The sequence below is a fragment of the Mirounga angustirostris genome, unplaced genomic scaffold, assembly GCF_029215605.1.
Source record: "Mirounga angustirostris isolate CCGP_5_RB_7025 unplaced genomic scaffold, mMirAng1.0.hap1 SCAF_11, whole genome shotgun sequence".
NCBI lineage: Eukaryota > Metazoa > Chordata > Mammalia > Carnivora > Phocidae > Mirounga > Mirounga angustirostris.
Window position 1 is genome coordinate 97,979,716 of NW_026991719.1, and position 72,089 is coordinate 98,051,804.

General features: G+C 39.2%; 1 protein-coding gene and 1 non-coding gene across 4 annotated transcripts; one reads left to right on the forward strand and one right to left on the reverse strand.

Annotated features, from left to right (window-relative positions):
- Positions 1-16,410: 16,410 nt before the first annotated feature.
- CUL4B (cullin 4B) lies at positions 16,411-54,066 on the reverse strand. Of its 3 annotated transcripts, XM_045881948.3 has the most exons (22): positions 53,913-54,059; positions 52,609-53,154; positions 50,381-50,496; positions 39,861-39,964; positions 39,097-39,166; positions 38,223-38,296; positions 37,250-37,412; positions 37,018-37,107; positions 36,639-36,721; positions 35,090-35,157; positions 34,013-34,131; positions 33,215-33,407; positions 28,104-28,208; positions 27,504-27,614; positions 26,979-27,064; positions 26,253-26,315; positions 25,592-25,699; positions 24,618-24,731; positions 23,664-23,769; positions 21,949-22,121; positions 20,247-20,399; positions 16,411-18,505 (listed from the first exon to the last, which is right to left on the reverse strand). In XM_045881948.3, the coding sequence occupies exons 1-22, from the start codon at positions 53,938-53,940 to the stop codon at positions 18,410-18,412; spliced, it is 2,769 nt and encodes a 922-aa protein (XP_045737904.1). In that variant the 5' UTR covers positions 53,941-54,059; the 3' UTR covers positions 16,411-18,409. The 3 variants fall into 3 exon arrangements, with proteins under 3 accessions (XP_045737904.1, XP_045737909.1, XP_045737896.1); XM_045881953.3 differs by lacking the exon at positions 26,253-26,315 and having other exon boundaries at positions 53,913-54,066; XM_045881940.3 differs by lacking the exon at positions 26,253-26,315 and having other exon boundaries at positions 26,973-27,064.
- LOC123851529 (U6 spliceosomal RNA) lies at positions 30,258-30,360 on the forward strand. Its single transcript, XR_006792627.1, has one exon. It is a non-coding gene; the product is annotated as a U6 spliceosomal RNA (small nuclear RNA).
- Positions 54,067-72,089: the final 18,023 nt, after the last annotated feature.

A 72,089-nucleotide genomic window follows, 5' to 3' on the forward strand; every position in this document is an offset into this window, starting at 1 on the left:
TAGGCTCCACACCCAGCTTGGAGCCCAACATGGGATTTGAACCCACAGCCCTGAGATCAAGACCCGAGCCGATATCAAGTCAGATGTTCAACCGACTGAGCTACCCAGGTGCCCTGAGTAGTGAACATTCTGATGGGCAAATATGAGATCATGCAACATGTGAAGTATGCTGTGCTTATGAAGACCCCCTACCCCCCAAAATCAAGAAGAATCATCTATCTCAACTGAGGAAGTAAGTGTCCTAGGCTAATTCCCAGAGCACCTTATTTTGGGATGTGGGTAGAGCTAGAGGTCTTTGCCCACCTTCCAAAAGTCTTTTTTCAATCCTTTTATGACACATTACCAACCTAAGCTTCTCTGAAAACTATTATTTTTTTAAAAGATTTTATTTATTTATTTGACAGAGACAGCGAGAGAGAGAACACAAGCAGAGGGAGTGGGAGAGGGAGAAGCAGGCTTCCTGCAGAGCAGGGAGCCCGATGCGGGGCTCGATCCCAGGACCTCAGGATCATGACCTGAGCTGAAGGCAGATACTTAACGACTGAGCCACCCAGGCGCCCTCTGAAAACTATTATTGTGAAATCTTGAATTTAAAGATGTTATAGCAAAAAGCCAGGATAATCAATCTTTATAAAGAAGGGTCCCATTCTCTTAAAAAATAAAAAAAAAGGCAGTGAATCCCTCCCATTGTGTATCCCCTTGCTCCATCTGTATAGGATTTTACAAAATATTATCATCTAGATTTTGTAATATGTTACCATTTTTTGAGTGCCCATTAGAGGTCAGGCACTTCTTAACATTCTCTCACTTAATCCTCACAATGTCCCTGTGAGACAGATATTATCCCCTGTCCAGGAGTGCTTAAGCCCAGAAATGCTTAGGGTTCTACTACTAGGTGGTGGTAGAGATAGAAGTAAACTCAGATCTTCTGTCTCAGATCACCATACTTTTACTTCACTGATTGGTAAAAGGCTAATGGTCAGAACCTTTACAAGAGGGACACCTGGGTGGCTCAGTAGGTTAAGCATCTGCCTTTGGCTCAGGTCATGATCCCGGGGTCCTGGGATCGAGCCCCGTGGCGGGCTCCCTGCTCAGGGGGAGCCTGCTTCTCCCTCTCACTCTGATCCTCCTCCCCACTTGTACTCTGTCTCAAGTAAATAAATAAAATCTTAAAAACAAACAAACAAACATTAACAAGGGCTGGACTTTCTTAACGACCAAGGAGTATGTGCCTGGGGAGAGGGTAGCGGGCAGGCTTGCTCTGTTGGTGGGAGGGGGAAGGGAGCCAGCAACAGTGGCTCTAGCCCTTGGATTGTGCTCCCCAGCTGCTAGGCACTTGCACGGCCCTGGCTTTTTGGCAACATTCCTAATCTGCTCAGTGGAAATTGCCCATTGCTGACTTTGTCCCTTCAAATGTAATCCCGGCCAGACTGTGTGGGGCATGATAGGTTTTGTGTGTCCTTTCAAAACACTATGTTCTGGATTAGGCCTTTGGACAATCGGTTTGGACAAATTGGTCTTGTATGACTAATTGTATCTTGTCCCATGAATCTTTAGGGAAGTTGAACAGAATGACTCATTTGAGGATCAACTCTTCTTGTGCTATCCTGGAATCCAGGGCTGGCTGGGACGGGCCAGGGTGCTAAGGGCAGATATTAAAACCTAAGAACAGGGCACCTGGGTGGCTCAGTTGGTTGAGCGACTGCCTTCGGCTCGGGTCATGATCCTTGAGTCCCGGGATCGAGTCCCGCATCGGGCTCCCAGCTCGGCAGGAAGCCTGCTTCTCCCTCTCCCACTCCCCCTGCTTGTGTTCCCTCACTCGCCATGTGTCTCTCTGTCAAATAAATAAATAAAATCTTAAAAAAAAAAAAAAAAAAACACCAAAAACCTAAGAACAGATTCCGATCAAATTTCCTGAAATGATTTCCCTGGGAGTTATAGGTTTTAAATTTTAATAAGATTGGACCCCCTTTCTGATGTGTATGTGTGTCTACCCCTGTGGATTCCAAATATTGCTATTGAGTTTAGCTTGCCATTAATCTAATATTAAACATTTTCTAAAGCAGTTGCATAACAGTGATGTCAGTACACAAGATAAATGTATGAAAATGTAGAGGACTTCTGCCTCCAGCCAAGAGGCAGTAAATAACAAGGACTGGATTAACCCTTTGCCTGAAACAACAACAACAACAAACCCATAGAATGTGCATGAAACAAGTTTTCAGGACACATCAGGCAATGTAGGAAAAGTAATCCCTGAAAAATGGTTAAAAAGGTGAACCTTCCAACCCAGGCTGGATACAAAAATTGTGTGGCTCAGTACAAAATAAAAAAAGTAGGGGCCTGGGCACCAGGGTGGCTCAGTCAGTTAGGCGCCTGCCTTCAGCTCAGGTCATGATCCCGGGGTCCTGGGATGGAGCCCCGCATTGGGCTCTCTGCTCAGCGGGGAGCCTGCTTCTCCCTCTCCCTCTGCCTGCCGCTCCCCGTGCTTGTGCTCTCTCTGACAAATAAATCAAATCAAAACAAAAAAAAAAACAAAAAAAACAAAAAAAAGTAGGGGCCGTTACTCAAAAGGCAGGAAAACAGTTTTCCTTTCTTCCAGTCTCTCAAGCTGTCATGGTGATTTTTATGTGCTACGGAATGTTGCGTTCCTTCAGGCATGAGGTGCTTTCAGGGCAAACGCAGACCCTCAGAGGTGCCCAGAAGCCGTGCCCTCTGACGGGCACGCGCACACATGCTTACCGCACGCCGGCGGCTGGCTTCTCTCTCACACCAGCTGCCGTATGGATGCCCCGAGGAAGAGGAGCAAGGAATCGGCACTTCCCATAAATCTGACCCCTGCAACGACAGTGGATGAGCCGCCCCCCGGGGTACTGAAAACTCTGGGCCAGGATGATTTGGTACCTGGATAAAAGTAGGCAAGAGGCCCATCCCTGTGCAATCTTCCGCTGAATGTACTGTGGGCTGCCGGCCTGCGACAGGGGCAGTTGGCACCATGCCCTGCCCTCATATGCCACAGGGACAGACATCTGATTCTGACTCTCCCTGTGCCCAGGCCCAAGTCCCACTGAAGACAAGGGGGTGGTGTTAGTTGCTGGGCAAGGGAAGAGAGGGGGAGGCTGAGGTGCCAGAGGGTGAGGGAACCTATCCCAGAGAAGCAGTGAGACAGAGGGGGAAAGGGCCATGCGCGAACCCCAGTCCCAAGCCTTTAGTGCATGCTCTGCAGTCCCACGGGACTTCACTTACAAAACACACAAAGATAAAAGTATTAGGAATTTCAAGATGGTGACCACAGAGCAGTAAATCCAAACACGGGCCCTTTGGAGTTTGGGGCCCTGTGCTACTTGCTGTGAAGCTGTTCCTATTTACCAGGGAGGGGGACCAAGACAGCCTGCCAGACTTCCTGAATTGAGGAGACATGGCTGAGCATCTGGAGACACCCAGGCAGCTGGAGCACATAAGAAAGAACAGCAGAGAGGGGAGAACACAGATCCGCAGATGGTGTCCCTCAAATATTCAGCAGAGTACTTAAGCAGTGCATTCCGGTGAGAAAGCTACCCGAGACAGGAAAAGAACCATCTGAGAGAATTAGAGGACACAGTGCCTGGTGCACACGTAAGGCCAGAAACAGTGCCTGATCCCACCAGCCAGAATGGAAAACCTCATGAGTTACAGGGCATCAAGTAGAGTACAGATAGGTCTTGCCTGAGTAGTGCAGAATAATACTAAGAAGCTCAAGAAGATTTATAGAAATACGAAAAGATTCTGGATCCAACACAATGAAATTGACAGTGCCTGGTATCCAGTCAAAATCATAAAAGAGGCAAGGAAATACAACCCATAATGAGAATAATCAATTTATCAAAAAGCAGAAATGTTAGAATTAGCAGAGAAGAATATTAAAACAGTTAATTGTATTCCATATGTTTAAAAAATTAAGTAGAGACATGGAAGATAGGCAAAGGCAAGAAAATAAAAGATAGGGGCGCCTGGGTGGCTCAGTCGTTAAGCGTCTGCCTTCGGCTCAGGTCATGATCTCAGGGTCCTGGGATCGAGCCCCGCATCCGGCTCCCTGCTCAGTGGGAGCCTGCTTCTCCCTCTCCCACTCCCCCTGCTTGCGTTCCCTCTCTCACTGTGTCTCTCTCTGTCAAATAAATAAATAAAATCTTAAAAAAAGAAAAAAAGAAAAGAAAAGATAAACAAGTGGGACCACATGGAACTAAAAAGCTTCTGCACAGCAAAGGAAACCATCAGCAAAATGAAAAGGCAACCTATAAAATGGGAGAAAATATTTGCAAACCATACAACTAATAAGGGGTTAATATATCCAAAATATATAAAAACTCATACAACTCAATAAGCAAAAGGCAAAACTAAACAATCCAATCAAAAAATGGGCAGAGAAACTGAGTATTTTTCCTTTTTTAAAAAAATATTTTTTTCAAATATTTTATTTATTTATTTGAGAGAGAGAGCCCACAAGGAAGGGGGAGAGGCAAAGGAAGAGGGAGAAGCAGGCTTCCCACTGAGCAGGGAGCCCGATGCGGGACTCGATCCCAGGACCCTGGGATCATGACTGGAGCCGAAGGCAGATGCTTAACCGAGCCACCCAGGTGCCCCTGAATAGACATTTTTCCAAAGAAGACATACAAATGGCCAACAGACACAAGAAAAGGTGCTCAACATCACCAATCATCAGGGAAATCAAAATCAAAATCACAATGAGGTATCACTGCATATTTATTAGGACTATCATCAAAAAGACAAGTGATAACAAGTGTTGGGGAGGATGTGGAGAAAAGGGAACCTGCATGCATTGTTGGTGGGAATGTAAATTTGTGCAGCCAATATAGAAAACAGTATGGAGGGTTCCTCAAAAATTTAAAAACTACAGTAGCTCCCCCCCCCTCAGATTGTCAGATCATCTGTAAACAAATAAAAATGAGGCTAGCAGTAAATTCTTTAGCACAATAGAAGATGGAAGACAGTGCAGTATCTCCCAAGAGCTGAGAAAAAAATAACAGGCAACCAAGAAATGTGCAGCTAGAAAAATATTTCAAGGCAAAAACATTTTAGTTAAGGAAAAACAAACTTACACACAATAGACTTACATCAAACAAACTTATGAAAGATGTACATCAGAAGGAAAAGAATTAACAACTCTGAGAGGCCAAAAGGAATGAAGAAAAAAATTGGAAAATATGTAAACTATATATTGTATAAAATAATTTGTATATATACATAAGTATAAAATATATATATTGTATATAAAAATATATTTTATACATTGTATAAAATAATTTCTTCATTTGTTCAGCAAGTATGTATCACCTACTGTAGTAGACTGAATGTATACCCAAGATAACAGATCCTAATCCCTAGAACCTATAAAATGTCACCTTATGTGGAAAAAGGGTTTTTGCATGTATGATTAAGGATTTTAAAATGAGAGTATTTTGAATTATCTGAGTGGTTCCAAAATGCCATCACAAGTAGTCCCTATAGGAGAGAGGCAGAGGGAGATTACAGAGCCATATGATAGAAGCAGAGTCCAAGAAGATGCTATGCTGCTAGCTTTGAAGATGGTGGAAGGGGACAAGAGCCAAGGAATGCAAGGAATGCAACTCTAGATATTGGCAAAGCCAAGGAAACTGATTGCCCTTAGAGCCTCTAGGGGGTGTGTGGCCTTGCCAATACTTTGATTTCAGCCCAGTGAAGCTGATTTCCAACTTCTGGCCTCTATAACCGTGACAGAATTAATTTCTGTGAATTTAAGTCACCAAATTTGTGGTCATTTGTTACAGCAGCCACAGGAAACAAATGCACCTAAGTGTTTGGGATAATCAAGGGACAAAACAAAGCTCTCCGCCCTGATGGAGCTTAAACTCTGCTCTAGAGGAGTAAACAGACAATATACCATAAGCATATTCAACAAGTAAATTGATATTTTAAATACAGTGGCTATGGTAAGCCTCATTGAGAAAGTGGTGTCTGAGCGACTTTTGTGGTGTTTATTTTTAAAAAGAGGACACAACTAAAATACTGGATACTACCATGTAAGTTGGGGAAGAGGTGATCAGTATCTAAAGTGTTCTCAAATCCATATATTATCTAGAAGAACTGATATTAACTCGAGACTTTGTTAAGCATACATGCTAACCTATCAAGGGTAACCAATGAAAGAACAGACACAGAACATATAACATCCAAATTAAGTAGTGGGGGAAAATGGAATAAGAACATAAACAAAATTCAATTTTTTTAAGCTGAGAAAGGAGAAAAAGCAAAGGAAATTAGAACAGATAGACAGCAACCAGTAAGACGTTAGAAACAAATACAAATAAATGTGACCACAGAGATGCAAATGGATGTTATCTGCCAGTTAAAAGCGATTGTCAAATAAGGGGCAGAAAGTGAAAATGCACCTAAAATGGAAAGACACCCCTAAAATATAAGAACACAGAAAGGCTGACAGTTAAGTAATGAAGAAACATACCAGGCAAATAGTAGCCAAAAGCCAGAGTAGTTATATTAATGTAAGTCAAAACAGAATTTAAAATGCATTGTTTGGGACCTCATGAGAGGGTCACTACAGCAAGATAAAAGGTGGTACATTGTAATGCTCCTTTCTCAATTTCTGATAGGTTAAAACTAAAGACAAAATATTAACAACAATACAGAATATTCAAAGAACCTAGTTAACAAACTTGGTTGGAAACTGCTATGAATATTCACGTACACGTCTTCTCATGCACACGGAGCAAGTTTCTCCAATGTGAGGGTGGAACCACTTGATCATAGGGTTTGTACATTTTCATAAAACACTACAGACGGAATTCAAGTTCTGTGTACCCCTCTTCCTTATTCCCCTTCATCCTCCCCCAAGAGATTACCACAGTCCTGGATGTGGTCTTTACCATTCTAACGCAATTTTACTTGAGTTCAAATGTTTATGTGTAGCCCTTAAACATTATAATTATAAAGCATTATTTATACTTTTAAATTTTAAATAAGGAATTTTAATTATTTACTTTTTATAAGTTATTTAAAATTTACATAAGTGGGCGGGCACCTGGCTGGCTCAGTCAGAAGAGCATGTGACTCTTGATCTCAGGGTTGTGAGTTCAATCCCACGCTGGGTGGAGAGATTACTAAAAAAAAATAAACTTAAAAAAATAAAACTTATGTAAATGGTATCATACTGGATGTGTATTCCACCTTGCATTTTCCACCACTGTTTTAGAGATTTATCTGTGGATATAGTACTAATTCATTCAACTGTTATATAACATTTATTATAAATCTTATAAGTTTAAATGTTATATACTTTAAAATGTATCGTAATTTATCCATTGTGCTGTTGAACATAGTCTGCTCCAATTTTTTTACTAATTACAGATGATACAGAAATATTCTTGTGTACTTCTTTGTACATTATGTGAGAATTCCTCTAGGATATATATCTTGGATTAGAACTGCTCAGTTTTAAGATGTGGGCACCTTGGACTTTACAAAACATCACCATATTGCTTTTCAAAGCAGTTGTGCCAATTTATATCACCACCATCGAGTTTACATTGATCATAACTGTCATCTAGTACTGAGACTTTTCCATTTTTGCCAACCTGATACATGTGAAATTGTACCTGTTTTATTTTGCATCCCCATTAGATTGATTTTATAAATTCAATGGCCATTGGGGTTTCCTCTTCTGTGAAATGCCTATTCATATTATTTGCTCACTTTTGAGTCTCCTGTTTTTCTGACTGACTTATATAAAGCTTGTAATTTATGCACAGTAAAATTCATTTTGGTGTATACGTCCAAGTTTTAACAAATGCAAAGTGTAACTCCACAATTAAGATACAAAACGGTTCCATTGCCTCCTGAGATTCCCTCTTACTATCCCCTTTGTGGTCAAGTGCCTCTCCCCACACCAACCCATGCTAATCACTAATCTGTTTTCTACTCCTAGTTTTGCCTATTGCACAATGTAATGTAAATGAATTATACCATATGCAGCCTTTTGATTCTAGCTTTTTCATTTAACATAACGCATAGGAGAGCCACATTGTTGAATGTATCAATAGCATGTTCCTTTTTTTTATTTAAAGTAAGCTCTATACCTAACATGGGACTTGAACTCTCAACCCTGAGATCAAGAATCATATGCTCTACCTGAGCCAGCCAGGTCCCCCAATAATTTGCTCCTCTAAATTGCCAAGCAGTGGGGCACCTGGGTGGCTCAGTCATTAAGCATCTGCCTTTGGCTCAGGTCATGATCCCAGGGTCCTGGGACCGAGCCCTGCATCAGGCTCCCTGCTCGGCAGGAAGCCTGCTTCTCCCTCTCCCACTCCCCCTGCTTGTGTTCCCTCTCTCGCTGTGTCTCTGTCAAATAAATAAAATCTTTAAAATAAATAAATTGCCAAGCAGTATTAGTATTCCATTGCATGTATGTACCAACCAGTTGTTTATTCACCAGCAGGACAGTTTGACTGTTTTAAGTTATTGGGAGTTATAAATAAAATTACTGCATTTACATACAGACTTTTGTGTGAATATAAGTTTTCATTCCTCTTGGGTAAATTAGGAGTGGGATTTCTAGGCATCTTTAATTTTAATATGCATACTTAAAGAGTCCAAAGTTAGTATCTTTATCCTTCTTCTGAACAGAGGCCTTACTACATTTATATTCCAAACTCTTTCCATCTTCTGTTATTAGTGCCAATCTTATTTTTACCTTCCCCAACAAAATTAGTCATTTTACTTTCAGTCCATGTTTATTTGAATATATGAACATTTCAACAATTAATATGATCACCATTGCTTCTTGCATCCCACTCATTTCTCCTAAAAAGCACATTTGAATGATCTGCTTTGGAATGATAAACTGAAAATTTAGTGAACAGAATGTTCTAGTATTATGATAGAACCTGCTATCCCCAAAATACATATTCTTGGATGATAGAACCTGATCACCTGTTTTATGTAAGATGCTGCATACTCGTCCGGAACAACTGACTTCTCTAGTCCACTTCAGCTGTGAAGGAAATGACCTTCTGTTTATTACTGCCTACATAAGAGTCGAGGTAGAAGGCTAGCAGAGGCCCCCATGGGCCTCACTTCAAGATCCTTGAGGCTTTCATGCTACTCTTGTCTATTGTTAAAACATTTGACCCGTGTATATCTAATTTCCTCTTAAAGTAATCAAATGCAAAACCGTGTTCAGAATAGTTAATATTCCTAAACATTTTATGAATTATAAAGTATTTTAAGAATACTTACGAAAGTCAGACAAAAGGGGGAAATGTTTGTGCAGTACCTTTCTACATCATAATCAAAGCTCCTTAACTCAAAGAGTAATTAGAAACAAATCTTTGAAAAATGCCAACTCCATGGCCTGTATTGCAACGTGTTTTAGGACAGACATACAGGTCTGATTCTAGGAAAATTTGCCTTTGCTTTTTTTGTGTGTTATCTTTTTAAAATCTAGCAAATTCCATACTGCCCTTTTAGATATGTTAACCACTGTGAAGAATTTCCAATTATTTTTTTTCAGACAATTATCTTTTAGAAATGTTTTCACAAGATATTAACATACCAATGATTTAAATAAATCAACAATGAAATTGATGTACTTAATAAAAACTGGAAAATGTTTTGTTTTGGTATGTATGTATGTATGTATGTGTGTGTCTTTGTGTATGTATGTACTTATAATTATCTATCTACTTATTGTATTTACTAGTAGGCTCCACACCCAGCGTAGAGCCCGATGCGGGGCCTGAACTCACGACCCCGATATCAAGACCTTAGCTGAGATCAAGAGTCAGACATTTAACCAACTGAGCCATCCAGGGGCCCCTGGAAAATGTTTTAAAAAATAACTTCTGGGGGTGCCTGGGTAGCGCAGTCAGTTGAGTTTCCTACTCATGGTTTCCACACAGGCCATGATCTATCTTGGGGTTGTGAGATTGAGCCCCACATTGGGCTCTGTGCTCAGCAGGGAGTCTACTTGGGATTCTCTCCCTCTGCCTCTCCCCACATCCCCCCATGTGCAAGTGCTAATAATTAAATAAAATCTTAAAAAAAAATAACTTCTGACAAAGAGGAAGAAAATACCTTTATGCACAGCAAGGACTTTTAATCAACACAAAACAGTTAAATACCCGAAAACAACTCACTCTTTGATAATTATTTTCAACTTAATACCTCACTAGCTACTTAAGACTGATTTAGGAAACATAAAAAAGACATTACCTCTATATTAATGGGCATACAATGTATAAAGATATAATTTGTGACAATAACTACATAAAGGAGGAGGGCAGAGTTGTATAGGAACAGTTTCTGTATACTATTACAGTTAAGTTGGTTACTAATTCATACTAGTTTGTTGTAAATTTAAGATGTCAATTGCAATCCCCTAACCACCAAGAAAATAACTAAAATGAGAGAGAAAAAAGGAATGAGAAGGGAATCCATACAGTGTATTACAAAAAAAAATTCAAACACTAAAGATAGTAATAAAGGTGTTGAGAAACAAAAGATATAAGATATATAGTAAACAAATAACAAAATGGCAGTTTTATCAGTCAGTATTTTAAATGCAAATGGCTTAAACTCTCCAATTAAAAAAGGCAGAGATTGAAAGAATGGGTTAAAAAAAACATTAACTACAGGCTGTCTATAAGAGACTCACTTTAGATCCCAAACACAAATAGGCTGAAAGAGAAAGAAGGTATAAAGATATTGCATGCAAACAGTAACCAAAAGAGAGCTAGAGTGGCTCTATTACTATCAGACAAAATGAACTTTTAAGTAAAAAACTGTACAAGAGACAAAGAGCAATAATATATATTAAGGGTCAACCCATCCAAAAGCTAGAACAATCTATATGTATAAACACCTAACAGAGTCCCAAAATACAAGAAGCAGAAATTTACAGAATTAAAGGGAGAAACAGACAGTTCTACAATAATAAGACTTCAATACCCCAATTTCAATAATTAATAGAACAAGAAGAAAGTCAGTAAGGGAACAGGACTTAAACACTAGGCACATTCTTAAGTCCACATGGAGTATTCATTCTCCTGGAAAAATCTATGTTAGACCACAAAACAAATCTCAATAAATTAAAAAAAGACTCAATCATACACAGGATCTTCTGTGACCACAATGAAAAAACTAGAAATCAGTAACAGAAAAGTGAACAGTTCACAATATGTAAAAATTATACAATACACTCTTAAATTACGAATATATCAAAAAAGAAACAACAATGGATATTAGAAAGTGCTGAGATAAACAAAAATACCGTACTAAAACTTAACGAGATGCAGCAAAAAATAGTGCCAACAGGGGAATGTATAACTGTAAATGCCTACACTAAATAAAATTCAAATCAATAAGCTAACTTTTACACCTTAAAGAACTAGAAAAGAGGAGCAAACTAAATTCAGAGCTAGCAGAGGGAAGTGAATAATATAGATTAGAGTGGAAATAACCGGAGAACAGAAAAACAAGAGAAAAGCAACAAAGCCAAAAGTTGGCTCTTTGAAAAGATCAACAAAATGGATAAGCCTTTAGCTAGACTAAGAAAAAGAGAGTAAACTCAAATTACTAAAATTAGAAATGAAGGTAGGACATTACTACTAACCTTACAGAAACGAAAAGGATGAAAAAAAAGCTGCTATGAACAACTATACACCTATTAATTGGATAACCAAGATAAAATCAACAAATTCCTAGAAACAAAACACTAAAACTGACTCAAGAAGAAACAGAAAACCTGAACAGATCTATAAGCAAAGAGACTGAATGAATAATTAAAAAATTCCCCATAGAGAAAAGCTCAGGACCAGATGGCTCCACTGGTGAATTCTATTAAATATATAAGAATTAATACCAATCCTTCTCAAAGTCTTCCAAAAAACAGAAGATGAAAAAACACTTTGTAACTCCTTCTATTGAGAGAAAAGCCAAAGACACAAGACTACTACAGACCAGTCAATATCCCTTATGAATATATAATGCAAAAATCCTCATCAATGGGCACCTGGGTGACTCAGTTGGTTAAGTGTCTGCCTTTGTTTGGCTCAGGTCATAATCCCAGGGTCCTGGGATTGAGCCCCGCATCGGGCTCCCTGCTCAGCGGGGAACCTGTTTTTCCCTCTCTCTCTGCCACTCTCCCTGCTTGTGCTCTCTCTCTGTCAAATAAATAAAATCTTCAAAAAAAAAATCCTCATCAAAATACTAGCACACCAAATTAAGCAACATATTAAAAGGATTATACACCATGATCAAGCAGGATTTATGTCAGGAATGCAAGGGTGGTTCAACACATGAAAACCAATAAATATAATACACCAATTTAATAGAACAAAGGAAAAAAGCCACAATTGTCTGAATTGATGCAGGAAAAGCATTTGACAAAATACAGCATTCTTTAATGATAGTCAGAAAACTATGAATAGAAGGAAAATTCATCAACATGATGAAGGGTATTTGTGAAACCCCCACAGCTAATACCATTCTCAATGGTGGAAGACTGAAAGCTTTCCCCCTAAGATGAGGAACAAGGCAAGGATGCCTGCTTTAGCCACTTCTATTCGACATTATAGTGGAAGCTCCAGACAGAGAAATTAGGCAAGAAAAAGAAAGAAAACACATCCAAATTGGAAAGGAAAAAGTAAAACTCTCTCTTTGTAGGCAACAAAGACGCTATATCTAGAAAATCCTTAAAAATCCACAAAAATATATTAAAGCTGGTAAACAAATTCAGCAAAGTTGTAGGGTATAAGATCAACACACAAAAATTGTATATGGGGCGCCTGGCTGGCTCAGTCAGTAGAGCATGTGACTCTCGATCTCAGGGTTGTGGGTTCAGTCCCATGTTGGGTGTAGAGATTATTTAAAAATAAAATCCCTTAAAAAATTGTATATGCTAGGGGCACCTGGGTGGCTCGTCAGTTAAGCATCTGCCTTCGGCTCAGGTCATGATCCCAGAGTCCTGGGACTGAGCCCCGTGTCAAGCCCTGTGTCAGGCTCCCTGTTCAGCAGGGAGTCTGCTTCTCCTTCTCCCTTTGCCCCTCCCCCTGCTCCTTCTCTCTCTCGCTCACTCTCTCAAATAAATAAAATCTTCCAAAAAACTGTATATGCTAGCAATGAACAATCTGAAAAGTAAATTAAGAAAACAATTCAATTTACAAACTACATAGGAATATATTTAACCAGGCTGATATAAAAGACTTGTATAGCGAAAAGTACAAAATATTACTGAAAGGAATTTTTTTTGAAGATTCATTCATTGTAGAGAGAGAGAGCATGTGCACACATGAGTGGGGGTTGGGGCAGAGGGAAAGAACCATCAAGCACACTCCCTGCTGAGCACAGAACCCCACACAGGGCTCATCCCACGACCCACGAGATCATGACTTGAGCTGAAACCAAGAGTTGGACGCCCAACCAACTGAGCCACCCAGGCATCCCTACTGAAAGAAACTTCTTAAAGACCTAAAACAAGTGGTTTATTTTATTTTTTTTTTTTTTTAAAGATTTTATTTATTTATCTGAGAGAGAGAGAATGAGAGAGAACACATGAGAGGGGATAGGGTCGGAGGGCAAAGCAGACTCCCTGCCGAGCAGGGAGCCCGATGCAGGACTCGATCCCGGGACTCCAGGATCATGACCTGAGCCGAAGGCAGTCGCTTAACCAACTGAGCCACCCAGGTGCCCTTAAAACAAGTGGTTTAAAAATGTAAAGACATCGGGGCTCCTGGGTGGCTCAGTCAGTTAAGCATCTGACTCTTGACTTCAGCTTAGGTATGATCTTGGGGTTGAGATCAAGCCCCATGTTGGGCTCTGCACTGCATGTGGAGCCGGCTTAAGATTTTCTCTCCCTGAGGTGCCTGGGTGGCTTAGTCAGTTAAGCATCTGCCTTTGGCTCAGGTCATGATCCCAGGGTCCTGGGATTGAGCCCCACATTGGACTCCCTGCTCGGCAGAGAGCCTGCTTCTCCCGCTCCCTCTGCTGGTCCCTCTGCTTGTTATGTCAAATAAATAAATAAAATCTTAAAAAAAAAAGATTCTCTCTCCCTCTCCCCACCCCTCCCCCCCGCCCCCACTCACATGCTTGTTCTTAAAAAAAAATGTAAAGACATCTTAGGTTCATGGTCTAAACTAAGACTTAATACTATTAAGATGGCAATACTCTCAAAGAGATCTACACATTTAATGGAATCCTTGTGAAAATCCCAATGGCCTTTTTTGCAGAAATGGAAAAGCTGATCCTAAAATTCACATGGAATAGCAAGAGACGTGAATAACTAAAACAATCTTGAAAAAGAAGTATAAGACTCACACTTCCTAATTTCAACTTATTAAAAAGCTTTCCAGAGGCTGGATGGAGAAGGAATGGGGATTGACTACTTGATGAGTACAGGGTTTCCTTTTGGGATGATGAAAATGTTCTGGAATCCTTTTGGGATGATGAAAATGTTCTGGAACTAGAGAACTAGATGGTTGCACAAAAGGGTGAATGTACTAAATGTCACTGAACTGTACACTTTAAAATGGTTAAAATGGGGATGCCTGGGTGGCTTAGTCAGTTAAACGGCTGCCTTCAGCTCAGGTCATGATCCCAGGGTCCTGGGATCAAGTCCTGCATCAGGCTCCTTGCTCAGCGGGAAGCCTGCTTCTCCCTCTACCCCCTCCCTTCTGCTCGTGCTCTCTCTCTGACAAAATTTAAAAAATGGTTAAAATGGAAAATGTTGTGTAATTTACAAATTTAATTAAAGAAAAGGTTTTATTTTTTAATTTTTTAAAAAGATTTTATTTATTTATTTGACAGAGAGATAGCACAAGTAGGCAGACAGGCAGGCAGAGGGAGAGCCTGCTTCTCCCTCTCCCTCTGCTCCTCCCCCTGCTCTTTCCTCTCTCTCTCAAATAAATAAAATCTTTTAAGAAAAAAAGGTTCTACAAAATAAACATTAGATTTCTTTTTACTATGCTAGACATAAATTCTAGGGATTGGGGCTTTTTTGTACTATATTAAAAAAAATTTTTTTTTAAGTAGGTTCCATACCCAATGTGGGGCTTGAACTCACAACCCCGAGATCAAGAGTTGCATGCTCTACTGACTGAGCCAGGCAGGGGCCCCTAGGGATTGTTAAATACATAAGTATACTATGTGTCTGTTCCAAAGTATACTATGTGTCTGTTCCAAAAAAGAAATACCTATTTTATAATAGCGTGGAAAATAACTGAACAAAATGTTATATTTGAACCAAGTGTTTCCAGGTGAACAAATCTCATCATTATTCAAACGTAAAGCAAATTTTTGTAGGAAACTTAAAAATATTCATTAATGAACCATTCCAAGGATACTATATAAAGCATAATTATGCAAATTCCCATTAGTACTGCTCTTTTCTTTTTAATGAACAATATGTTTTGGCAAATTTATGTAGATGACATAAACAGAACATGTTTATAACACTTCCTGCCTTTCACAGCGTTAAACAGAATGGTCATTAAAACAAAAAAACAGCTAATGTAAAAAAAGATTTATGGATACTACGATTAAAAAAGAAACTTCTGAAAATCTTGAGACCCAGATGCCTAAATAGAATAAACTGATTTCCTGAACTGTACACACACGTACAGGGAAAGAATTTTCAAGAGTATGGCTAGACATCATGTTAAGACTGTTCAACAGACTCAGGAAGCGGGTTAAAAAAGCTTCTTGATTCCTGGCTTGGTAAGGTCCTTATGTGCATCTTACAGTGAGAGTATATCGCCCAGAAGTCATATTAATAGAAAAGGAAAATCAAGTGCCATTACTAAAACAAAAGTATTTAATCTTTTATTCTTCCCTCAATGTAAAGTACTTTCACATTAACTTTATGAAACTATTTGACTTTTGAGAATTCAAAGGAAACAGTATTTATACTTGCACTTGATTTTTCTAAAATATGACATTTAAGAATGAATACTCACCTTGAGAATTCCTGGGAATTTTACTCACCCTTTACCAATACCCTCCTCCACATTCCTATAGCATTATCACCAAACCACCACAAAAATAAAAAAGAGACATTTTTAAAATAACAAAATTGACAGATATGGATTCATTAAATCCTTAGGAAAGACTTAAAATTCTGTGGTTTCATAACTTTCTTAAAATGCTTGAATTTTAAAGATCTTCTCCAGAAACTTTTTTTAAATAAAAGTTTTATTGGAGAAAAATAGAACCACCACGTACACAGGGAAAAGAGCACAAAAATTTAACTGATACAGAACAACTGAAAGTCACAATTACCCAATGTTGTTTGCAATTACTTTTCAATGTCTTAAACAGCTCCCCTCAACTTGTTTTTTAATATTCTTGCCAATTTTTCAGTTGAAACAGCATCAAGGTTTCAAAAAATTAAGAGCCTCAAGGAAGGGACCAGCTTTCAAGATAACAAAAGTGACACCAAGAGTCTCCTCCTAACAGGGACCAATTCTACCTAAAAATTCCTTAAGAGTAACTATTGAGTCTTGTGGAATAGTCTATATATCTCAGAGACCATCAGGGATGAGTTAGGACACGACATAATTGGTCCAGTGTGGAGAGAGGACAAATAGAATAGCTGCATTTCCTTGTCAGATGAGCTCATGCAAGGAAACCAGGGAGAAGCTGAGAAAATATAGGCAATGGCTGCTCAAAAAGAATTAGGAAGGCATTCTAAATACCACATATTGTTAACAGTGTGCAAGTTGATGCAATTAGAAACAGGCAACTTTTTTATAGTAGCTGGTCACAGGTCTTGAGAATTCAAGAAAATAATCAATAGTAGATACAAGAGCCAAAAGTCTCCTCAGTTCATGGTTAGGACCCTAGGTATTCTTCCTAATGGCTCCAAATAGTCAAGAAAATACACTATTGCCAAAGCATCAAAGCAATTCTGTTTAAAAAATCCAAACAAAATTTTCTGCTTCTCCTCCAAGATCGATTCCCTTCAAGGAAAAACAAGGAAGCAAAAAACAAAAAAAAACAACAAAACCAAACAAAACAACCCAACCACCAAACCCACAAAAACAAACAAACCAAACAACCAACCAACCCCCACTGATGCTAAAGAGAAGCCTTTTTACTCACATTATCAATTTGAGTAACAATACTTTTGCTATTTTCTATGTATGAACAATCCTAGGACATTCCCTGAAAAGAAGATGTCCAGTGGCTATGAGAACTCTTCAAGAAATTTTGGAAAGGAATTAAGATCAGCATGATACAGATTTTGAAATTCCCAACTAGGGGGTATTGGGGAAAATAAAGGAAGATCTTTATATCTAGGTCTTTAGGAAGTTAGGAGGATGAAAGGTTTATTTAGCAAAATGGAAAGTTGGGGCGCTTCCCAAAAAAACTTTGGTAGAGAAAACAGGAATGCTAAATCCTAGGAAGCCTGTAACAATCTAACAATTGGTCCAAGTTGAAGACAAAACTGTCCAAACAACATTAAAGTCTTACTAAAGGAAGTTGAAAACTAGTTGATGAATTTTTGCTCTTGTAAAAATTTACAAAACACGGGGGTTTTGGTCTCTTTTGCAATGTTCATATTGTATTCATTTTTAATATGAAGAGTTGGATTTTTCTCTCCCACCATGTTCTTCCAGTACAGCTGATCAGCAATTTTCTTTTTCAGCTATTATTATAAGTACCTGTTAATCAGAACAGTAAACTCAGGGCTAAGCCATATACACACATCCCATGGTCATAAATAGAACATCTAGGATGTGTATACAAGAGATTATGTAAGCAACTGTCCCTCTACTTGAAAACTTGTTTCCAAATAAGTTTTTTTAAAACATCCCTTTCAGTGTAACAGAACATTACTTAGTAAAATATCAATAGCTATGACAACTTATTTTTCTTTTCAAGGGAAATCACAAAACAGGTGAACAACCAAGTCCAGGGTGGTTTTTCTATTTGATAAATACATCCAGAACTCTGTACAGTAAATAAAGTTTGCATGCAGTTTAAGTATCTTTAAATGACATTTTAAGCAAATAAACCCTTTGCTTCATAATTAATGGTGTATAAGAACCCCCCCCTCCTTTTTTAATAGCCATAGGACCTCTTCCCCAGTTCCAAAGAGGAATCATGAAGACCAGGTACTTTCTTAAGAATTTTCTGCACATCATACTAAATAACATGCAAAGAGTTCAACAACATTCTTCTTAAAGGTTAAGTATTAACTCTTTAAATGGGCATGTTAACCACTGAAAAAGTCAACTCAACTATTTCCATTACACTGCTTCATTTGGTCATTGGTAGTATAAAAGAAGTCAAATAATATAGGATCAACAGGTTAGTTTATCCACTGGCTACTGCATATGATACCAAATACTCAGAGGCCAAGGTTTTATGCGATGTAATTGTATTGGTTTGGATTTTCTTTATCTCTTTCCATGTAATCCCGATCAATTAAGGATTCTATTCTCTTCTTAAGATCAGCAGGCTGTAAGAGAAGGCAAGTTTTCAGTGCAAACCTTATAATCATTGGCTCAAGCCCGTGTACCAATACCCCATTAAAAAAAAAAAAGTTTTGGCTCACTGATTTAATGTATTTAATCTCCTAATTTTTTTAAAAAGAAAAAGTATAATGAAAATAAAACCAGCTTAAGAAATATTTTTATACTATACATATACTGTTACATCTTGTCATACCATTACACAATACTTTGTTACTTTTCTATCTTAAAGAGGTCTTTTGAGAACCAGCTATTCTCTGCACAAATACAAAAGACTAACTTATCATAACTTCATACCAGGAATACATTATAGTTTAAGAAAACAGAATTTCTATTTAGCTTTGTCAATAGAGTTTGAGAAGATAAGTAGACCCTAAATTTGGGCAAAAGCTAGTTTTCAAAGCCAGGTTGCATTTTTATAAATTAAGATTAAAAATGTACTACAGAAAACACTGTTTACAAGAATGCTACAACAAATGGTCTGATAAGTGAATTACCTCATAATTCAGTCTCTGTATTTCAGGTTTAATGTAATTTACCTGTTACCTACCATAAACAATTTAGATTTTTGAATCCTACTTGTGGTTGAAAAATTGAGAAAACTTCTAACTGGTTCTCATGATTGCATTCTTAGCTCTTAGATGACAAAATTTCACTGTCTTTTGTATCTAGCCTATAAAAAGAATATAATCTTGCTAATACAGTTTTTCAGATAGTGTAAAATGGCCACTTGATTTGAGAAGAGTAAAGAGCAAAAGTAGTTTGATGGGGCGGACAAAAACCAGTATTTTTTATAGTGATCCTTTAACTGCCTCAGTGACCTCTTTGGCTGGAGGTGACATGGTTGTAAGGCAGAGCATAAGGGTAAGAGCGTGGTAATGAGAAGGTAGTATTAGGTTTGGAGAAGAGAGAAAGCCTGACTTATTAGCATTCATAGCTAACAAGCAATTATTATGCCAGGCCCAGTGCTAAGTTTTGTACATAGATCATAGCTCTTTTAAGCCTCACAATGAACCTGTGAGTTAAGTACTATTATCATCCCCATTTTATAAAACAAGGTGAAGTGATGTACCTAAGCCCAAAGCTCCTGAGAACCTCAAGAGCCAAGAGTCTATCCAAACTCTAAAAAGTGTTTATCATCACAAAGGTTTGGGAACCTTCGAAAAAAAAAAAAAAAAAACTTGGAAAACAGGCTAATAAAACACCACACTGTCTAAGCCTCTTTATTATTGGACATTTACACTGGAGCACGTCCATTTAAATGACCAATTTCAGGTTGCCAGAACAATTGCTCAACTTTTCAAAAAGATGCCTGATGGCTAATTATCTGTATAGAGTTTTTAATGGACACTTACATAAGCTAACTAAACAAAAGATTAAAATAACCAAATCCGTCAAAATACCAAGGTATTTCAAAAAGAAAAAAACAAAAAACAAAGCTCAAAGGAAATACTGTGAATGAACCTGAAAATTTCACACTCATTTAGCAGCTAAACTTTCAGGTATAAGAGCCCTTACAGTTTTCCCCTTTGTCACAGTTATCCACATATGCTAACAACAGGGTTTTGGGGGGGGGGGGGATCATATATATGAGCATGAGAAATAAAAAGTTTTGTCCCTCCAAATGGTCTTGAGGCTTTAATCTATGTTTTTAAGATTTGTGTCTGAAAATGTAATGTGTTCTCTTTTATATATACAAGCTCAATTCAAAAACACAGAAGTACCTACCTTTACTGGAAATTTCAGCTGGTTGTACACTTCTGAAACAAGAAGATTGTGGCTAAGCGTCTTTCTCATCTTCATAATTCGAACAATTGCAGCATCAATTTGATACTGTCTGTCTTGAAATACTCTTTCTGTAGTGCTTGCTTGTTCCTCAACCTAACAAAAAGGTTTTTAAACTTAGCAATTGTACCTGAAGTGAAACTTGCTTGCTTACACAAACTGTACATTTTAGGGACATGACACACTATTAATGATTTAAATATACTGAATTATTTAAAGAAACCTTATAAATACAGATGATGACAGAAAAAACCCTACAAACAATTCCTTTCTATCCTAATTATACTGTCCTGTACCAATGAAGTAATGCCAATATTAGTTAACTGAAAAATACCACTTAAAGTTGTCTTTTTAGAAGTAGAGATGGCTGATGGAGCATTTACCATTTTCTTTTACTTTGTCCTCAAAATCTTCTAAATGTGTCACAAGGGGTTACTGACCAGATTTCTGTAGAACATTAGCTTATCTGCAAAATAGACTGACTCTGACCTCTTACTTAAAGTATGGTACTAGCTAACTAGAGTCAAACTTTTTAAAAATTAATTTTTATTTTATAATACATAAATCAGAAACGCAGTGTTAGCAATTATATTTGTTCAAGACTAACAGAAATTTAGGTGTTTAGGAGACAGTTTATCAATTTTAATGCTAAAGCAAAAATGTCCATCTTTAGCAACTAAGTTAAAAGAATAGTTTGGGCTTTTTGTAGTCAATTTCTTTCTGATACAGCATCAATTTTTTTTTTTTTTTTTTAAAGAACACAGTACTCTTCTAAGGGAGTATCACACCTTTGATGTGAACGTTGAGTAAGACAGGAACTTGTCTGAGATACTGACCTCTATCCCACATTAAAACTTTTCCTCATGTACTGCATTAAACCTTGGAATTGAAACCAAATGGTTTCAGGAAATGCTGCAGTTGTTTGTTTCTGTAATGAAAGTCTCTTACAAATTCAAATGGCAAAAACAAACAAAAACTTCACTGTTAATCAAAGAGATACTAATTAAATCACTCAGAGTTTTCACTCAGCAAGTTGGCAAAGATTTAAAAAAGAAAATATAATCTTTAGTGCTCGTGAGGGCACCATTAAGACAGGCATTCACACTGCTAGACAGAGTAAATTGGTCCAGAATTTCTGGAACACAATACGACATCATTTTTACAACTCTTATAATGTTCATATTCTTTAACCCCAAAGAAGTACTTCCATGAATTTATCATAAAGGAACTGTCAGAGAGATTAAGATTTAGGTACAAAGATGTTTCTTGCAGTTTTATTGACAACACTAAGAAATTATAAATTTAATTGCCCAACAGGCATTGGTTGAATAAGTTATAATGGCCATGTAAAAGAACACTGTGTGGCCATCTGCCATTTTATGAAGATATTTAATGGCATGGAAAATTCTAAAGATTTAATGTTAGGCAAAAAAAGCAGGATATAAAACTATCTTGAGTATCAGGCCCAACTATGTGCACTTCCCCCCAAAAAACTTCAAGATCAAGTACTGAAATATACTGAGCTAGATAAAGGCACAGAAAATATTAGTGGCTGTATTACAGGCATAAAATCTTCTTTATAAATTTTTATTACAAACACGTATAATTCCAGTGCATCAGAACAAGGAGAATGCAAAAAGAGTACCGTTTCTTTCATCTGGATTTGATTGATCTTTATCCTGAAAAGTTTGTGTTTGAAATCATCATTACAAATGAACTTGTCACCATCTTCAATATCTTTGCCCTTTGGATTTTTTGCCAGAACTCTAGCTTTGCCACAGGCCAATGACTGCAGTGTTCTCCTTAATTCTCCATCCTCTGAAGAAGAAACAGTGGATTAGTTATTTGTTACTAGTTCATCAACACAAACCACTACATTCACTTCAATCTACTTCTACCCCATCCCTCTATTAAAATGGTTTCCTTTTTCGGGCGCCTGGGTGGCTCAGTCGTTAAGCGTCTGCCTTAGGCTCAGGTCATGATCCCAGGGTCCTGGGATCAAGTCCCACATGGGGCTCCCTGCCCGGCAGGAAGCCTGCTTCTCCCTCTCCCACTCTCCCTGCTTGTGTTCCTGCTCTCGCTATCTCTGTCTCTTTCAAATAAATAAATAAAATCTTAAAAAAAAAAAAAAGGTTTCCTTTTTCTCCCCAAGGTCATCAATGACTTCCTCTTTGTCCTAACCAATGACTTTTTTCCTGTGGTCCTCTAAAGGCTTCAATATTCCATGTGGATAACTACCAAATCTTCAGAAATGACATCTCACTTCCTTCTAATCCCACATTCAAAAGACACCTCCAAGGATGCCTTGGGTGGCTCTGTCGCTTAAGGATCTGCCTTTGGCTCAGGTCATGATCCCAGAGTCCTGGGATCGAGTCCCGCATCAGGCTCCTTGCTCAGCAGGGAGCCTGCTTCTTCCTCTGCCTCTGCTGCTCCCCCCTGCTTGTGCTCTGACAGATAAATGAAATCTTTTTTAAAAAAATCTTACAAAAGATACCTCCTCCTGGCTATTTTACTATCAACTTCAATATATCCGAAGTTCAATTCATAATCTTCCCCATAAAACTGTGTCCTCTTTCCAATTGTCAGCCCTGAAACTACCAATCTACTCTGGTGAGAAACCCTGGAATCATCTTTTAACTATTCCTTCCCCTTCATCCTTCATGTACCTAGTAGTTAACTTCCTTAGAGATAGATGCCTCCTCTCCATTCTCATTGGCCTCATTCTAAACTAAGCCCCTTATCACTTCATGCCTGAATTACCCCCACTAGTTTCTGGACTGGCATCTCTTCAACCTCCAAGCTGCCCTACTGTCTATTGATTCCAGGTAAGTTGTCCAAATAAGCCACTTCTATTATGTCTCACACTTGAGACCCTACAAAGCAGGTTTCATCTGCTAGATTTGCAAGGCTTTCCATGATCAGGCTCTAGTCATCTTACCTATCTAGTTTTGTATCTCACTATTTGATGCTGCAGTTCAATACTTCGTGACTCCTGCCCACACTGTGCTCATTCCTAGCGCTAAGCCTTTTCTCACACTATCTCCCCTGGCAGCTTATGCCATCTCCCTAACTAGAACTTGAAGGCCCACCTCAAATATCACCTCCTTCATGAAGGATTTCCCAATTATGCTAGCCCACAGACATCTCCTGCTTCACTGAACTCCTAACACATTCCTAGTCAGCACCACAGATTGGTAACTTATTGGTTGTGAAATTATTACAAATGTCATTTCCCCCTTTCTCCATGATTATGAGTGCTGAGGAGAGGGATTATTCCTTTGTATCCCCCCAAAGCTCTTAACCTAGTGGAATGCACACAGCAGACATTGAATAATGCTTGCTAATTGATACAACACAAACCTATTCCAGTAGCCTGCTTGATCTCTTCTAAACTGAACTCCTCTCCCTCATTAAACATTAGCAGCACCAGGGTTTGGAAAAGAGAGACCTGGAGTTCTTTTTTACCCTGTTGGAGAAACAGCAGTGTTTAGCCATCACTTTTTTAAAAAAATACATGAAAATTAATCAAATAACTAATCTTTAACAGGAAAAACATTTTTCAATTAGTGGATTCAGAAACATGGATTAACATTATCCAGAAAAGCCAGTATGTTCAGTGTAGGATTTAGGTGTGATCCCACCTAAAACAGGAAGAAGGACTGGGTGACCTTTCTACAGGTCTTTTTTTTAAGCCTTATAATTAAAACAGAACAGCAAAGTAATGAAAATTAATAACTCAGCCTTATGTGTCATTACAGATTATTTATCACAAGCAGCAAGAAATCACTATTTCAAATGCATTTTCAACTTGTTGGATTCAAATTAGTCATGAAAGGCTGCAGGGATTTTTTTTGAAATTAGATATGGGAACTGTTCTCCTTCACACCCACTCTATTCTCTAGCTCCCGGCAACAAGAAGTTTCCTGTCAAGAAGCAGCAATGAGAATTCTGCATCCACAGGTGGGAAAGGATAGCAGAAAAAGGGTTACCGGTTTTTGGTTTTGCAGCAGGGCCAATTCAACCAAGAAGAAGATCACATTCTTATAATACACACAAAGCTGTGATAAGCAGTCACTCTGTCATGTATTTAAGATAAACTTTAAAACAGCTTAAACCTTCAAGTTAAGAGGAATGACCTTTTGGTGAGCATAGCATAATGTATAGAGAAGTTGAATCACTATGTTGTACATGCGAAACTAATGTAACATTGTATGTCAACTTTACTCAAATAAAAAAATTTTTAAGGAAAAAAAGAAGGATGACCTCAACATCAAAGACGAAGATGAAAACTAGGTTTGGGGAACATCTACTTACCTCTTTAAATTCTGCCTTTAGCACACAGTGGCCTAGGGTTGACTGCCACTGAAGTTTCCTGCCACTATGTTTGCCTAAGTAAAAGGTCTTGAAAATCTCCTGAAGTTTTACCATCTACAATAAATAAAATACAGCTTTATTTAAGCTCTGTATCCAGTCATCACTTTCACCATTCTTTATATTTACCTCATGTGTAATAATTTCTGGAAGTTTTTAATATCAGTTTTTATACCCAGTAGCTCCACCGATCACTCTGATGTAAGGTAACCGTCTCCCAACTATCAAATCTAATGGCATTTATCAGTTTTTATACTCTTTGATCTCTCTGCAACATTTAAACATCCCCTCTTTTGAAACATTCACCTCCAGGGGCTTTTGTGCCTCCAAACCATACTGGTTCCTTTATCTCACTATTGCTTCTTCTTTGGTTTCCTTAACAGGTTCCTCTTCCTACCATCTGCCAAATGTGAACCTTTTCCAAAGTTCTGTCTCAGCCCTTTTCTTCCTATTTCTACGTTCTTCCTCTTAATGAGGGAGATCTCTACCCCCTTGGCTTCCATGATTATCTCCACGAAGGAGTCTCAATATCTCTCTCTAGCCTTAACCCCCTTTCTAAGCTTCAGTCCTGAGTTTAAGACATTTCCCCAAAAGTTAGGATGCATTTACTCAAGCCCACTCACTCAGCAATCCAACCCCCAGGTGATACATGAGCAAAAATTTCGGAGAGCTGGGCAGAATGATGGTTACAATCTGGGGAACTAAAAGAAGAGTCAGAGAAATTGGCCCTGAACCCAGAAACTTGACATCATTAACTACACTCTAATGATATAAGTACGAGAGTCACATAAAAAGAAGAGCAAAATATTAAAAGTTGGCACAAACTTTTAGAAAGTATTTATTTTTCAAAGACAAGCAAAATAGAAGCTTTATGTATTTCTATGCTTATAACTCAAGTCCTGAATAGCAACTCTTACCTCTGGTGGTAAATGGACTTCCATAGGCACATATGTTGGCCAATAACCCATTGTCAGGATATTCACAGTTAATTCAATATTCCCAGGTACATTCTGGTTCTGCATATACTACAATAAGATCAACACACATACTAAGATCTTAAAAATAAAGGTGCATACATTTCATGTCATAATAACGACCCATTCAAGAAGTTCCCCATTATAAAATTACATGCAAACACTGACCATCTTTAAAATAAAAGGCAACTGTTATAAAAGGACTATAAATGAAGCCTACATTAATAGTTAATATTTCATTACAATGGCACACAAGGATCACGTGACCTTGTTAGAGGCATTAGTGACTTAAATAATTTCTCACTTATGGCTGGGCTATTATAGGTAGAATCTCATTCTCCATTTTTTTTTTTTAAGATTTTATTTATTTATTTGAGAGAGAGAAAGTGAGCAAGAGAGAGGACTGGAGAGAGGGGAGGGTCAGAGGGAGAAGCAAGCTCCCCGCTGAACAGGGATCATGACCTGAGCCGAAGGCAGTCGCTTAACCAACTGAGCCACCCAGGCACCCCTCATTCTCCATTCTTTTCCCCCTACCACCTGCAGTCCCCACCTTTGGAGACCCCTATGTGGCTTGAAACACCCTGTAGCAACCCCCATTCCTCACCCCACCAGCCAGCCCAAGTTTCCGGTTTTTCACTTGCTCCACTGCCTGTTTGCAGGGGATGACCTAAAGTGGGGAAGGAAGAAGAAGGGGAAAGGGCAAAGAAGATAAACCCTATTCTGTCATTACTACAGGACCATGATCCTATTGATCTTTCTCTTGTGTTGTCCACTCTCAGTTCCCACCATAGCAATATAGTGGTAAAGGAGTCATTACTAAAACCCTGAGAGGAAAATCTAATTTGCTATCGCTATTACCTATGCTCTTAAATATTTCAAAACCACCATCTACCAACATCTGCAAAACTGTGGATCTAGCTTTTCATTCCCAATGTTCCCAAAGGCCTTATACAACCTTTCTATCACCTCTCCTCCCTCCCCATTGCCAGCTTTGAACATACATATCACCAACAGTGATTAGATGCTAGTGAAAGCCCTGTTCTCATGATCTAGCTACAGTTTTTCTTGTCCTGACTTCAGTCAATACATTTTTTTCTTTTTTTTTTTTTTGTTACCTTGGGTATATATATATCGGGAATAAATTCTGAAGTAGGTCAAATGTATTTTGTTGGTGATTTTTTCCCTCTAATGTGAATGTCATCTAAGCTGCTATGATGTATTTACAACAAATATAGGTTTCTATTTATCCTCTTCAGTGCAAATCACAGGAAGAAGATAACTAAATATACTTAAGTTTGAGAAATTAAGTAAGAGTTTAACTCACTTTTACCTGTTTGAACTGAATCATGATGTCTTTAGAAAGTTCCATGTCTTTAAACATTCCTTCAAGTTTGCTGGTGAAAGCAGCTCCACATTCTATTAAAGATGTTTATACATTTATGATATTTTAAAGTGGTGCAAACAAAGAATTGAAAATTGAAAACATGAAATGTAAAACTTACTTTAGCATGAAATATGATCTTTAACTATTCACAAGAATGAAAAAATCCTTACCCCAAAGTGTATGCCCCACTAATTCAGAGTCAAACTCTTTAATCCTGTAGTAACCTTATCTACTATTTAGACATAAGATAAATGGAAAATATCTATACAAATAATAAAAACAAGAGCAATGCTTTATTTTTTAAAAAACTGCAACAGCTCTGGATATGTACAATAGGTTGGAAACCTCATGAGCTTACTTAATTTTCATCATATGAACAATGATTAATCAGAGGCAATTAAAGAGTAAAAATTAAGCTAACATTTTCCCTCAGAAATCAAAGAAAAGGAGTAGAAAGAATGACAATCATACCATGTTTAAGTTTGGACAGCATTGATTTTTCAGCATCTACAGATGCACTCTTCCCAACTAACAGGCGCTTGGCTAAATCTTTCTTATAGAAGGCCTCAAAAACATCCTTACCTATGTTAAATAATAAAACACAACTCATAAGAGTCCAATAAAAAGTTTTGACAAAATTGCTCCAAAGTGCTTAATAAATCACACCATGACTTCAAGTTATTTAAATGTTTACATTTACCCAAGTTCATTAAATACAACAGACATTAGAGGTAGATATTTATGCTGGATATTTCAAAAGTTCTTTGCTATAAAGAATTAAGACTGCGTTAACTTTAAAAAAAAAAAAAACTTGAGTCAACTGGTGGCTTTAGCATCAACAGAAATTAAAACAAGTAGCAAAAATCAAGGCTCTTAATAAGTGGAAAAGTCAAAGCACAAGGCAATGAAGTAATATTCCTCAAGTACCCTAATGAATTAAATGCCACAAATATAATACAATTTTAAATATCTAACTCCCAAATAAATAGTCCCTTCTGGTTAATTATACTTGATAGTTTCTCTGCTGAGTGCTCTGTTTTAAGAGAAAAATTTTAAAACAAAAACACTTACCATAGATAAATCTAAATATGATCATAATTTTATCCAACATTTTTTCAAGTTCTTCATCTGTAGCTTCTTTGTTGCCTGCACGAAGCTTTGAATCTACATACTTAGCTAAAATGGGGGGAAAGTTCATTGTTTAGTGATCATATTTAGTGATCATGGGTATCCATAAGATACTAGGCACTATATATACCCAAACAGGAGTATGATATACTGAGTTTTTCAATGATTCAGAGGTATACATGCACTTTTTAAAGTCTCCAAAGTCAAGGTTAGCAAGTGACTTATTCAATCTCACAGAGCTAATAAATACCAGAGCCTGAACTCAAACCCAAGTCTTCTGGCTCCTGATCTAATGTACTTTCCACTTCCACTATCCTGATGCTTATTAAAATGGGGTAGCGTGGGGGAGGTAGTGTATACAGAACCATGCTGGAGTCATCAAAGCCACTGAAGATGGGAGGGAGGTCCAAGATGGCAGAATAGGAAGAGCCTGAACACACCTCCTCCCATGAACACACTCCCAGCTACAGCTACATGGAGCATTTCCTTTTGAAAAACATCTGAAAACTAGATGAACTGTTCTCCACAACAAAGGATAAAACGATCACATCAAGATGCGTAGGAGAGGCAGAGACAACACAGGTATAACAACACACAACAGGGAAAGATTTCACCAGACAGGTGCTTCTCTTGGAGAAATAAGGGGTTGGTGCCTTACTTCAGGCACCCTGGCCCCAGTGATCTGCACTACAGAGATGAGCCCCCGAAACATCAGACTTAAAAAACAAACAGAAGTGATTTCCAGGGATCCCAAAGTGCTGTAGGAAATGGAGATTCCACTCTTGGGGGACTCTCTTGTGGCATGGCTCACCCCAAGACCCAGTGAAAAAACAGCAGTTTGAAAAGCACCTAGACTATATGTGAAAGATACATTTGCTGACTTGGGGGCATATCAGCTGGAGGGGCGGGATATAGCTAATATGCTCCCTAGAGATCAAGGTGATGGCAGACACCATCATTGCACTTTCCACACAGCCTGCTAGCATAGGTAGGGGGGCTTGGATGTGGTAACTGAAGTCAACAATACATTGAAAGGATCTTACACCATGATCAAGTGGGATTTATTTCAGGGATGAAAGGATGGTTCAACATCTACAAATCAACAGGATACACCACATTAACAAAATGAAAGATAAAAATCATATGATCATCAACAGATACAGAAAAAGCATTTGACAAAATTCAACATCCATTTATGTTAAAAACTCTCAACAAAGTGGGTATAGCAGGAACATACTTCAACAAAATAAAGGCCATATATGACATACTCACAGCTAATATCATACTCACCAGTGAAAAGCTTTCCTCTAAGATCAGGAACAAGACAAGAATACCCACTATACCCACTCTTATTCAACATTGTACTGGAAGTCTAGTCACAGCAATTAGGCAAGGAAAAGAAATAAAAGGCATACAAAGTGGAAAGGAAGAAGTAAAACTGTCACTATTTGTACATGACATGACACTAGACATTGAAAACCCTAAAGACCACCGAGGAACTATTAGAATAAACGAATTCAGTGAAGTTGCAGAATACAAAATATACAAAAGTCTGTTGTGTTTCTATACACTAATAAAGAACTATCAGGAAGAGAACTCAAGAAAATAATCCCATTTACTGCATCAAAAAGAATAAAATACCGGGGCACCTGGGTGGCACAGTCGGTTAAGCATCCAACTCTTGGTTTCAGCTCAGGTCGTGATCTCAGGGTCGCAAAATGGAACACCATATGAAGTCTGCTTGAGACTCCCTCTCCCTCTCCTTTTGCCCCTCCCCCCGCGCTCTCTCTCAAATAAATAAATCTTAAAAAAATAAATAATAAAATACCTAAAAGTAAATTTTTAAAAAAGATTTTATCTATTTATTTGAGAGAGAGACAAAGCACAAGCAGGGGAAGGGGCAGAGGGAGTAATCTACAGATTCAGTGCAATCCCTATCAAAATCCCAATGGCATTTTCCACAAAACTATAACAAGTAATTTAAAAATATGTATTGAACCACAAAAGATCCCAAATAGCTAATCCTGAGAAAGACGAACAAAGCCAGAGGTATCATGCTCCCTGATTTCAAACTATACTACAAAACTATAGTAATCATTGCTCACTTTGGCAGCACATATAACTAAAATTGGAAGGATACAGAGATTAGCATGGCCCCTCGAAGGATGACATGCAAATTCATGAAGCATTCCATATTTTAAAAAAAACCAAACCAAATAAACCCCTATAGTAGTAATCAAAACAGTATGGCATTAACATATAAAGAGATATACATATCAATGGAACAGAACAGAGAGCCCAGAAATAAACCCATGCTTATATGGTCAATTAATCTATGCCAAAGGAGGCAAGAATATATGATGGGAAAAAAGACAGTCTCTTCAATAAATGGTATTGGGGAGGGCGCCTGGGTGGCTCAGATGGTTAAGCGTCTGCCTTCGGCTCAGGTCATGATCCCAGGGTCCTGGGATCGAGTCCCGCATCGGGCTCCCTGCTCACCGGGGAGCCTGCTTCTCCCTCTGCCTCTCTCTCTGTCTCTCATGAATAAATAAATAAAATCTTAAAAAAAAAAATGTTAAAATAAATGGTATTGGGGAAAACTGGACAGCCACATGCAAAAGAATGAAACTGGACCATGATCTTACACCATACAGAAAAATTAACTCAAAATGGATTAGAGACTTGACTGTCTTTTTAATGGATAGATGAAGACCTGAAACCATAAACTCCTAAAAGAAAACATAGGCTGGGGACGCCTGGGTGGCTCAGTTGTTAAGCGTCTGCCTTCGGCTCAGGTCATGATCCCAGGGTCCTGGGACAAAGCCCCGCATCAGGCTCCCTGCTCATCGGGAAGCCTGCTTCTCCCTCTCCCGCTCCCCCTGCTTGTGTTCCCTCTCTCACTGTGTCTCTCTCTGTCAAATAAATAAATAAAATCTTAAAAAAAAAAAAAAAAAAAGAAGGGGCGCCTGGGTGGCTCAGTTGGTTAAGCGACTGCCTTCAGCTCAGGTCATGATCCCAGGGTCCTGGGATCGAGTCCCGCATCGGGCTCCCTGCTCTGCGGGGAGCCTGCTTCTCCCTTTCCCACTCCCCCTGCTTGTGTTTCCTCTCTCGCTGTGTCTCTCTCTGTCAAATAAATAAATAAAATCTTAAAAAAAAAAAAAGAAAAGAAAAGAAAAGAAAACATAGGCTGTAACTCCTGGACACAGGTCTTAGCAATGTTTTTTTTCTGAATATGACTCCAAATGCAAGGGAAATGAATGCAAAAATACACAAATAGGACTTCAACTAAAAAACTTCTGCACAGAGAAGGAAACCATCAACAAAATGAAAAGGCGACCTTTTTGGGAAAAGATGGAATGAAAATATTTGCAAATCATATATCCAATAAGGGGTTAATACCCAACATAGATCAAGAACCCATACAACTCAGTAACAAAAAAATCCAATTAAGAAATTGGCAGAGGATCTGAATGTCTTTTTCCAAAGACATACAGATGGCCAACAAGCACATGAAAAGACGCTCAATATCACTAATCAACAGGGAAATGCAAATCAAAATCATAATGGGATAGCACCTCACATCTGTCAGAATAGCTAGTATCGAAAAGACAAAAAAATGTTTGGTGAAGATGTGGATAAAAGGGAATCCTCGTGCAGTGTCGGTGGGAATGCAAATTGATGCAGCCACCATGGAAAACATTATGGAGGTTCTTCAAAAAATTAATAGTGCTATCATATGATCCAGAAATTCCACTACAAAGATAATGCAAACACTAAGACATATGCACCCCCATGTTCACTGTAGCATTATTTACAATATCCAAGATAGGGAAACAACCTAAGTGTTCATCAGTGGATGAACGGATAAGAAAGGGTATGTGTGGGTGTGTGTGTAATGGACTACTACTCAGTCATAAAAAGAATGAAATCTTGCCTTCTGTGATAACATGGATCTTAAGGGTTTTATGCTAAGTGAAATGAAGACAGAGAAGTAAGACAAATACCGTGTGGTTTCACTTATATGTGGAATCTAAAAAACAAAACAAAATTCAGACTCAAATACAGAGAACAGACTGGTGGGTGCCAGAGGGAAGGGGGGCTGGGGTGCCAAAATGGGTAAAGGGGATAAAGTACAAATTCAGTGATAAAATAAGTAAGTCATGGGGACGTAATGTACAGCATAGGGAATACAGTCCATAAATATTGTATTAACTCTGTAAGGGGACAGATGGTAACTAGGCTTATTGTAGTGATCATTTCACAATGTATACAAACACTGAATCACTATGTTGTACATCTGAAACTCAAATATTACTGTATGTCAAGTACATCTCAAAAAAAAAAAAAGCCACTGAAAGACCTGGCACATCTTCTGGGGTGTCCATTTTACACCGATGTTAAGGAACCTTAAACACTACTTATTAAAACAAACCAGACACATCACAGAGTAAAAGACAAAATTTGCCAAAAAATTAAAGGGTAAGTAGTAGACCAACGAAATTTCATCCTTCTGGCAGAAGACCCTAGACCTTCATCACAGGGTACCTCCCCTTCTGACATTAAAGGGTAGTCTGGTAGGGAAATCTGAGGAACACTGCTGTATACCACACCACAACCTTACACTAAATGGGCCCAGATTATTAAGCTTATTTTTGTCCTGGACATTTTTCCTTTCTTCCTAGCAACTGTAATTTCTTGCTACCCTCTCCTGTAGCACTTAGTGTGGGCCTCTAGAAGTAGCACCCTGCCCCACCTCTAAATTGCTATAGGCTTAGAAAACAGATATCCAGCTTAGTATAAATAAGAGTAAACAGGGTTCAATGTACTATCTTACAAAGAAAGAACATTATGTTTGGCATGTGAACTTGAGATGTTCTTTACCTTGAGATGTTCTTTACTTATTCCTTACATCTAGGTTCTTAGAAACTAGCCCCTAAGCAACCCCAAATAAATGTGTTAATAAACTACATAACCTTGTCAAAATTTCAAATTGACTGAAATTTTATGAATAAAAGAACATTAAATAGCCGGGGGAAAAAACACTGGAAAAATACCTATAAGTTCAGCAGGTTTGTTTGGTCTTTTGTTAATGAATGTTTCGAATGCTTCTTTCATGGCATTGATAAATTTTTCATTTTTCAGAAAGCAAATATCAATTATATGGTCAACCTTATCTTTAAAATCCAGCAATTCTTGAACCATGGTTTTATCTTTTTCAGGATTAATTACAATAGTGCTGCCAAATGCCTAAAAAACAAAAATGACAACTTTTTAAAATTGAATTATCTCGATGAAAACAATTCCCAAATCATATTTTAAGTAGGTACACATTTTTAAATTACAAGATATTAAAATAAAATAAAGCTGTTTTTGAAGTCAGGAAAAGAAAAATAAAGTGATAAAACATCCAGACTGATAACCATTCATCTATAATCACAAAATAAGGAATGACCCACTGGGTATACAGTATCATAATGGGGTATTATTATAAGCCTCTAGGTTTTTGTCCCTACTTTTAAGGAAGTGAGGTATGAATTTTTTTTTTAAATGGCAATCTGGCTTCAGTATAAAATTGAAGAAAGGAAAGAAACTTTGGACCCCAAAAAAGTCCTCTTTTTTCCCCCCCATATTCACTATTCTCAATATTGGAGCTAGAAATCCCATCAGACATCAAGAAGATAACTTTTACTGCTGATCTGTTATACAGATCATTCTCAGGTTGACTGCCCTCAAAACTCCCATTACTTAAAAAAAAACAGGTCTAACAATTAAGAAATGCTTGCTGATATGTACTCTGAGTGTATAGATTTTAAGACATAAGAGAAAAAACCCCACAGGTTAATTGTTAATACCTTAATGTATTCAATCCACTGCTGCAAGAGAACCTGAACTCCACCTCGAACTCTACTGAAGAGCTGATACAGGAGAGACAAATCTTGAATTCGGTTTTCATCAAGGAGGTTATTTAAACCTGAATTTTCAAACATTTTGGCATTAAAAATAGTGAACAAAAATGCCAGACATTTTAATGAAAATTAAATTATTATTGTGATACTGGTCTAAACTATTACTAGTCTATGAATTTTAATATAAAGATTTATTTTCTCTGAAATCCAAATAGATAAATCACCTTTCCAAATGAAAACTAAATATAGGGAGCTTTAGTTTATATAAATACAAAAACAATTCTGTAATGGTTTGTGCTATTTAGCATGGTAGATCGGATGTATAAACCAATTTGTAAAAACTGATTTACTTAAATACACATTATAAATAACTCACTCATATGTGCAGTAGCCATACTACATCTGGTACTAATTAGTATACATAACTGTATTTCAGAGTATTGGATATGGTCTGTGGTATTTCAAAAACCATGCATTAATAGGCCAAGTGAATAAGATTCTAATGTATTTGATTTTCAGAATGAACTAATAGTGTAACTGCGTTAAAGTTCTAAAATATATCCATTTTATATAAAAGAAAAGATGGTTGGAGAGAAAGGTAAGGCTTTTGTCTATTTCTGGCATTGTCAAAGTAAAATTCAGGGTTTACCCTTAAGATCACTTGGGATTAGAAGTGCTTGGTTTAAATGCTATGAACATATACACTTTAGTGTAAAAAGAAATTCTTTCCCCTACCGTAGTCTTACAAATTAAGTCAAGAATTCCCATATTCCCACTGTTGCTTTTTTTTTTTTTACTGATGTTAGTGGACCCCTCTCATTCTCAGTTCCTGTATCTTTAAATTAAGCCAAGAAGGACCTCCTCAAAGTTTACCATGATAAATAGGGAAAAAGGATTATGTCCATTCTCAGAAAAGCAGCCACAAAGTATCAAACTTCTTAAAGGGGTAATCCTTAAGAATTTTTTTTTACTTATTTGCTGCTACCATTTTAAAAGTGATCTCTTTATAAATTGGTCAATTACCTTTCTGAAGAATTGCTGTTAAGTGTTCACCTAGAAGTTGTTTTTCTACAGTAGCAATTAATGACTTCCTATAAGGAAAAAAAGTTTAGAATTACTGACATTTGACTTTGCTGAAAATTTATAAAGCCTTTCCAGAGGTCAGGGGAAACAAATAGCTTGCTGCTTTTTTTTTTTTTTTTTTAAAGAGAGAGCAATGGGATGCCTGGGTGGCTCAGTCAGTTAGGTGTCTGACTCTTGATTTCGGTTCAGGTCATGATCTCGCTCGGGCTTGTGGAATCGAGCCCCACATCAGGCTCCACACTCAGAGGGGAGTGTGCTTGGGATTTGCTCTCTCCCTCTCCCCCAGCTCTAAAAAAAATAAAATAGAGAGATGGGGGGAGAGGGAGAGAAAGAATCCCAAGCAGGCTCCACACCCAGTGCCTGAGCCCAACTCAGGGTTCCATCTCACGACTCTGAGATCATGCATGACCTAAGCCAAAATCAGGAGTTGGGACGCTTAACCAACTGAGCCACCCAAGCACCCCTCAAATAGCTTGTTTTATGTTAATTTCAATATCCCTATCCTATGTTTAAATGTATTGGTGCTCAGAGTTACTCTACACCATAAGAAGGAAAAGTGCAATACTTCAGAATTTGATTTACATCACTAAATCAATATTTCCATGGTATTGCTATGGCTGGCTTTTTCCAAGTTTCTCTGCTTTTATTAGGAAGGTAGTTATCTATGCTGCTTACAGGAACTCCTTGGTTGGTAATATTTAGGAAAGCACAGAAACAGTTTCTCCTCCAAACATCTACTGAATTTTAATCAGCCTTAAGACTTCAAAGATCCCACATCTGCTTCTGATACTTTTTTTTTTTTGCATTTCAATAACTTTATTGAAAGATAATATCCCTTAGTACCAAAACATAATGGTAGTTGGTTAGGCTACCTCTGCCAACTCAGAATTAACACTGATGTAGTCAAATTATTGAAATATATCAGCCTTTTGGGAAAACTGAAGTTATTCTGATACTTTTTTTTTTTCATTTTTTACAAAAGTAAGCTCTACACCCAGCGTGGGGCTTGAATTCATGACCCTGAGATCAAGAGTCACATGCTCTACCGACTGAACCAGCCAGGCACCCCTCTAATAATACTATTTTTAAATTGCTTAAACACATACACATTAGATTTAACTGATTAAATCTAATTAGCTGGGGGGAAATAAAGTTTACATCAAGAAAACAATTGTTAAAAAATCTCAAATCAGGGCTCCTGGGTGGCTCAGTCGGTTAAGTGTCTGCCTTAGGCTCGGGTCATGATCCCAGGGTCCTGGGACCGAGCCCCGCATGGGGCTCTCTGCTCAGCGGGGAGCCTGCTTCTCCCTCTCCCTCCGTTGCTCCCCCTTCTTGTGCTCTCTGTCAAATAAATAAACAAAATCTTTAAAAAAAACCATCTCAAATCACACCTGAAAATAGGTACTAATGGGTTTGGGGATGCTGAAAGTGCCTTAAGTGATTCAACAACACTGGTTAAAGTCTATTAGGTTGAGCATATAATACTTACTGGGTGGTCTGATCTAAGTAAGTAATAAGTCTGTCTGCTTCTTCTTCTAGACGTTTGTTAACATGATGAAGATATTCAGGAACCTACAAAGATAGTTTTTTATATTATTGTTTTCCTCCCCATAAATCATTCAGAAAATGTCAAGTCCAAAAGATCCCGGGAAAAGCCCTGTCAAATGTGACAGGGTTGAATCATGTAAAATTATAGGTAGTTTGTGATCCAGAATTCTGGCTTTTAAAAAGGGAGAAAAGAAAGGAGCACCTAAGTGAGCAAAAAGCATCACAATGTTGGGAAGATAAATGCAAAGGGCAGCTTATGTTCTAGAGTGCAAGGTCTATTGTGAGACACAGTGGATTTATTAATCATGATTTTTAAATACCTCTCTTTCCTGCATTAATTTTTGGCCTTCAGCTGCATAGAGCCGGTTAGTTTCTTCCAAAAATCGTTGCTCAAAAGAATCCTGATAAATCTGGGAGGAGGGATCAAAATAAAGGAGTTCATTTATTCAATAAATATTTATTAAACATCCTCTACGTGAACAGCACTATGAATTTGGTTTTTAAATATCAAACTAGGAGTAGCAATCAGTTCTGTAAGTGAAGTTAACTTACTTGCAAATCAGAGAGCATGCTTAAAAGGCTTCGGAGTAAACTTCTATCGATTGCTTCACCATTCCTTTCCCTCTCAATCAAGAGAAGAATGCCATCAATTGTCTTATTCTGGACTTTCTGATCACTTATAATATGAGCCCTAAATAACTCCAGTCCCATATCCCTAAAATAAAAAATACACAGAATCAAAAGTAATTGACAACAATACCACTTTCAGAGAGGCCTGCTTAACTTCTCGCCACATGTTAATTAGGGTTCCAGATTTGAAGCAGGAATTGTAAAAAGATAAAATCCACACATTTAATTTTACACAACATTATTAGAGTTAAAGCATACAGGAAATTCATTTAGGCTTTAATGAGAACTGAAGCTAAATTCCTGTCTTCCTCCATAACTAAGTTTTCTTGTATTATTTCCTTTGGTGGATTTCTTCCTTGGTCAAATCAAGAGACAAAATTAGTTCAAAGACAAAATGGCTTTCACTGTACTGGTAATGAAGGCTTAATTGGCCATTTGTCATCTGGCTTCAGTACTCAAAAATCAGTAAACTCTCCGATAATTACTGTAGGTAGATGCTAGGCACAAGGTGGGGGAAAGAGCTCATTATAATATTCTATTTTCGTGTATACACGGAATTTTCCATAGCAATGTTAACAGATAATGAGCAAACTCTTGATAAACAACAAAATAATGCACACTCCTAGACAGTCCAGAGCAAACTTTAATTCCTTAGCTAACAAAAAAAACTTCTTCATTAAGTTATTATATGCTCAGGGAATGTTAGCTATCTCTAGTATTAGAATAGGCAAAACATAATTAAGAAGGTAAAATTGCTATAAATACAAGTCTAGAAGCCAAATTTGCGTTTTTAGGAGAATATTCACAGCATCACTTACTCTCTTTCATTAGTGTAATTAAGATTTGACTATGATTTGTAACAAATTTTTTCTTATTTTTTTTCTGGCATCCTTACCAAATGGAGGGTAGCATTGAATTCTGTAGAACGTAAGTTCTATCCAGAAACAGAAAAATGCTCCTGATCATGATCTGCCAACAAAAAGAAATTGATTTTTATATTTTGTTAAGCTGAAACATTTGCTCTTGATAAAACAAGAATAAAATTGCAGGGTTCACTTTTATATATATACACTGGACTACTACATACAGATAAAGAAATCTACCTGAGAATATGCCTATACTATTTTTATTAAACTATTCTATTGTCTTAATCCTTGCTGTAGTTTCTAGAAAAGGGACACTTAAAATGGTCCTATGACTTCTCTGCAACTTGAGATATAACTGAAGATAAAAACAGCGAATTAAGGGGACACACATACAATTCTTCCTCAGTAACAGCTCATTCAGGGTGAAGCTGCCCTAAATTGTATATGTGTCGTTTTGGGTAGGGGGATTTTAAGATTTTTAGTTTGCAGAATATAAGGTATAAAATAAATACCAAATTAGGGAGAAAGGAAAAGGTGGTGATCTGAATGAACTAAAATGCAGGACCATCAGGCACCTTCACAGGCAATCAAGTAGGTGGGGGGGACATCCATCAAGACTAACAGACAAAAATGTAACTTTTTAAAAATGAGATACTTTTTGGTTAAGTGTGACAAAAATAAAAATGATCCTAAGGTGCAAGTCATTCCAAAATGGTGGTTTCCCTATAACTTGCAGTTTTAAAATAGAAAGCTTAACCAAAATTAGTGTTCAATTCAGAATAAGAGCAGATATTGAGGCAATCCCCAACCCCCACTGCAAAGCATTTAAAACTAACATCCATGTATTTGAAGAAATTTATTTAACTACAATATTTAGCTGAAACAATACTTTTTCCAGCTTACCATTTGTCTGCAATGATTTTGCCAGCATCTATCAATTTTCTTTAGAAAAAGAACACTATCCAATGAATCCATGAGATATGTCAAGGATACTTTTAAAATGCTTAGTACAAGTAATACAAGCAATCCAAGAGCATATTTGTCTTAAATATGGAGTATTACACACTAAATAAAAATAGGGACGCCTGGGTGGCTCAGTGAGTTAGGCGCCTGCCTTCAGCTCAGGTCACGATCCCTGGGATCGAGTCCCGCATCAGCTCCTTGCTCAGCAGGGAGCCTGCTCCTCCCTCTGCCTGCCGCTCCCCCTGCTTGTGCTTGCTCTCTGGCAAATAAATAAATAAAATCTTAAAAATAAAATCCTAAAAAAACAACAACAAATGAAATAGCACTTAATTATAGAACAAAATGTTATTTCTTAAACTGTAAAAAAAGTTTTAGGTCCCACTAAATACCTTTTAGAACAAATCTTACACATAAGTGAGTACTATGTTGTTTATGATTTCCCTTATTTTTCCTTAAATGGAAATTTGTTAGAACAAAAAGGGTAAGGACATAAGGACATCTTATTTGCACTAACATCACAATGTAGACTTGGAACCTAATTAAAGTTGAAAAGTCAAAAACTCATTTCTTCTTTCTCCAGAAATGTAAGAAACAGTAACAAATCTATAAAACACAGGCATTCATTTCAAGTTGGGTTAAATAGTGAGGGATAAGAAAGGAGGGAACAGATAAAAATACAGTATTTTTGGTTTTTAAAAGGATATTCTCTGAACTGATGAATTTGTGCTTTGATGTGATCTTCACAAATCTGTCTCAGCTGTTTGTACAAGTTTGCAGAAATCTTGTAGGAACAGAGATTTTCTACAGCCTGCAAGATTAAACACATACTTGCTTAAGGAGAAAATGGGGTTATTGATTATTTACATCAAATTCTTACTATTTTAGTATTTTACATTTTATTAAAAAGCATTATTTATCCATTTAAAACACAAAGTAAAGTAACAAAATATGAATGTGAATGAACTTTTTCATAACCAATGTACCAAAAAGAAACCCCACCTAATATATTTATTATGGCTGTTCAGGTTAAGGATGGAGGGAATCAAGTTCTACCCTGGGGAGACATCCAATTTATAACAATGACTACCTATCAATGCTGTCTTGTTCTTAAAAATGTTAATTGTTTTCATAAGCAGAATTCCATTTTGAGTTTAAAAAACAGTTTCACGAATTGTTTATCAGATGGATTGGGCAGTCTGACCACCACTGAATTAAAACTTATACTTTGGTTTTCCTGAACAGAACAATGAACTATTGCTAGCAGTATTATAATGAGTATGATGTAAACACCAAGTATTTTTCTCCAATATTTCAGTTTATGAATATTTAAATATAGAGGTTTTTAAATTTGCACAATTAAGTAAACATTACAACAGAAATGACTATTTTTACTTCATTCTAATAGTTGAATTGGTCTTCTTTTATACCCAGATCCCAAAAAGACAAACTTCAGATTTCTGTGAGTTTCCTGTTATGTGTATCAAAGACTTTCAAATTTAAAACAAAAGGCCTGGTAAAACTCTTTGGATGAACTCTGATATAATCTACAATTCCAACTAGTAATGACTTAAGTATAACACCAGGATTCCTTCCTCATCACAACAAAAGGCAGAAAATCCATTAAAATTGACTCTAAGGAAGGATCCAAGTTCTGTAGGTTGGAGTGGAATTTCATAAATACGTACGTGGAAGTCACATTCCCAGCATGCAGGTCCAATAAATAAATTAGCAAATGAAAAGAAAGCTTAAAGAAAACCACTTATATCATTGCAGGAAAGTCACTACACCTCACCAGGAAACAGCAGGCCAATTAGATCCAGTAGCTAAGGAGGAATAAGAAAGCTGATTCTCCTCTGGCCACTTTCCATGGGGCCTTGGGTTAGGCCACAAATACCTAAAGGGTGTATTTATGCTTATTTCATGAGCCGTTCTGTTCACATTGGTTCTCTATGGACTCTTCCCCTTCCTTCTTTAGTATTCTTCTCGTTGTAGCTCATGTTCCTCTTGAATGACTCATTTTCTCAGCATTTCTCATTTCCCTGTTTAGATTCTGTCTTTGTACTTCATCTTATCCACATTTCCCACTTCCAGTACTTCTCCAAGTCCTACTTCTCCCATTCCCTTCTGCTGTGTTTTTTATCTTCTCACACAAGATACCATATTCTCTTACTACTCAGCTAGGTCCCACCTCTTCCAATAAGCTTTCATTAACTGCCTTACCTGGCAATGTCACCAATCATAACACACTGATTTGTCACTGAGTCAATACTATGTCTTTTTTAAAATACTGTATCTATTTGTGTATATCCCATTCCCCAATTCTCCTTAATGAGAAAAAGAGACTATGTGCTCGTTCATGTATCCATATATTCCTTTAATGCTTTGGGGGGTTTAAACTAGGCAATATGGTAAATATTCAAAAAATTAACGTACTTACAACTAGCAATGTGTCCTGCACATAGAAGGGGCTTATAGTGGAAAGAAAAAACTGCCCGGAAAACACAGAATTATAAAACATTGTATTAGGTGCTATGATGAGGATAAGCATAGAGGCAAAGGCCCTAACCCAGTCTCTTTAGGACTGGAGCAAGTCAGGAAAGGCTTCCTGAGCAGAGGTATAACAGGTGGAATCCCAGAGACCAGAGGAAAATGAAAAGCTAGTGGGAATAATGAGAAATAGAGAATTAAGCTGGGCTTTTTTTTTTTTTAAAGATTTTATTTATTTATTCATGAGAGACAGAGAGAAAGAGAGAGAGGCAGAGGGAGAAGCAGGCTCCCAAGGAGCAGGGAGCCCGATGCGGGACTCGATCCCAGGACCCTGGGATCATGACCTGAGCCGAAGGCAGACGCTTAACCATCTGAGCCACCCAGGCGCCCTAAGCTGGGCTTTATATGCTTACAATCTCCTCCATGTTTAGTTGGAGAGTTACTTAAGATGTTAGAGGCAAGAAAAACAGGAAAGGGAGCATCTAAGATGAGTCCTGAAGGTCAAACTGGAATAGAACACTCTGCTTCTCTAGTTAGCCTTGACTGCTTCTTAACATATATAGACCAGACCTAGTAATTTCCCTTCCTTAACAACCTTTCATCAAGCTCCTCAGGTGCTGTTACAGAGAAATTCTATAATAGGTATAAAAAAATACAAAGGACTGGGGCACCTGACTGGCTCAGTCAGTGGAGCATGCGACTCTTGATTTTGGGGTTGTGGGTTCAAGCCATGCGTTGGGTGTTGTAATTACTCAAAAATAAATTCTTTATTTTTTTTATTTTTTTTATTTTTTTTAAGATTTTATTTATTTGACAGAGACACACAGCGAGCGAGGGAACACAAGTAGGGGGAGTGGGAGAGGGAGAAGCAGGCTCTCCGTTGAGCGGAGAGCCTGATGCGGGGCTCGATCTCAGGACCCTGAGATCATGACCTGAGCCGAAGGCAGATGCTTAACGACTGAGCCACCCAGGCGCCCCTAAATTCTTTTTTTTTTAAAGATTTTATTTATTTGACAGAGAGAGAAAGCACAAGCAGGGGGGTGGCAGGCAGAGGGAGAGGGAGAAGCAGGCTTCCCACTGAGCAGGGAGCCAGATGCGGGACTCAATCCCAGGACCCCTGGGATCAAGACCTGAGCCAAAGGCAGCTGCTTAACTGACTGAGCCAGCCAGACACCCCTCAAAAATAAATTCTTTAAAAAAAATCCGTTAAAAAATACAAAGGACTGAACCATGTGGTGCATGGTCTAATATCATTTACGTAAAAAAGCCAAAATAAATCAAAACACACACAGTTGTTTTTACATACATAAAACACTGCTGGAAAAGATACTCCCCAAACTAATAATGTTTGTGGATAGAGGAACTAGCTGTGGGGAGGAGGGCAGAGGACAGGGTGGAAGTGAAACTTTTCACTATATGCTCTGTAATACTTTTTGGGCTTTGAACCAGATGAATATATATTAAGTACTCAAAAAACTTAAATATTCACCTCACCCAATAAACTTTTTCTATCTTCCCCACCACCACACTTTTCAGCACAGCATTCAAGGCTCAATCTTACCATTTTAGTAGTCTCATGTCTGTTTATAATCTTCCACATACACCATGATCTAAACACTCTACTTTCCTTACTTTTTTAAGCAAGGTTTGTTTGGAGCAGTCATGTGTGCCTAAAACGGGGGCTTCCAAAAATTTCTGACAAGCCACAGCAAGAAATACACTTTATGTCACAATCCACTGTATGTAAAATAAATTTATGTAATTGAGGGGCACCTGGCTGGCTCAGTCGTTAAGCGTCTGCCTTTGGCTCGGGTCATGGTCCCGGGGTCCTGAGATCGAGCCCCGCATCGGGCTCCCTGCTCGGCAGGAAGCCTGCTTCTCCCTGTCCCACTCCCCCTGCTTGTGTTCCCTCTCTCGCTGTCTCTCTCTCTGTCAAATAAATAAATCTTTAAAAATAAATAAATAAAATAAATTTATGTAATTGAAACAAAATCTTCATGAAAGTACACTTATCATTACTATGTACGATGTTCTCCAATTATTTTCTATTTTGTCTTTTAAAAAATGCTGGTCATTAGGGTGTCTGGGTGGCTCAGTTGGACTCCCTGCTCAGTGGGGAGCCTGATTCTCTCTCTCTCTCTGCAGCTCCCCCTGCTTGTGTGCTCTGTCAAATAAATAAACAAAATCTAAAAAAAAAAAAAAAATGCTGGTCACAAACTACAATTTCATAAACCTACTAGAATATAAGCACCTCAGGGGCAAGGCCTAAGTGATCTTCCCAGGGCATCTGTCCAGCTTTGCACACAGGAAGCAGTAACTGACTCAACAACGACTGTTTACTAAGTAAGTACTCTGTACCCTGTTAGGTGCTGGGATAGAAACATGGATAGGAAGGTGTTAAATCACTACTTAAAGTTTGGGATAAGCTCTATTTTATTCCAGATCTTTGAAATGCACTATTATACATATATTAAATATTAATTATTTTCTCTCACTTCACATGCAACCATTTGTATCAAACAGACTCTACATAGTTTTGTAAGTCTCTTAAATAAAACTTTCTTTCTATGCAAGCTCCCAATCATTACTGGTAAAATATACTACCTTAAATCCTTTTTGAAGGTAATCAGATATAAAATAGAAACATTCTAGCAAGGTTCTAACCGTTATTCCTCTAAATCCCAGCCCCTTACCCGCTAAAATCCATACATGTCACATCAACAAACATGTCTGCAAAAAGAAAAAAAAAAAAAACATGTTTGTCTGATACAAACAAAACCATACACTCCAAAGAAATGTAAACATGTAGCAAATGAAATGTAAAACTATAGTTCCTGAAATTTGATGCTTTGGGGAATACAGGATTTAAGAAACTGCAAAGGCACAAAAGATTGCATCTGGGACAAGGGAACGGAAATGAGGGTGAGCAGTAAGCCTAGAATAAAAAATGAAGAGGATTAAAATAAGAATAAAAAACACAAAGGCTACAAACATAATTAAACATGATAAGGGAGGAAATCTAGAAACTTTTCTGACTTAACAACAATAGGCACCCAGAAAGATACTAAATTCCCATCAGGGTGCTGAACTCCGGTCATTGGCCTAATGGGTTGGGTCTTATTTTTCAAACCATATGTTTAAAGAAAGGAGAGCACACCACAAAGTTTTCAAGAACTGATACAGCAATAAAATCTAAATTATCTTTTTACATTTAGTAAAAATGGCTGAAATAAGATACTTGAAATACATCAAAAACTAAGAACTTGCAGAAAGGAAGCCAGACATGAAATCTAATTTTTCTTTTTACATCTAGTAAAAAGGTTAGTTTAAGTAAGACTAAAATTACCAAGGACTAAGAATTTGTAGTTGCACACTTTTTAAATTGCGGGGATAATACTGAGTACTAAATAAAGAGAGAAGCACTACATGATGTGATAGACTAAACTTAAAAAACATCAAGAGTGACAACAATTAAAAATAACCTCACATAAAACACAACTAGCTACTTATCAATATAGAATACAAAAGGGACGCCTGGGTGGCTCACTTGGTTGAGCGTCTGCCTTCGGCTCAGGTCGTGGTGCTGGGGTCCAGGGGTCCAGGTGTCCTGGGATCAAGCCCCACACGGAGTCCCTCATGGAGCCCCTCATGGAGCCCCACACTGGGCTCCCTGCTTAGCGGGGAGTCTGCTTCTCCCTCTGCCTCTCCTCCCTGGCTTGTGCTCTCTCTCACTTACGCTCTTTCTCTCACATAAATAAATAAAATCTTTAAAAAATACATAGAATACAAAAGCTAATCATCTCTGCTAAGAACCTAACTGCTCTTCTGTAACCTCTGACTGCTTCAACAACCAGATTTTACAATGGGTAATAACCTGTACTGAGGTGGACACACTATTTGCTTCCAGTCTTGCGGTCATCTACTTGATAAATGAAGCATTACTAGAAAAGGCCATTATTTAAGATTTATTTCACAAAAAGCTAACCAAACAAGAGTTCCTATTATTAATAATAAATAAAATTATTTCCATCAGAACTGAAGTATGGACTAGGCTTGCCTTCAAAGAAAATAGCTAGACATTTATACTAAGAATAAATGTTATACTTTCATATATAAACAACCAGCCAGCTCCAGAAAAAAGTAGCTGATTTAAAAACACGACACAGCTACTTATACAAAGGCTGAGAACATGAGGAAAATGATCCCATTATTTAAAATACTCCAAATTCCAATGATTATAAGATACCACATGTAAAAAACAAGACACAGTCTTAAGAAGTAAAGGACACTGTTCCTAGAGAGTTCCTCTCTTTTTCTATTATTTTTTCAATTTGGCTAATGGTGTCTACTGACACATATTTGGAACGTAATCTATTTATCAGCCAGCTGTTCTGGCCCAGTGTGGATTTAGAATTTTAAAACATGTGTGTCTTTAGAGCTGTATAATAAAATACAATCTTAAAATAAAGGTATCTTTTTATTTTTGAAGATTTTATTTATTTGACAGAGAGAGACAGCGAGAGAGGGAACACAAGCAGGAGGAGTGGGAGAGGGAGAAGCAGGCCTCCCGCGGAGCACGGAGCCCGATGTGGGGCTCGATCCCAGGACCCTGGGACCATGACCTGAGCTGAAGGAGATACGTAATGACTAAGCCACGCAGGCGCCCCTAAAGGTATCTTTCTAAAAGACTCATTTATTATCATCATCATTGATGACACCAATAAGTAGCAGACATTGTAATAAGTAGTTTTTGTAGTATTTTGTTTACAGCTCAACAACCCTGCCATATAGGTAATGTTGGTCTTCCCATTTTACAAATGAGGAAAACAAGGCTTAGAGAAGTAACTTGCCCAAAACTATCATGAGTGGCAGATCTCTGATCTAAGGCAGGCTGATAAATCAAGTCAGTGCGCTTAACCATACTATCTGTAGTCAATCAAAAACAAGCAAACAAACAAAAAAATCCCCCCAAACCAAAACAACATTAACCACTGCCTCATACTTAGGATTTCAAGGTTGTCTAGAAAAGATAATTTTTTAAACTCAAGCACAATTCTTATTTAAAATCACTTTTAACGGGGCGCCTGGGTGGCTCAGTTGTTAAGCGTGTGCCTTTGGCTCAGGTCATGACCCCAGGGTCCTGGGATCGAGCCCCGCATCGGGCTCCCTGCTCGGCAGGAAGCCTGCTTCTCCCTCTCCCATTCCCCCTGCTTGTGTTCCCTCTCACTGTCTGTCAAATAAATAAATAAAATCTTTTTTAAAAAATCACTTTTAAAAGACATTTGTTTCTTGCAAATGCACTCAGAACCACATGTTCTTTTCTAGAAATTAAAAACTTAGGGAGGCAGTACATGCAATCCACACTAGGGACTTCCATGCTTAAGATTTAAAACATAACGGTTTTGCATGCACAGAAAAAAGTTCTGCATAGACATATGCCAAATAAGCATTTACTTCAGAGACAGAGGGTAGGATGGGGGAATGAGGGGTTTGGTGAACTTCTGCTTGGTATACTACATACTCCTATAGTTTCAATTTTAGGAGAGTTAGAAGAGTACTTTTTTTTTTTTTTTTGGCCATTTCCCTCCCCTACCCCCTCTTTAGGAGAGTACTTTTCATTTACATTTCAACCAGTCAAAATTAAACAAGCACCTGAAATCCAGATGGTGTGAAGTAATTTTACTCCCTTATCTTTGTATCCTCTTTTATTTATTTATTTATTTTTTAAAGATTTTATTTATTTATTTGAGACAGAGAGAATGAGATACAGAGAGCATGAGAGGGAGGAGGGTCAGAGGGAGAAGCAGACTCCCTGCCGAGCAGGGAGCCCGATGCGGGACTCGATCCCGGGACTCCAGGATCATGACCTGAGCCGAAGGCAGTCGCTTAACCAACTGAGCCACCCAGGCGCCCTCTTTGTATCCTCTTTTAAACCTGAACATCTCAAAATAAACTTTCTGAGAACGATCCAAAGGAGCATTTATAAAATTAAGGTCAAAAACAACAAAAGAGCTAGAAACAAATGCTTTTGAATTTATTATAGCAGAAACAGTAAAGTACTGTGAAAAGTGCAGAAGAGTAAAAAGTTGTAACACTGATGCTAGGCTAAAGAAATGCAACTGAACAGGGGCGCCTGGGTGGCTCAGTTGGTTAAGCGACTGCCTTCGGCTCAGGTCATGATCCTGGAGTCCCAGGATCGAGTCCCACATCGGGCTCCCTGCTCGGCAGGGAGTCTGCTTCTCCCTCTGACCCTCTCATGCTCTCTCTGTCTCATTCTCTCTCTCAAATAAATAAAATCTTTAAAAAATATATATATATTTGTAGAAATGCAACTGAACAATAGCAGGTAATAACTCTGAAGTAGAAGATAATGAAAAACAAAAAATCCAAGCTATGAACTCTTGAAACATAGAAGAATTTAACAGAATCAGTTTATCAGGAAAAATATTTTTGAACCCAAAAGCTCTAGAAAAATATTCAAGGTAAATAGGGTTCATTAACAATCACAATCAATATACTATAAATATAAAACATATAAAATAACATTATTGAAACTAAAGACGCTGTATACCACCGTATCCAAATAAACACCATATACATGAAGGAAAAAAATTACCTTCTTTGAGGACCATTTTTTCCCTCAAGTGAAACTACTGGCCTCTCACACCGCACTACAGAGGTATTCGAAGTGCTGCGGCGTATTCCTGAAGCAGCATAGGAGCGCAAGTGCACTGGACTTGAAACTTGGGCATCTCAGTGTGACTCTGGGCACATTACGTAACTTCCCTGAAACTCAGTTTCCTCATCAATAGAGGAATAATAACTACTACCCCGTCTACTTCACAAAGGGTTTCTGTAATGCTTAAAAGATAATAAAAGATAAACCTAATTTGTAGAGGACCACCTGCACTATATGAAGAAAAGCTATCGGACTACATGATCTCTTACGGCCTTTCCAACTCTAATTCCATAATTCTACTTTTATTACTGTACAACTCAGGAGCCACATATGTAATATACCAACATAGCCAAGTAAGTGGGCTTCTCCTTAATAGCTTAGTGCTACTACTACCTGACACATAGTGTTACAACGGTTACATTGTATAACATTATTACTACCTGTTGGGCATCGTTGTGAGTGTTTTGCATGCACCGACTCGTTCAATTCTCACAGCAACAGAAACTGGTGATCTTAATTGACTTATTACAAGTGAAAAAGCCACACTGTGACTTATGAAAGAGCTTTACTAGTGATAACATCATCTTATATTTCTGTAACATAGTGATTCAAGTTGTTTTTCACATCTTATTTGATTCTTAGAAGCAACCCCACGAGGTAGAGAGGACAAGTATTCTTTCCCCTGTTTTACAGAGGAGGAAACTGAAGCTGAGGGAGGTCTAGTTTCTTGCTCAAGATCAGAAGGGTAATAGGCGCCAAAAGAAGATCCCAAATCTGTCTTCGGACTCCTAATCCAGGGTTTGCCATTACCATACCACCTCTGCAACTAAAATGAATAGATAAAAACTACAAATTCTGATAAATCAAACCAACTTAATTTCTTACAAGGTATTTATCAATATGAAAAACACAAAAAGGCTGCCTGGGTGGCGCAGTCGGTTGAGCATCCGACTCTTCGTTTTGGCTCAGGTCATGATCTCGGGGTCGGGCTCCAAACTCAGTTACAGTCTGCTTGAGATTCTCTCTCCCTCTGCCCTCCCCCCTGCTCAATAGCATATGCCGTCGCTCTCTAAAATAAATAAATCTTTAAAAAAAAAAAGCACGAGCTATTGGGACTCTTAAGTATTTTTTTTTTATATGAAACTGCTTATGCTATAATGGAAAGTAACTTCTTGAAGTGGCTGTGTCAAAATACAGTAGGGCAGGGGCCTCTGGGTAGCTCAGTTAAGCGTCTGCCCTCGACTCAGGTCAGGATCTCAGGGTGCTGGGATGGAGCCCCACATTGGGCTCCCTGCTCAGCGGGGAGTCTGCTTCTCCCTCTGCCTCTGCTTCCCCCCCAATCCCCGCTCATGCGTGCACTCTCTAATAAATAAAATCTCTAAAAAAATACAGTAGGGCAAAATATCATGGTACTAAGCAGGCTAAATCAGTAATTGCCCTTAATAGTACATTTAAACTAAACACTTCAAGTATAGACCCATTTATTAAGCAAAAGAAACAAACCTGAACCTCAGACCAAGTCAATGGACTACAATCTGATGCTCATTTTTTGGCTAAGGACTGTCTTGTACCCCAGAAAATAAAACAAACATAAACAGCAAGAAAAAGAAATGGCAAAAGGCTAATAAGAAGTAAGGATAAAGTATAGAGAACATTTGTATTTCTTGAGGCCTTTCCTATAGGCGAGTAACACCATTTAGCAAGAAGTACCATAACAGAATGACATGTCACCAGAAATCATCTTTGGGATCTGGGCTGTAGGATTCCATTATAGGTAAAACCTTGATTATACCAAGGTACTCCTCACTGTAAATCCTAATCAGAAGGGTCCAAGATAAACCCAATATATACCAACATGACTGTACTCATAGTTTGTCAGAATGTCAGAGTACGTCAGAATGTGTAGTCTGATTATAAAATATAGTGCATAAATTAATCAAGAAATTTTCACTAGAAGGAAACCAAAAGTCTACATAAGGACTCATTTCAAAGTAAAATCCATCTACATACTACCTCAATTTATGCTAGCCAAATCTGGTTATCCACATTAATACATACCTGATAGAGTTCTTCTAAATTGTACTTAATCGAAGTACTATTCTGGATAGCTTCCACCGCTTCTTTCAGCTTCTGCCATGTTTCATCTGTGTAGTTCTCTGGTAATTTAGGCTTATCTAGGTAATATGTACAAGGTTGATATCAGAATATGTAGCATATAGTAATGGAAGGATCCATTAAAGTACAGTAATAGTATTACTGCTTTTTAAGGGTAAATTGTGATTTTTATAATTATTACATCTAAATATTAAAGTAGCTACTGTATTTAGGCTTAGCATAAAGAAAATTTGAAATGCCAGAATACTGTTTAAGTCATTTTGACTCACCTATTAGAATTAAAGGTGAGGTTTCTTTTTTTCAATTGATTGTATTGCTTCAAAAAATAAAAATTCAAGAATCACAGATAAAAAATAACAATCCTGATCTTATTCCATCACATGTAAAACCTAAGTCAGTCAACGTGAATTTTGCACCTGAGATTTAAAATACTGAATGTCTACTATGCACAAGGTACTTTCCAAACATCTTAATCTCCCCAACAATGCTCTAAGGAAGGTATTATTTATCCCTATCATGCAACCGAGAAAACTGAGGCTAGAAGACTCATTTAGAAAGGCTTGCCCAAGGTCATCAAAGCTAATCAATGGCAAAACTGAGATTCTAATCCAAGCCTGTTTGACCCTCACATTTATGCACCATCTACAAATGGAGAGAAACATCTTAACTCAGGTTTTAATTTAAACTACATCAATGAGCAGAGTGAAATTTTAAAAAAATTAAAACATCCAAATAACTCCAGAACCTATGTAGCATTTTCAGAATGGAAAGGACTATCTTAACCCAGGCTTTAAACTTCATTGACCAGCAATGAGTATTTTTTTTTAATTAAAACATCCTAATACCTTAATGATATATTTTTAGTTTAAGAGGGAAAGAAAAAAACCCAAACAAAACCTCAGAAACCAGTATGCAAATGAAATTAGGATCATAGCTCATCCCTTTAAAAATTCTTGGCTATTAAACTGATATACTTTGGAGCAGTGAACACATTAGCCAATTAAAATTCACATTTACTTCAGAAAGGTCTACTATTAAATCAGAAAGATTACAACACTCTTAAGAACCTGGGGATGGGAGAGGAGTGATAGGAAAAAAAAGAGAAGGTTAAAAATAAACACCATAACCCTCTGCTTTAAACAAAACAGAGCATATTCCTGATTTCCACACTAATGTTGAAAGTGCAAGCATTGAGAATCTAATTTTCTCAATACTAATATTTAGCCACAAGGCACTTATCTGGTAAATATTACTTCAGTTCATTCATTTACTTCTCCATTTAATAAACATCTTAGCATCTATTACCTGCCAGTTAAGGATGCTGAAAAACTAAGTCAGAAAAAGAGAAACACAGTCAACAGAAAAAAGTAATTCAGCTCAATTATGTTTTTAAAAAACTGTTGATTTTATATGCATCAATGCATTCATAATACTCTCAATCATGTATCTCAAACATAAAGTGAACAAATCTTCCTAAAAGCTGCAGGTCAGTACTTTAAAACCCATTTTAGTGAAAAAAAAAAAATAGATGTAGTAATTGTTCCTATCTTTAGACTAGTGGTACACAGAGTTACTACTTCTCTGTATACAGTATTTTTCACTTCCAAACCCTACCTTTGGAAAGAAATGCAGAGATCATAAATATTTTTCCCCAAATACTGCTTCCACAATGAGTTTCAAGAATATAGGATGCAACATTATAAATCTAACTATAAATCATCATTGAGCATGAAAAGATCACCATTGCTACCTGCATTTCTAGGGACTAGAAAATGTGGCCTACTGAAGCATAAAAATAAAAATCCCAGCAGTGCCAAGGCTCACCATGCACCTGAAATAAATAAACCTCTTTAGAACACAAATTTCTCACCTGTATAATCCAGATCAATCATACCGATTGTCAATGTTATAATGAGTAACAGATTAGATATAAGCTGAGCCAGACATCAAAATACTGCACAGAAACAATCGGTGTATGCTTCAGCACAAGAATACTAACCACCCCCGGAAAATGAACCCTCCACCCAAAAAAGGACCTCCCTCCACCTCATTGATTATGCATAAAACATTAGGCTACCTCTATACTGTTTAATATATTAACATAAATAGAGCACGTGACCGCTCAAGTGTCAAATCCTTAGTAGGTGATTATGGATTTTGGCCTTGGTTACCTTTAAAGTTCTTGATCACTAACTTCTTAGCAGAGCCAGGCTTGCTGTTAGCAAAGCTAGAAGTGGTGGTAGAAGATTTGGCTAGGCCGTTTGCGTGATGCCCCGAAGCCACAGAAGAGATTAATATACTCTTATTTTTAAGTTGCTGCTGCTGAGATGTTGCAGCAGTTGGTGAAGATGAGGAGGAAGAGGAGGAGGATTCCTCAGCCATCTTCGCATCAAACCCTACAGTAAACTCCAGGGTGTCTTCAAAACGCAGCTTCTTCTGTATCGGTACGTGGCTGGAAGTAGCCACTGAAACCCCCAGGCAGAAGGACGAGGTTGAAGGGGATGCCGAATCCCTGGGTTGTAAAGGAGGAGTGGAAGAAGAGGAAGAGGTGGAATCAAAGTCTTCTCTCTCGTTACTACTGTTACTGCTGCTACTGCTGCTGCTGTTTAACTTTCTCTTCTTGGCAGAGGTGGGCGGAGTGGTGCTGGTATTACCATCAGTGGCAGATCTGACCTCCTGAGCAGCAGCAGCAGCTGAGGGATTGGGGGAAGAAAAACCTGTTGGAAACATGAAAATAGCGGGGTCAACAGGCAGAGGAGCATCAAAAATCTACGTTTATATGCCTGCGTGCGTGTAGGAGAGAAGGTGGCAATGCTAGAGGGGGAAGGGAAGAAAGAGAGGAGAAACACAGAGGACGAGAAGGAAAGTGAAGGGGGGGCTACACCGGGGGAATGGGAGGGTTTGGGAAGGCGGATAGGCTGACACCAGGAGTGAGCCGAACGAGGGGGGAGAGCGAATGAGGAGGCAGACAGGTAAACGGCAGTGCCGTCCCCCTCCCCTGCTTTTCGGTCTCTCTCCCCCCTTTCTGCAGGAGCGACTCAGTGAGTCTGTGAGGCTGCAGCTCCTCCTCCTTTTCTCCCTCTCTCTGGGAGGGGAGATGCCGTGGTTGGGGGGAGGGGGAGGGGGGAGGGGGAGAGAACCAGGGCTTGTTATTGTCAATAGCACAAGAGGCTAAAGATGGCGCCACTTCCGGTCACGCGGCGACGAGGGAGGGGCGGCGTCTGTCCTCGGGAGTGGGGGGTGGAGAGAAGCACTGCAGGCGCCCGGGGGGCGGGGGAGCTGGCTCCAGGAGAGGCGGCGGGAAAGCGGCGGCTAAGGAGCCCAAGACGCTCGTGCTGCTTCGCTCGCTCTCGCTGTCCTTCCCCCTCCCTCTCCCGGCCCCTTCCCTGGCAGCACTGTCCTCCCCCGGCCCGCCGGTAACTCCCACCCCCTCCTTAACGGTCCCGCGGGGAGCTTCGCGCTGCAGCGCCCTTACCGGAAGTGACTGGGCAGACACTTTTCATAGCGCCCAGATCCCGAAGCCCCCAGGTCCGCAGGACTTGAGTTGGGGGGGGGAGGGGGAGGGAGAAAAGGGGGGGGAAGAGAAGTGGACAGGGAGGAGGGGGCGGGCTTTCGAGACACCTCCCGAGCTCCTGATTGGAGCTTTCTGAACGCGAGGCGGGCCGGGTGGGGGGAAGGTGGCGGGAGAAGCAGCGGGAAGAAGCCTGAAGGGGAGGGAAGGTGGTGACGGTGAGGGGCGGGGTGAGCTAGCTGGGAAAAAAGAGGAGGAGGAGGAAGAGAGGAAGGGAGGGAGTAAAAAGTTAGGGAACCGAGAATGGAAACTTTGAAAGAGATAAAGGAATAAGGAGGGGTTGCAAGGCAAGGGGAGTAACCCGACATGGAGGAAAACATAATCATGGCATTATGCCTGGTGCTAAGGAGAAATGTCATGATGTTAAAATAGGAAAGGAAAAGAAAAAGATCTTAGATACAAAGAAAAGGAGTCTTTGCTTCGATTGAGCTATAAATTGTTTCTTTTATGTCATGGACACCCCTGACCCAATATGAATAGGGCCTGAGTTTTGATACCTTTCTCAGTAATGTAGCTGCAAATCTTTTTACCTTCCTAACAGGAGCATTTTCTAAGATGGCTGGCCAGAGTTAAGGGTGCATTCTAAGGCCCAAGAAACAGGAAGGTAACTAACACCTCCCCCCAACACATACACACACACAACACAGTTCCCAGTACCAAGCCCAACCGCGATCTCCTCCGTCATCAATCCAGCAATTTACAGACTAAACATAGCCACTTTTACTAAATCTTAGTTCATATACTGTTTCAAAGAACACATTTTAGGAGAATGACATTGGCAAAAATCAATGTTTTCTACCAGTGTATTCCACAAGCTCAAATTTCAAAATGGATTACTCATAAGGACAAACCTCTAAATTTGGTTAAATTAGCAACAATAAACCTTGTAAATTTCCTGCTGGGAGTTTTTATTTAATGCGAGGGCATGGTGGGGGGCAGCACAATGTCAAAGAAAACTAGGTCTGCCAACCTGTTGATCATTCTAACTCAGAAACATTCAACAAGCATGTACTGAAAGACTTTATGCCACACACTATACCAGGTCCCTGCCATTGAGAAAGCCAGTAGGGGAAGACAATTTCAAAACTAATTTCTGTAACAGTTCTATAACAAATGTACAAAGTGCTCTGGAAACAGGTGAATCAAGAGATTTGGAGGAATTTTGGGAATAGTCAGTTTCACAGAGGAATTGTTTATGCTGGGTCCCAAAGTGGGAATTGCCAAAAAGACAAGAGGGGAGAAGGTGAAAGGCATTCTGGGCAGTGGAAATGGGCAAAGCAGGGAGTTGTGAAAGGGCCTGGCCTGTTTATGGAAATATGGAAAGTGCAATGAAGCTAGAAAGTAAGATGTCTGGTTGGAAGTAAGGAAAATGAGGCTCAAGAGTGCCTGGGTAGGGGCCAAGGGCAGGTTGCCCAAAATGTAACACAATGACATACTGATTATTTTGAACTGAAGCTACTTAAAAAGCAACTGGTGCAAGGACAGGAAGACCCTCTGCTGTCCCCCTGAAAGCAAGAAACAAATCTCCCGTAAGAAAAATATCTTCCCTGTACTAAGATGTAAAAAAAAATCCTTATTACCAGAGACAGACTTTAAAGCTGAGAAAGCTGCAGAAACATTTTTCTAATCTACCTCAATCTAAATTCTGCTTAGAATTCCCTACTAATTAAAGCTCCCAAACACCTGTTTTCTTTATCCTGTCAATTCCTCACAAGTTTGTTGTCTCATTGTCTAAAATGTATAAAAACTGCCTGTCTTAATCATTTCTTGGGGGTCTCAATTTCATTATTGGGCCTCTGTGCCCACATAATAACACTTCGGGTTTTCCTCCTATTAATCTGTCTCATGTAAATTTAATTCTTAATCCAGATGGAAGACCTTGAAGGGTAGAGGAAGAATTTTTCCTTCCCTCCTCTGGCACACAAAGCCAAAAATCTGGTCTACCCTGTAGCCTAGGGTAGACAGCAAGGAGAGGAGGGAGCAAGCTGGGCTTTTAAAAGCAGGGGAGTAACGGGATGGTGGGTGGTGTAGAAGCAGTTTGTATTGTATAGTTTGAGACAGACAAATCAGAACTCTAAGAATAAATCCATTTTCTAGCTGTTTATATAAAAAGCCCACTTTTTATTTATGTATTTATTTTTAAAATTTTAGGTCTTCAAAGGTCTTTGGTTAAAATGCAAACCCTCCTAGAAAGAGGTACCACGTTGAGCCACTATCAGCTTCGTGCCGTTTGATGACAATTGGCTGAGAGCAAGGCTCTAATGGAACTTGGGCCCTAGAGCCACGGACCTGTGATTGAGGCTGAAAAGGGGGGAAGATGGACTCCTATCTTCTTTGAATGTACCGTTTTGTTCTTGCTGCCTAAAATGAGACTGTAAACTCTTAAAGCCAAGGAAGGTATCCTAAAGCATTAAACCCTCCTTTATTGTGTCTCATATTTCACACAATGCTGAAAAACTGTAAATGCAGTGTAAATACTTATTGAATATCTCATTGAATGAGACTAAAATAATGCCATGTCTTTACAGGGGAGGATTAACTGGCTAATTTTCCAGATTTAATGAACAAGGTTGTTCTAATTTGTATAGTTATATTCCTTAGAAGGGTGTATGGATGGGCCAGCTGATAATGGCTCAAACGGATACCTTTTCTAGAAGGATTGGCAATTTAACCAAAGACTTCTCAAGACCAAAAAAATGGGGCTTGTTCTAATTCATGTAATTATATTTCTTGAAGGACAAAAAGATGGAAAACTGCTTTTGCCATTCAAAGATAAACTTTTATACGAACATAAAGCATAGCTGAGTCTTGTTAATATTCAACTACATTCTTGGCTCTAAAAGCACAGATCCTTGGCTCTTGAGTGCTAGCTCACTTTGAATGACCTGGTAGTCTAACTTACTATTTAAGTTTTCCATGAAATATCTTTAAACGAGTTTTGTGGGGAAAATATTTGTCTTTTTTTATCTTGGTCACTAATAGCAATCCTCTTTTGATATCCTAACAACCTTATTTTGGTCAATCCTCACATATTTAGCACATCTTGATATGGATATGGAATTTTAATAATGATTTTTAAATTTAACATTTAGATTTTGTGGCACAAACCAACTTAGATACTACTATGTGATGTGTAAGGGCCAGAACTTTGTGCCTTCTTGGACCCTTGGACCACTTTAAAAAGAAGAAAAACCTTCCATGTTTCTTTGTAAAACATCTTTTTAAATCAAGAATCAAATAATTGGGCTAATTAAAGCATAAACATATATATTCTATACACCTAAACATTTGCCAACCAACGTTAAACAAATTCTCAACATTAAAATACATTTCTCGGGCGCCTGGGTGGCTCAGTTGGTGAAGCGGCTGCCTTCGGCTCAGGTCATGATCCTGGAGTCCCTGGATCGGGTCCCGCATCGGGCTCCCTGCTCAGCAAGGAACCTGCTTCTCCCTCTAACCCTCCCCCCTCTCATGTACTCTCTCTCTCATTCTCGCTCTCTCAAATAAATAATCTTTAAAATAAATAAATAAATACATACATACATACATACATTTCTCAAGGTTGAACTCACTGAAACCACAATAATCAAAACATGCGATGTAGGACACCATACAATTATGGCCATTATCAGACTAAACCAGATTGGGCACTTAACACATACTCCATATATAGAATCTTTCATCTTGTGAGTTCAACTCATACCTTAGAAACATTAATTAAACTTTACAGTGCTGCCAGATGAAGTATAGTTATTATTGGTATTCTTTTAATCAAGCAAATAAAATAAATCTGTAGCTATTTATAAAGGTAAATATACACATAAAGGAAGAAATACAAAGGCACGACTAGTTTTTCTAATGTCCATTCCCCTATTTCAGCAATCATGTCTCTAACAAAGAGTATGACCTGTTTCCTTTTTTTGATCATGGGGATTCCCCGAGGTGCTTGATTCTGAGTCTTCTCCAGACATCTCAGAGCTGGGGTCATCCGCGGATAGACACTCACGAAAGCCTTGTTATCCACGGGTGGGATTTTCCTTAAAAATAGGAGAGACTGCTTGCTTAGGAGAATACTAAAAATGTTTCTGCAGCAAGCATTGTTTAGGAATGTGTCTAGAAAACACAACTGGTGGGTAAACGGTGGTCCATGTTCCCTATCTGCCTTTCTGAAGGACCATCTTTGAAGCAGGGAAACACAGAAAAGGCAAACCAAGCTGCGGTGAGGTAGCCAACATTACATCATAATAAGGGCTTTGTGATGCTATCAACAGCAAGGGGCGGCTGGGGGACGACCGAGGAGGTCAAAGCTTAAGCAAAGATGATCCAGCAACACAATGTGAATTCACCCTTTGCCCATCCTAGAGTTTAAAGCAAGGAACCTGATAACAAATGCTAAACCCGTGGTGCTCAGTACAATGTAAATAAAGAACACAGACCTCATATTTTTAACAAAATCATTTATCTTCTACATAAAATATCAACTGAAGACTTACTGACTTGGGTACATCAAACATTTGAAGACAGCCCCTTAGCTCAGAGATTTTACCTACAGTTATAACCTGTGAACCATCTGGAAAGCAGATTTAAGGACTAACAGTTAGGGCCAGGCCGTTTTCCCTGGGGGTTTGGGGTGGAGGACTAGATCAGCCACAGATTACTTCCTTTGGTGCTGCCAAGCACTTGCTTATTGTGGAATTGCTGGGCCTATTTTTAACCTTCCCTTCACTTTATCAATGACTCTCACAGTCCCTCCCACCCTGCTTTAAGATTTGATCTTCCAAAGGCATTTGGCTTTTCTTTTTCTCAAGAGCAAGGCCGTTTTAGGCTTAAATCAGTGGTTCCCAACTCCAAATAAACAACAGAATTGCCTGGGGACTTAAAAAAAACCACCTTTGCCCAGGTTTTGAAACTAGTCCAGCTGAATTAGAATCTCTGTGAGTAGGGCCTCAATTATCATTATTTCTAAGAAGCTTTCAGGGTGAACTACATACCTCCAAGATTGAGACCCCAGCTGTAGGTGAACTAAGTACCATCGTGATTTGAATGAGGCTGATAAGCCCTTGTACTCTTTAATGCCTGAAATTTCACAATTATTTATTCATTCCTTTTGATAAAAATAGTCTCCTTCTCTAGGACTCCTTTTTTCAAATGCAAATTAGCCAGGGAGACTCAGTCCTGACCCTTTAAGGTGAATGCTCCTTGAACAAAGGATAATACAAGAGTCCTAAGTGCCTGGAGGTAAACAGAACTAGGACTAGGCCTTGCAATGGGGGTGAGGGGTGGGTAAAGCTACCATCAAGGAAGGAAAGATTTCTCAGAGTACATTTTGCTGATCTCACAGTATTGCCTGGGGCCAATCCTGCTTCGTGATGACAGCATATTTAAGATCTAGTCAAGTTTATCTCAGCTGCCAAAAGCTTATTCAAAGAAATTTAAATATTTTTTATAAGCAAAACAAAGACCTGACATTGGGAATGTAGATTTGGGGCTATCTATAAATGCCCAACTCTGAATTATTCACCATATGGGTGTTTCTATTGCCAAGTGATCTGTTTTTCCTGATTCCATTAAATGTCCTTTATTCCCACCAATAGCATTATTTTTTCTTGCCAATTCATTTGGTCATTCAACAAAAATGTATTGAGCAACTACTCTGGGCAAGGCATGGTGCTAGATGTCATAAGGGAATACAGAACTAATACAAAATTCCATTTGTGGCTGATTTTACAGTTTTTCAAAGCACTTTCACACACAATCTTATTTTATCCTCATAACCACATTATGAGATAGGTCAGGTGCCATCCCCATTTCACAGATGAGAAACAGGCCCAGGGAAGGAGGTTAAAATGACTTGCCAAAGACACGAAGCACACAGACTTAAACCAAACCCACTTTTTCTCAAAACCCAAATATGGTACTTCCCAAAATTTCCAGTTTAGTAAGGAGACATGCCATAAAATTGTCACAAGTAATAGACAAGTTAGGAAAAGACGTTCAGAGCCCCACTCACCAGGAGGAAAAAAAGAAAAGAGGGATAAAAAAAATTACTCTTTTATTGAGATGAGCCAAATCATAGTGCCCAATAGGAGACCAAGCTTGGATTTAGTTCAGACAGGACCCAGCAGCAAGCAATGCACATTCAAGGAGACAGTAGCAATTTGGTTCTAGAGAATCAGAATCAGTCCATTTAGCTGGATGCTCAGCCAATGGCTGATCTTCACCAGAGGTAGAAACCAGCTCCTTCTCCTAGCCAAATCCAGACAAACACTGAACAAGCCTTGCCTGAGGTCCTGTTATGATCCAGTCACTAAGTATACAAAGACAACCCTTGCCCTCAAACAGTTCTCAATTGGCCTAGTGGGTGAGGCAGACAATTAGAGGACAGAGTGATAAAAGCTGTTATAGGAACACAGAGAGACACCTGCACAGCCTAGGAAGATGGGAGGGGGGGTCGAGATAAGGTGGGGCTGGGGAGTTACAGAATAGTTTCCAGAGAAAATAATAGCTTCCAGAGAAAGTAATTCAATTTAAATCTGTGAGGGTAAGTGGGAATTAACCGGGCAAGAAGAGTGGGAGGGGGCAGGGGGCACAAAGAAGGAAAACAGGGTACAGGTTTAAATCCTGAAGGTGAGAAAGACTAAGACATATTTAGTTCTCAGGGAATAGTTTGTCCTAACTGAAACCCCTAGAGTGTTAAGGAGGGAAATCAAGGCAGCATCCCAGTCTCAAATCTAGTACAGTAAGTCTTAGGCCTCTTATTAGCACCAGGCCTTACTCCTATCCTGTACTTGCTGCTGGAGTTGTGGCTACTGGTTCAGGAATTGGGGGGGGGGGATGGGGGGGAGTGGGCATGGGGAGAGAGAAGCATGGGAAATAAGGTAATGAGAAAGAAATGATAATGCAGATGCACATGTGACCACAATACTGGACAATGCTACAGGAATTCAGATGAACTAGAGCAGAGTTTGGGAAAGGATGATCAGGGGAATGAACCCAGCCAGCTGCCTATTTTATAAAAAAAAGTTTTATTGGAGGGGTGCCTGGGTGGCATAGTTGTTTCAGCATCTGACTCTTGGTTTCAGCTCAGGTCTGATCTCAGGGTAGTGAGATCAAGCCCTGCATCGGGCTGCACGCTCAGTGCAGTCAGCTTGAGTTCTCTCTCCCTCTCCCTCCACCCCTCCCCCTTTACTCTCTCTCTCTCACTGAAATAATGAAATCTTTTTTTTTTTTATTTGACAGAGAGACACAGCGAGAGAGGGAACACAAGCAGGGAGAGTGGGAGAGGGAGAAGCAGGCTTCCCACGGAGCAGGGAGCCCGATGCAAGGGCTCCATCCCAGGGCCCTGAGATCATGACTTGAGCCGAAGGCATATGCTTAACGACTGAGCCACCCAGGCGCCCTGAAATCTTATTTTTTTTAAATAAGAAAGTTTTATTGGAATACTGCCATACTCATTCATCTACATATTTTTTATGGTCGCTTTTGTGCTAAACCAACAGAATTCAGTAGTTGGGACAGACCATATGGGCAGCTAAGAGCCTAAAATATTTCCTGTCTAGTCTTTTACAGAAAAAAGAAATTGCTGACCTTTGCCCTTGAATAGACTAAGTGCTAATAATAGATATATGGAGACTGTATAGTGGTGGCACAAGGGGGAAGTGATTAAAACATGCTAAGGAGGGGCGCCTGGGTGGCTCAGTCGGTTAAGCGTCTGCCTTCGGCTCAGGTCATGATCCCAGGGTCCTGGGATCGAGCCCCGCATCGGGCTCCCTGCTCCGCGGGAAGCCTGCTTCTCCCTCTCCCACTCCCCCTACTTGTGTTCCCTCTCTCGCTGTGTCTCTCTCTGTCAAATAAATAAATAAAATCTTTAAAAAAAAAAAAAACATGCTAAGGATTTTCTGTTCCTAGTCTGCATCACCTTTGATACAGACCTCAAAAAACAGCAAGAGAATATTCTTTGATAGAATGACTAAATAAATTGGGGTATATTCACACAATGAAATACTACATGACACCAAAAAATTAATTACAGCTACATGCATAAATCACAAAAATGTTACATGAAAAAAGCAATAATTACAGAATATATTCAATTGATAACTTTTTGTAAAGCTCAAAAATAAGGAAAACTTAAATGGGTAGAAAATATGGTAAAACCATTAAAATATAGAAGGGAAAAAATAAACACAAAATCCAGGATAGGGGATTGCTCTGGGGGAAGCAAGGGGGAGAATTTAGGTAGATTCAAAAGCATTGGTAATGTTCTAGTTCTTAGGTTGATGATGGGTTCATGGGTGTTTGTTTTCTTATTATGCTCCATAAATTACATGTCACACATATTCTTCTGTATGTATTAAAATTATATAATAAAAATTTTTATTTTTATTATTTTTTCAAGTAGGCTCCACACGGGGCTTGAACTCATGACTGTGAGATCAAGACCTGAGCTGAGATCAAGAGTCAGACACCTGGGGCGCCTGGGTGGCTCAGTCATTAAGCGTCTGCCTTCAGCTCAGGTCATGATCCCAGGGTCCTGGGATCAAGCCCCCATTGGGCTCCCTGCTCTGCGGGAAGCCTGCTTCTCCCTCTCCCACTCCCTCTGCTTGTGTTCCCTCTCTTGCTGTGTCTCTCTCTGTCAAATAAATAAAATCTTAAAAAAAAAAAAAAAAGTCAGACACCTAACCGACTGAGCCACCCAGGTGCCCCATAATAAGTTTTTTTTTTAAGTATAAGGACGAGAGTGCCTGGCTGGCTCAGTCGGTAGAGCATGCGACTCTGTGAGTTCAAGCCCCATGTTGAGCATAGAGATTTCTTTTTTTTTTTTTAAGATTTTTTTTTTATTTATTTGAGAGCGAGAACAGGAGAGGGGTAGAGAGAGAGAATCTTCAAGCAGACTTCCTGCTGAGCACAGAGCCTGATACTGGGCTCGATCTCACTACCCATGAAATCATGACCTGAGCGGAAACCAAGAGTCAGACGATTAACTGATTGAGCCACCCAAACGCCCCTGGGCATAGAGAAATCCTTTTAAAAAAAAATGGGAAACAAGGAGTTTTTAAAAATAATAATGGTAATAATAATGAAGTATAAAGACCAAGCGGTGACTTGTTGAATGCTAGAGCACAGCAGTTTGGAGAAAGAATAGCTGGCAGAGATGGCAAATGACAACTAGGACTGATCTTTGGAACATTTAGGCATTTCTCATGGATTCCTTTGGGACCTGGCGGAATCCCCCTCCAACCTGGTGGAAGAATGGACTTTCCATGGTCCACAAAATGGGGATGCAGAGTTGTTGTAATTGTTTATTAATTATACAAATCTGAACTTAATTTGTAGTATCAGGATGGCAAGATCTGGAAACCTAGGGGTTACTTGAAAAAGGGAACAGCGTGTGCAAACACATGGAGGTATGAGAAAAATCATGGCCCATTTAAGCAAATGCAAGTATTACCATGCTGTGTGACTGATGTGCAGTAGGCTTGATGGACGGATGGTGGGAGATGAAGACAAAGAGGCAGGCAGGGTTCAGATCATGGAGAACATTATATGCCATGCTCCAGAGTCTGGATTTTATCTAATAGGTTATGGGTAACCATTGAAGGGCTTCAAGCAGGGAAGGAGTAATGAACAGCTGTACATTTAGAGATGTCCAGGTCTCAGGGCATCTGGGTGGCTCAGATGGTTAAGCATCTGCCTTCGGCTCAAGTCCGTGGTCCCAGGGTCCCGTGATCCCAGGGTCCCGTGATCAAGCCCCACGTTGGGCTCCCAGCTCGGTGGGGAGTCTGCTTCTCCCTCTCCCTCTGCCTCTCTCCCTGCTTGTGAGATGTCCAGGTCTCAACAACCTTTAACCACAAAATAAGGTGATACCTCCCCTAACTCTCTGCTCCCCAACTAAACCCATTCCTTAAAAGTAATCTCAGTGAACAGTTTGCTAATTAAAGTCTTTTACTGGCTGCCTAGGTGGCTCAGTCGGTTAAGCATCTGCGTTCAGCTCAGGTCATGATCCCAGGGTCCTGGGATCGAGCCCCACATCGGGCTCCCTGCTCTGTGGGGAGCTTGCTTCTCCCTCTCCTCCCCGCTTGTGCTCTCTCTCTCTCTCTGGCTATTTCTGTATCAAATAAATAAATAAAATCTTAAAAAAAAATAAAGGTGACCTGATACATATCTTTTTCTTTTTTTAAAGATTTTATTTATTTATTTGAGAGAGAGAGACAATATAAGCAGGTATAGGGGCAGAGGGAGAGGGAGAAACAGACTCTCCGCTGAGCAAGGAGCCCGGCCCGGGGCTCGATCCCAGGACCCTGGGATCATGACCTGAGTTGAAAGCAGACGCTTAAGCAACCGAGCCACCTAGGTGTCCCTAAAGTCTTTTTCTATACATTTAGCAACATAGTTATTGCTTTAAGAAAATAGATCATACTTATATGAATTGTTCTGCGACTTTATTTTGCTTACTATTGTATCCCGGACATCTTTCCTTGTCAGTATACATAAATCTGCCTTCCCACTTTTAAGGGCAGCATAGTATACTGTATGTGAATACATGTATTCCTATCGCTTAAAAAATCTAATTATTGCTTTATTGTTTCTTTTTCCTCTTTCTTACTGGACTGACTGAACTTCCTTTTTACCTTTTTTTCAACTATTAGTTGTTGGGAACTTCTACGCACTAAATTCTATTAGTGGTTATCTTTCAGTTTTGTTAACTTATACAAATGACTTACAAACACATTCCTGTAAAAAAAAATATATAAAAGGATATAAAATAAAAAGTCCCTTCACTGTTAGGTTTGGTGCATAGCCCTCCTCAGCATTTATGTACATATATTTGTATATATACAAATAGGAAGCTTTGGTATTTTTTAATGGTATCATTACTGTATATTTGGCTCTACAATTTGCTTTTTAAACGTAATATACTGTGGGGATCTTTCCATGACAGTACATGAAATCTCACTCTTTTTAAGGGCTGCAAACTATTTCATGGTAAAGACATACCATGTTTATTTAACCACTCTCTTATTTTTCGATATTTGGTTATTTACAGTTTTTTTCTAATACAAATATGCAGCATTGAACATCCTGTAATATAAATCTTTATGCATGTGGAAAAGTATTTCTGAGGATATATTTGAAGTAGAATCAAGGGAAACTTTGCTAGATTGCCATCTTACTCTTCAGAAATGTAGTACATACACTCTCACCTTCAGAATGACTACAGATTGCCCACACCATTAGCAACACTAAATATTATCAAACTTTCAATTTTTGCCAAAATAAACGTGAATTCATTCTCACTGTAAAACCACCACAACAAAGCAGAAATGCCCTCTTTACCACCATCCTCTCTCCAGAAATTTATTTCCACCTTGCTATTAATTTTTCATATTAATGGTTTCATTATGCTTGATTTTCTTCTTTTTCTTCCTTTCTCTCTCTCTCTTCTTTTCTTTCTTTCTTTCTTTCTTTCTTTCTTTCTTTCTTTCTTCTTTCTTTCTTTCTTTCTTTCCTTCCTTCTTTCCCTTCCTTCCTTCCTTCCTTCCTTCCTTCCTTCCTTCCTTCCTTCCTTCCTTCCTTCCTTCCAATTTAAGTGGGCTCCATGTGGAGCCCAAGGCGGGGAACTAACTCAGGAGCCTGAGATCAAGACCTGAGCTGAGATCAAGAGTCCGAGGTTTAACTGACTGAGCCACCCGGGTGCCCACATTCTTTTTTTTATTAAGTACGCTCTATGCCCAAAGTAGGACCGGAACTCACCACCCTGAGATCAAGAGTTGCATGCTCTACAGACTGAACCAGCCAGGCGCCCCTTCCTAGACGTATTCTTTTTTTTTTTTTTTTAAGATTTTATTTATTTATTTGACAGAGACACAGCGAGAGAGGGAACACAAGCAGGGGGAGTGGGAGAGGGAGAAGCAGGCTTCCCACCGAGCAGGAAGCCAGATGCGGGGCTCGATCCCAGGACCCCGGGATCATGACCTGAGCCAAAGGCAGACACTTCACGACTGAGCCACCCAGGCGCCCCTCCTAGACGTATTCTTAACAATTATTTGTATTTAACTCTGTATTTCACTTTTACTAGTTCATTTACTCACCATTATCTTCTGAGATGGCCACATCATCACTCCCATTCTCTGATTCTGATGACTGTGACATAGTCTGTCTTTAAAAGGCTACATTAGAAAACAGAATTCATGTTTACAGCAGTCCTCTCCCACATCTGTATGGTGTTCTGGATTCATTGACTCTGGCTTCTCAATCAGTTGCACCCTATTTGTTTCATATCTTCAAGAAAATCCTCACAATTTTGGCCAGCTAACCACACCCTTACCCATCATCCCTATGGTTACAGCTCTAATATTTAGTTTTCTTCTTTCATTTAATGTTAACTTGGGGAGAAAAAGCGCAATTGTTCAGACTAACATCTTAAATTGGAAATCTGCCATGCCCTCCTAAATTACTATGGCTTGTGTCCCCCACTCACCGCCCCCCCCCCGGGGGGGGGGTGCTTCAAGGCCAACAGACTCCCATCAAGGTGTCCTCCAGCTATTTCGGAGGGTCTCACTGATCTCACTGAGATCCGAACCAGGTCTCTATCTTCTATATTGGCCTCTTCATCAGGCTACAGAGCCAAGGTTTTGGGGGTCCCTGCCCCATCGTGGTCACCACCTGGCTGAGAATTTTCTCTGCAGGTAACTATGACTCTAACATGCTTTTCCGTAACTTCTCCATATCGCTGGTGAGTAAAGGCCCTAACTTCTATAGCAACATACCTCTTTTGAACGTTTGGGAATAACGAAAAGAAGTACAACAAAAAGGGACGCCTGGGTGGCTCAGTGGGTTAAGCGTCTGTCTTCGGCTCAGGTCATGATCCCAGGGTCTTAGGATCGAGTCCCACGTCGGGCTCCCTGCTCCGTGAGAAGCCTGCTTCTCCGTCTGCCTCTCTCTCTCATGAATAAATAAATTAAAAAAGAAAAATAAGTACAACAAAATAACTTAAAATAGCCAGAGATGAGCTTTGGCTTAGATAGAGTCTCTTGGCTCGAAGGCAGGCCCACAGCCAGTAAGCTCCTAAAGGATACCCTCTCCGCTTTCCACGATCTCTAAGGGCCTGTTTAACTCACCATCCCAGGACCAACAGGATTTGTTGTGGTTACTGGTGTTCCATCTATTATGATCAGAACCCGACGGCTCCGAATAGGAACAATTGACCACCGACGATCGTTTTTCATGCTGGCAACTGGCGGGCTTTCTTCTAGCTAAGTCCTGCCCACCCAACCCGGAGTTCCGGTGCATTAACGGGTTTCAAGGATGATTGATTGACAGCGGATCTGACCAATCCCTTCAAGGGAAACCCCACTCACCTAACAGGGGCCTGATTGGCGTCAAAAGCAAAAACAGAAAACTCACAATGTATCTGATATTGATACATTTCTTAACAGATTGAGCTACCCAGGCGGCCCTCTGATATTGATACATTTCTTAAAGTCCTAGTTTCTCTGTTTTTAATAATACCACCTATGGAACATCAGTAGGTCAGCCAAGGTTGTTCTGTGCAAAACCTACGGTGACTGAAATCCTGACTCTCCGCTGGGTCTCCTCTGACACCACCCCAGTGGGGGGAAGGGGGGGTAGAGGGGCGTCAAGCTCCCCAGGTGGTCTTCCCTGAGGCGCGAGCGGTGGGGCAAGTGGGTGATGGGGTAGGGGTGGGAGCCTCATTATAACCTGCCAAGGGTGGAAGTCTAGACTCCCCGCCCTGCCCACTGCTGACGTGGGTGAAGGTGAAGCCATAGTTTTTTTCCATGGCATTTGGCTAGAGTAGATCTGTCTAAAATTTTCTGTCTTGCCGGGTCACTCCTTTCCTGATCCTTTGTCTGGAAAAAGCAAGGCCAGGCTCAGTCGGTGGAGCCGCGGACTCTTGATCTCGGGGTTGTGGGTTGGAGCCCCAGGTTGGGTGTGGAGATTACTTAAAAATAAAGTTAAAAAAAAAAGAAGAAAAGAAAAAGCAGAATTTTGTGGGGGCTTTATTTGTGCCAGTTGGTGTTTCACACATCTCTTTTTCTACTCTTGTGAATGGGTTAGGTTTTTTTTCCTGTCTCTATTTCCGTTATTGTTAAAATAAAAGAAAGCTATTGGAATATAATAATAGAATGCTAATTATAAAATCTAGGTGGTGGGTATATTGTTATTCACTATAAACTTCTTTAAACTTTCCTGTACATTTGAAAATTTTTATAATAAATGTTGGAAAATAAAACAAGAAGGATTTATTTTATAACACTTCAAAAAAGAACAGAAAAAACCGAAAGCTTTGGGACTCAGCATATTTATCTTACATACCGCTTGTATTAGTTAGGATTCTTGTTTGCAAGTGACAGAAACCCAAGTTGAATAAGCTTGAGGAAAACGGAGTTTATCGGCTTCTATAACTGGGAAGGACAGGACATATCTCAGACACACCAGGATCCAGAGACTCAAATGACCAGATTCTCAGTCATCTCTCCATCTCTCTTCTCTGCTTCTCTCTTCTCTGTATCGCCTCATTCTCTAAGGCTCTTTCACCTGGTAGAGACATGGATACGATACCATCTGCTTTGGGGTCACATCCTTACAGTTTAATATCCAAAGAAAAGAGAAAGCTACTTCTTTACCTCTGATTTGGATTATTCCAAGGAAGGTCTTATATCTCTGGCCTAGGAACAGCTCTCCAAAGGAAGAGGAAGCAGGGAAGAAATGCTGGGCAAACCAAAGCAGCAGATGTCCACCATACAGGCTTCTTAGTTTTAGTAGTTTTTAAATTGCATTTCTTGGATTCTCAATGCATGTAATCATATCATCTGTAAATAATTATTCTTTTTCTCTTTATTCCTTTTAGATTTATACGACTTATTTCATTTTCTTGGTTTATTACATTTTAGAACCTTCAAAACACCACGGAAGACATCTGAACCTTATTCCTGAATTTGATGGGAGATAACTTGATCATGATGTTTGCACATGGCTTTTTTTTTTTAAAGATTTTATTTATTTGTTTGACAGAGAGAGAGACACACAGCGAGAGAGGGAACACAAGCAGGGGGAGTGAGAGAGGGAGAAGCAGGCTTCCGGCAGAGCAGGGCACCGGATGCGGGGCTCGATCCCAGGACCCTGAGATCATGACCTGAGCCAAAGGCAGATGCTTAACGACTGAGCCACCCAGGAGCCCCTGCCCATGGCTTTTTGATACTCTTTCCTATGTTTAGAAAGTTCTCTTCTCTGCTATTGTACTTAGAATTTTTAACAAGATTTTATTTATTTATTTGACAGAGGGAGAGCACGAGAAGGGAGGAGGGGCAGAGGGAGAAGGAGAAGCAGGCTCTCTGCTGATGTGGGGCTCAATCCCGGGACCCCAGGATCACGACCTGAGCCAAAGGCAGACACTTAACTGACTGAGCCACCCAGGCGCCCCCTGTACTTAGAACTTTTATAAGGAAGAGCTGCGGACTTTTATCTAGTACATTTTGGCCATCCATTGACAGACAAGACTACATAAAAAATAAAAAATTTTGTAAGGAGTGAAGTGCAGAAATCACCTGAAAACAAAAGGAAAAAAAAAAATCGGAAGGTAGACTCCACCTTCCATGAAACTAAGAGATAAATGTTACATGAAAGCATAACTTGTGAAAACGGGAAGCAGGTTGACAGGTAACTAAACGATGCTAGCTAGCACTAGCAGAAGCACTCACAACATAGTATGGACTGTTCTAAGGGCTTCACATATGTTACCCCAGCAAAGAGGTTTATTATTTGTAGAAACTGAACCAGAGAGAGATCTCTGGATGCTCATGATATGGCCGGTTCTGCTTGTGAAAGTTACCCAGGTTGGGTAAGTGGGTAGGTTGTGGGGGCAGGCGAGGGAGGGGGTACTCTAGCGTGGTCAGTAGAAGCCTTGTCCCTAGTTCCTGGGGACAACTCCTGGAGAGGTCTAGTGGTGGTTGATGGTCTCTGAGGGCTATTGGTGGCATTTGCATTAAAGACCTCTCCTCTTGAAGCTGACAGTGGATCTATGTCCAGTGAAGAGGGCCTAGTCTTTAAAACCAGAGTTCCCCGATTGTTAGAGGCATGATCTCTGGCTACTCTACAATGTTGGCTTTGCAAGGGCTTAGGGAAGTCAGAAGCCTGTCTCTTGGGGCAGAGGGTGGTGGGGAGCAGAGGTTGCTGTCACAGGAGGCCTACTGGAGCAAAGTCTCTCTGACCTTGAACTTGACCTCTCAGCCCTGTGTGAGCGGGTGGAATTGGGAGAAGCCCCAGAAGGTGGAGGCTTTGTCTCTGGTCGTAATTGACATTAGCTGAGGCTACCATTTGCTATATACAGTTCTGCAGGATATGTCCTGCACAAGGGTGCGCATTTGAAAGTGTATGTGGGAGGACAGTGAGAGGAGCCTGTAGTCTGCCAGCCTTGTGCCCTCATGCAAGAATGCCACTATCAGCAGAGAAAGGCAAGCTTTTTTACAATTGGCCCGTCCAGAGGGGTGCCATTTTCTAATTAATTTACCCTGAGGGTCACTTTTGTGTGTGTGTGTGTGTGCAAGTTTTCTACTCGGAGGGTTCCGACTGCTAGTGGCCAACTTGGCTCTCTCAGAAGCACTGATATGCAGATACTAGTTTTCTAAATCCTAATGGGCCTTAATTAGTAGTCCTGAGTAATCAGAAGCCAGGGCTGCAAAAGGCCCTTTCCCCTTGCCTCTCAGAGTTCTAGCCACTCTCCTTGCCTCAGGCAAACTGACATAAGAAAATTACTTTGGCCAGATTAGATCAAGACGACAGCCTTAAGCACTGGTAACTCCGTCCCTATCTTCTCCTCCCCAAATCTTTTAAAAGGACCAAGAGTGGTATCATTAAAGGAAAGTGTACCATCAGCAGTTCAGAAATTGTGGAGAATTCCTTGAGGATAGAAATCAGATATAATCCTATTGATAAGAGAGGAGGAGGAGCCCCATCTAAAACAGGCAAGAGAAAATTACTGGAGCAAATCCAGAGAAAGTCAAATCTCAGAATGAAGAGAAAAAGCGGTGTGTGTGGGGGGGGGTTGGTTTCCCCTCCATTCAATTAAAGAATTGCATTCAGAAAAGAAGGATCAGCTTAGCCTCTCTGTGACCAGCCCTGCCCCTCCATCCCTCGACTCATTCCAAAGTTAAAGCTTAAACTTTCACACTGAGGTGAGCTATTGACTTCCCAAAGTTGGCTTGTGTGAGTGTAGGATTCTAGAAAACACAACACACACACACACACACACACACACAGCAGACCTTGGTATGTATAATCTAGACTTCCACAAAATATACGGAAAAACAAAAAAATAGAAGCACCTCCAGCCAGGAGAGAAATACACTCAAATCCTGTGCTGTCAAAGTAAAATTGTTTTGGCAATTTGCAGGGATTCAGAGGAACAGCCTTTCTGTCGCCTGCATACCCACCCACTTTAAAGTGAAGCCTCCAGGGACGCCTGGGTGGCACAGTCAGTTAGCGTCTGACTTGATTTCCGCTCAGGTCACGATCTCAGAGTCCTGGTTTCCAGCCCTGCATCAGGCTCCTGGCTTACTGGGGAGTCTGCCTGAGGACTCTCTCTCCTTCTCCCTCCGCCACTCCCCCTCCTCGCACGCACGCACTCTCTCTCTTTAAAATACATAAATTTTACAAATAAAATAAAGTGAAGCCTCCATACCCACCCACTTTAAAGCAACACATACAACCTTCCTGCTCAGAAGACAGGCCAGTTGGGAGACACAAAACTGCACAGGAAACCCAGGCAAGCTATCTTTGCTAAGGATTTGCCCCTTATTCACTAATATATATGGACAACAAAGAATTATGAACAATATTTGGAGAAAATCTACAACATAAGAGAAGAACCAAAATGGATAAATAGTACAATTGACCCTAAGTGGTGAAGGGGTGGGGGAGTGAAATAATATAGGGAACAAAACTCCAATTTTCGGATTCTAATTTTTAGGCATATTCAGAACACATTGCAGACATATTCAGAACCTCTATGAATTACTAAGGTAGGTATTACAGAAAACTGGAAAATGAATCCCTAAAAGA

Coding starts and splice junctions, on each gene's coding strand:
- CUL4B (XM_045881948.3), bottom strand. CDS start 53,940: ATGAAAAGTGTCTGCCCAGTCACTTCCG. Junction 38,297..39,096: donor AAAATCATTGCAGACAAATG/GTAAGCTGGAAA, acceptor TTTTGTTGGCAG/ATCATGATCAGGAGCATTTT. Junction 26,316..26,978: donor TCATGATTCAGTTCAAACAG/GTAAAAGTGAGT, acceptor TCCCCACTTTAG/GTCATCCCCTGCAAACAGGC.